Raw genomic sequence first — 69,780 nt, 5'->3', positions numbered from 1 at the left:
GGTGGAACAGGATGGTCAGCTCTGACTCAAGGTATTTTGCTAACAGGAAGTTCTAGCTGACCTTGAAAGTATGCCAACAGGAAGACCCACCTTGAGTCTGGGCCACCGCTTGTGCTGGCAGTCTATATATAAAGGACATGGGGAGGGCTGGAGAGATGGCTCAGCAGTTAAGAGCACTGACTGTTCTTTCACAGGAGCCAGGTTCAGTTCCCAGCAACCACCCACATGGCAGCCCACAATTGTCTTTAACTCCAAGATCTGGAACCTTCATATAGATATACATTCAGGCAAAAATACAAATGCACATGAAAATAAATTTAAAAAAAAAAAAAAAAAAGGACTTGGGAAAGGAAGCACTTACTCTTTGCCAGCTTGCCCTCGCTCTCCCTAGCAAGTTCACTCCTTCACTGGCATTAGAGCTGACTTTGGGACTCCAGCATATACTCTGAAGACCACAGCCTCATGGACTGAACAACTACTGGATTCTTGGACTTTTCACTGAAAGATAGCCACTGTTGGACTGACTAGCTGGACCGTAGCCTGTAAGCCAGAGGCAGGCGGATCACTGAGTTCGAGGCCAGCCTGGGCTACAGAGCGAGTCCAGGACAGCCAGGGCTACACAAGAGAAACCCTGTCTCAAAAAACAAAACAAAAAGTAGGACCTCACTATGTAGCCCATTGTGTTACTTTTCTCACTGCTCTAACAAAATATCCAATAAAAGCAATTTTAATACTTTACCACCCAGCTACATCCCCAGCTGCCTAAAGTCAATCTTCCTTAGATTAGTCTCAAACTTAGGATCCTAGTTTACCACCCAAGTAGCTTTATTTACAAGCATGTATGTGTTTGTTTCTGTGTGTGCCTAAGTGTGGAGGTGAGAGAACAACCGTGAGGGTCATGGTAGGAACACAGTCTACTTCCTTTTGAGAGTCATGGTCTAAAACTCACCAATTAAGCTAGACAGAAGTCCAGAGATCTATCTTCCTGTCTCTGCCTTTCCAATCCTGGGATTAAGTGTACACTTGCACAACTAGCATTCTTCCATGGGTTCTGGGGGTCACACCCAGGTCCTCACGCTTATCAGGAAAGCACTTTACCTATCTCCACCCAAAACAAAACAAAAAAATCTTCAATAGTTACTGAGCCTCTTTAGCCAAGGCTGTAGGAAACAATGACAGCCTTACTTTGCTTTTCCAAACTTGGGCCACACACATTGAGGGGGAGATGAAGATAAGACGTTTGTGGGCAGCCATAACTCCTCGCAAATTCTTTAAAACAAAAACAAGACCACGCCCAGCTTCCAGTCAATCTTGAGCTCCCCTCAGGGAGCAGTGCACTGAACCTTAGCTAACAGATACCAGCTCTCCCCTCATGATACAACTCTCACACAAGTATGACAGCAGCACTGGACAGTGGAGGCGCACGCCTGTAATCCCAGCCCTCAGGAGGCAGAGGCAGGTGGATCTTTGTGAGTTCGAGGCCAGACTGGTTTACAGGGTGAGTTCCAGGACAGTAAAGGATACACAGAGAAACCTTGTCTCGAAAAAAAAAAAAACCAAATCAAACCGACAAGTATGACATCAGCAAAGCAGCATCAAAGTTTTTATTCACGTGAATTGTTAAAAATGAACATCTACACCAGTGTAAAGGAGGGTGGGAGAGCAAGGCAGGGCGGGGCCAGGTGCAGGACTTCCCTCTATTGGTAATAAAGCTCCAGGTTCATCCCATCATGGATTTCATCTGAAGGGCAGCATTAAGGAACTTTCACTGAGGGCTGATGCTACCCTCCCTGCACTCCCAGCTGTATCCTGTGCTAAACACCCAAGCCTAGTCTAAGGAAGCAGTTTTGGAACAGGCACTTTAATCTAAGAACACAAACTCTATATAATGTACAGTTGCCCTTAAGACCACTGAGAAGGCAAAGTTGTTTGCCACCAAAGCCTAGTGTACAGAGTCAGAGCCCCAAGGGCCCTACCCCCACCCATCACACACACACACACACACACACACACACACACACACACACACAGCAATAATACACCTTCAACGCTCACACTCAGCCTGAAGAGACAGCTCAGCAGCTGAAGGAGCTCCTCTCAGGGCTGCTCTTCACGAGGACATGGGTTTTAAGTACCAGAACTCACATGGTGGTTCCAGGGAATCTGAAGCTTTCTTCTGGCCTCTGCCAGCAGCAGCCATGCATGTGGTGCACAAACATAACTGCAGGCAAAAGACCCAGGTCCCCTAACCTCACACAAATTAAGAAAGAAAAAAGAAAAGAAAAGAAAAATACTGGTTGTCAACTATAGCGACACTTCACCTTCACCTCCTGGCGGCGCTCAGAAATAAGTAATTTGGACCTGAACGTCCAAATCCTTCTGAGCCAAGTTAAACTATTCACTAACCACCCTCCTCACCAACAAAATAATTCCATAGTTTCCCCTTTCTCAGTAGTCACAATAGGCCACATTTTAAGTTAAACATCCCACTTGCTTAATTTCCCTACAGGTTTCAGTATAGAACCAGGAACTCCAGATAAATATGTGGATTCTTTCCTCAATGTCACGAAAAGGATACAATCTCCCAGAGACACGTGATCCTTAAAAATCGTGTACCTATGAGATAGATAACTTTCAGAGAGAAGCTGATGGGGGGATGCCCTTTGTCCTGAAAATAAGCTGCGGCGTCACGGGGTTGCCTGAGGTGCTCCCCCAACCCTAACCTTCCAGCCTAATCCTAACCAGCGCGCACTTACCACTTTTTAAGAACGATCTTATTCCAACGGGTGCCAGTTTGGGCCGCTATCAGTTTCTTCAAGTCCCCGATGGTGTCATCGGTGCTGGGCACGAAGGAGTTAAGGTAAATGAAAGGAAGAGGTAGACTGAGGAAGACGATATTGTGCCTCCCCATCTGCATCACTTAGCTAAAATTCTCCTCCACCACCCTCTGTCCCGGAGGCCACTGCCAGATACCCCTCGGTGGATACTTGCACTTAACGCGAACTTTCTTTCCTAGACGGTCGTTGCAAACCACCTCAATCATTGTGGCTACACCGGTGGAGGGAGAGGATGGAAGGCAGCAGAGTTAGGACTTTCGGGTAGCCAAGTCTCCCAAAGTCCCTTCCTGGGTAAGTCCCCGAACACTGGACGCAAAACCCTGCAGCCACAAGCCTACGGTCTCAATAGCGGGGACCTCAGAAAGCCTCGTCTCCGCCCCTTAACTCCTGCAAGCCCAGATCCGCACTCACCCCGCTTTGCCTCCCACAACCCCTATGCTCTCGAGTCTCCGCAGCTTCCTGCGATCTCAGGCCTCTCCGTTTAGCTTCCTCACCTCTAATCTCCACGAACCTACCGACCACACAACTTGTAGCTCGAACGCTGAGCCCTGGCCCGATTTAAGGTAGGAAACAGGAAGCGGAAGTGATATAACGGAAACACCGCCCTTAGGTGCTTCCGGGTTCCGGGCTAGCGAAGATTTGCGATTCTCTGGCGCAGTCTTAATGAACTGAGGCTGGATAAGAAGACTGTGAATAAGTGACGGTAGTAGTGGATTGACGTTGGAACCGTTGTTGGATATTCCTTCGTTGTGGAAGAGACACAAAGGATCCCAGGGGCGGAGTGATCTGCCATTCCCAAGCCAGGAAGCATCCTACCGCAGAATCCCGGCTGAAGAATCGTGCAGGTCCTGTGACTGTCCGGCTCTCCGCTTTCATTCATAGCTCGGCCCCTGACCCTGTGCTCGCCTTTCCCCTCTGATCGTAGTGACTGTTTCGGAGCCCCCAGGGGTGCAGGCTGCAGTTGATAAAAACTACGCCGGATCCTGGACCGGAGGCCGTGTATCCGTGTCCTGTCTGCAAAGATGCTGGAAAAGGCATACTGGGAAAGATTATTATTGCTATTATTATTTTTAATCATCTCCAAGGAAAACCTTGTTCCAGATTACAGAATTACGAGAGCTGATGGGAAGGGAATCCCCTATCAAATTTAGTTTCCAACTCTATTGAACGATTCCGTCTTAGCAGACAGGACTCAAGGTAAGCATATATTGACTCATTTTTGTTTTGTTTTTTTCGAGACAGGGTTTCTCTGTGTAGCCTTGACTGTCCTACACTCACTTTGTAAACTAGCCTGGCCTCGAACTCACAACTATCTGCCTGCCTCTGCCTCCCGAGTGCTGGCATTACAGGCGTACGCCACTACACCCGGCTTTATTGACTCATTTTTAAAATTTAGCTTTTTTTTTTTCTGAGATAGGGTATCGGTATATAAACCAGACTGACCTCGAATTTGTGACCCTGTCCAGCCTCGGAAGTGGCTGGCACTATCGGCCTGTGTAGTAAGGGCCAGCCTGGTCTACATAGTGAATTCCAGGACAGGACTTTGTAGAGAGGCTGTTTCAAAAAGTAAAAGAAAAATCCATCTATGGCCTTGTGCTTCCCTAATCCCATTTATACAAAATTTAATCATTATGTGTAGGCAGCAAAAAGCGTGTTTTTGTGTTTGTTTGTTTTTGCTTTCTGTTGTGGCTAATGGTCAAGCCTCCCTGGCTTGGCAGTTCTGCTTGCCGTTCACCCCCACCCAGGTCACACCTTTGGGTTTGGAATGAAATCCTACTCCGCATCCTTAGTTCTTAGATCTGTTCCACCCTCTCCCCAATGCCTGTTTCCATTCCTAAAAGACTTCCATACTAGACAGCGAGCCATAGACTATATCTTATGCATAGGCATCAGAAAAGTGTTTTGTTTGTTCTTTTTTTTAAAGATTGATTTATTTATATTTATACAGTATTCTGCATGCATGCAGGCCTGCAGGTCAGATGCGGGAACCACATCTCATTGTAGATGGTTATGAGCCACCATGTGGTTGCTGGGAATTGAACTCAGGACCTTTGGAAGAGCAGCCAGTGCTTTTAACCAGTGAGTCATCTCTCCAGCCCTGTTTGTTCTTTTTTTTTAATTTTATTTTGTTTGTTCGTTCGTTTGTTTTGGTGTTGGAGGTCGAACCTAGGACCTTCTAGCATGCTAGCAGCCGAAGGCTCTCTCAGTGAGATGCACACTCAGCTCCTGGCTTAGTACTTGTTTCTGCCTCCAGCGATGCTTTTAGGGGTCCAACCCCGCTCCTAACCACTCCTCCAGTCCTAAATCTCCCAGCCTCTCCCTAAGCAGCCCACCCATTCCAAAGTTGACCCCATCCCCTATATCAGACCTTACTCTGCCTAAGCTAGGATTTATAAGTTTGGTCTTCTGCCCCAACTAGGACTTTGGTTTCTTGCCACACCTCAGAACCCCTTCTCACTCAAATCATGGTTTCTGGGCTTGTTGCTCGGATACATTTTCTCTGCTCTAGTCACGCTTTCTCGGTATACAGGTCCTAGGCTGGTCTCTACCTTGGCAACTTCCCTAAACCTCTTCCAGCTCAAGTCAAGCCTTCGGGACGTTCAGCTAGCGCGGTAATTCTGAACGCGCCCCTTGGCCCTTCCTACTGAAGCCACGCCTTCCCATTGTTTCTGACAGCCTCTAATCTGCTCCTCTGCTTCTGGCTCCGCCCCTCCACTCAGTCGCGCCTTTTTAAGCAAAATGCGGCTGATACTTTGGCCTCGCTCTCAGTAGCCCCTCCTCTCCGTCTTTCTGTCTAGTCTCAATTTATCTTTCTCCCCCGGGGCCCCGCCTTCGGAGTCAGTTGCTTTCCCTCAGCCTTGCCCTCCAGCCCTGGCCACACCCAGGACCACTCCCCTCCTGCCCGAGCCACGCCTTTCTAGGCGTGGGGCCCTCCTCAGCCCTGCCCGAACCTTGTCTTCCTAGCCTCGGCTCGCCACGTCTCCCGGCTCTGGCCACGCCCCGAGCCCCTCCTTTTCAGAGCCACGCCTTCTGGGTTGCCCGCTGTCCCCCTCTGGGTTTGCTGCTTATAATTAACTCCATCTCATGGCCACGCCCCCGAGACGCCCCTTGCCTCCCAGCCTTCCCCGTTTGCTGTTCGTCTTCCATTCTGGCCACGCCTCATGCCCCCTCCTCACCCAAGCCACACCTTCTGGGTTTGCCTACCCCCAGTTCCACTCGCTGCCCAAGCCAGTCAGGCCTAGTCAGTCTCTAGTCCCGGCTGCCAAACGGTCGTCAGGCCGGGCCGTCCCAGTCCCGGAGCCTCACGCACTTTCCGAGGAAGGTAGGGATCCTCGGTAGGACTCCGAAAGTCGCGCCGGCTTGGCCAGTCCGGCCACCTCAGCGCCCTCAGGGGAGCACGGCTTCCCCGCCACCGGAAACGGAAGCACTGGACAGCAGGACCATGGCGACGCTGTTTGACCTCCCAGACTTGGTGCTCTTGGAGATCTTCTCTTACCTCCCGGTCCGGGACCGGATCCGCATCTCCAGGTGCGGCCCCGTCCCTCGTGGGAAAGAGCCGGGCAGGGGCTCCGCAGGAGGGAGATGCGAATCCGGTCCCAGCGGGCCGGGGTCGTTCTAACGGCCGGTCCACCCCTCCAGGGTCTGTCACCGCTGGAAGAGGCTAGTGGATGATCGGTGGCTGTGGCGACACGTCGACCTGACGCTCTACACGGTACGCGGGACCCCGGAGCGGTTCGAGGAGAGCCACCCTCCTGCCCCGGGGCAGAAGTGGGGGTTTGCTTTGTTTTATTTGCTAGTGTGTGTTTGTTCTTGGTTTAACTTATTTTTGTTCCTTGAGGCTTTTAGTTTATTTTTCTGTTTTTTTTTGTTTTGTTTCTTAGGTTTTTCCTTTGTTTTTTTCTTGGGGGGGGGGGGGAGGGAAGCTGTTTTATTTGAGGCAGGGTCTCTAGCCCAGACTGGCTTCCAGCTTACTATGAAGTTGAGGATGACCTTGAGTTTCGAATCCACCTCAACCTTCTAAATACTGGGATTACCAGCGTGGGCTCGAATGCCTGGTTTCTGTGATGCTAAGAATGAAATTCAGGCTTCTTGAAAGCTAGGAGCCAGGTACTGGTTTCCAACTAACCTCAGTCTCCTCAATCTTCATTTGCTAGGCAAGCATTTTACTAACACAGCCACATCACCAACCTCTTTTTTTTCTTTGTCTTTTGAGCAGAGTCTGTTAATGCAAAAATATAATTGTTATATTTGGATAAGAGTTTATTCTTGAGCCAAATATGAGTGATCGTTTGCTGAGAATACAAAGTTAGGCTTCCTCAACAGTTCGATGAAACTCTGATATGTAGACCAGGCTGGTATTGAACTCAAGAGATCCGCCTGCCTCTGCCCCCCAAGTGCTGGGATTAAAGGCGTGTCCATGCATTAATTCTACCCATCGCAAATTTTTATAGTAACAGAATAGAGAAAGGCATGAATCTAGACACCTTTCTAAAGGGTGAGCCATCTCTCCAGCAACTTCACAAAAGAACTTTTTTTGTATTTTGGTTTTTGTTGTTGTTGTTTTGTTTTTTTCCCTCAAGACGAGGTTTCTCTGTTTAACAGCTCTGGCTATCCTGGAACTCACTCTGTAGACCAGGCTGGCCTCAAACTCACAGAGATCTGCCTGCCTCTGCCTCTTGAGTGCTGGGATTAAAGGTGTGTGCCACTACCGCCCAGCCAAAATAATTTTTTTTAATTGAATTTCTCTGTTAAAAGGTGGTCAGTAAAATTTATACCATAAGGCCAGGCCTAGTACAGGCTTGTAACCCCAGTTACTATAGAGGCTGAGGGAGGATGATCGTAATTTCAAGGCCAGCCTGGGCAATTTAGCTAGGCCCTGTCTTGAAATACAAATTTAGAAAAGGCCTGGAACTGCGACTTCGTGCTAGAGTGTTTTCCTGGCCTGTGTGAAGCCCTGGGTTCATTCCCTAGGACCGCCAAACCCGAGGGTGTAGCGGAGTTCACGGCATGGCCTTAGTATGCCTGAGGTCCTGGGTTCCATTCCAGCACCAGCAATGAGTCACTTGTTCAACCCAGCATTTTGTTTTTCTTCTTTTTTGGGGGGGCAAAATGTACATATAATAAAATACCCTGCACTGTTTTGTTGATTGCATAGTTTATTTTGTGTGCATGCACCTACATGTATATGTTTGTGTATACACAGGTACAAATGCGTATGTGTACAAGAGCATGTAGAGACCAGAGGTAGTGTAGGGGTATCTTCCTCACCCACCCCCATTTGTACATATATATGTATGTATGTGTAAATATATTTGTTTTGTTTGAGGCAGGATCTTGCTATGTAGATGAGACTGGCCTGGGAGTTAGAGAGATCCTTCTCCTCATGTCTGTGTTGTCCTGTTGTATCCAGTGTCTTCCCCCACCCCCACCTCTGGCTGGGATTAAAGGTGTGTGCCACAACCTGGGACTCTGCTTTGCTTGCTTGTTTGTTTGTTTGCTTTTGAGACAGAGTCTTCCACTGAACTTGGAGTTTTCCGATTGACTAGACAGGCTGGCCAGACCTCAGGATCCTCCTGCCTCAACCTCCCCTGTGTGTGGGCTGGGATTAAGGGCATGAGTCTTGATACCCTGCAAAAGAAATTGCCTTGCTTTCGGGAAGGAAGCTGGCAGAAGAGCAGAATCGCAGGGGGACACCAGAACCCAGGTCCCGGGCATCTCTCACCAGCTAGGTGGATCCTCAAGGAGCCCCCATACCTCTCACCCAGTCACCCCAATCTCTGGCTCTTACAGATGCGGCCAAAAGTCATGTGGCACCTCCTGCGCCGGTACATGGCATCCCGGCTCTACTCGCTGCGCATGGGTGGCTACCTGTTCTCTGGCTCTCAGGCCCCACAGCTGTCCCCAGCCTTGATGCGGGCCCTGGGCCAGAAGTGCCCCAACCTGAAGCGCCTGTGCCTGCACGTGGCTGATCTGAGCATGGTCCCTATCACCAGCTTGCCTGCCACGCTGAGGACCCTGGAGCTGCACAGCTGCGAGATCTCAATGGCCTGGCTGCAGAAGGAGGAGGACCCCACGGTGCTGCCACTGCTGGAGTGCATCGTGCTGGACCGCGTGCCAGCCTTCCGTGATGAGCACCTGCAGGGCCTTACCCGCTTCCGAGCCCTGCGCTCGCTAGTGCTGGGCGGCACCTACCGGGTCACCGAGACCGGGCTGGATGCCAGCCTGCAGGAGCTCAGCTACCTGCAAAGGCTGGAGGTGCTGGGCTGCACCCTGTCGGCCGACAGTACCCTGCTGGCCATCAGCCGCCACCTCCGAGATGTGCGCAAGATTCGGCTGACCGTTGGGGGCCTCTCGGCCCAGGGCCTGGTCTTCCTGGAGGGAATGCCGGCCCTGGAGAGTTTGTGCTTCCAGGGTCCCCTCATCACCCCAGAAATGCCCACACCAGCTCAGATCGTGTCCTCCTGCCTCACCATGCCTAAGCTCAGAGTGCTTGAGGTGCAGGGGCTGGGCTGGGAGGGCCAGGAGGCCGAGAAGGTCCTGTGTAAGGGCCTGCCAAGCTGCATGGTTATTGTCAGGGCTTGTCCCAAAGAATCCATGGATTGGTGGATGTGAAGGCATGACCCATCCGTGCCTGGGACCTGGCCTAGCTTTTAAAGTTGACTATCCAAGCAGCTAACTGAAGCATGGCGATTAATTAGGCTTGAGGGAACCGGAGGTCACAAGAAAAGGAAGCCAGGACCTGTGGCCCTCCAGAGCTGGGGTTATCTGTAATCTGAGTGACCTGAGACTTGTCATCCAGCCTCTGGGAGGCCCAGTTCACAAGTTTAGGACTAGGCATCATAGCTACCTCATGATTCATGTGTAACTTTAAACTTTACCCTTCCTGCCCACAGTCCCTGGGGAGCAAACCCATGGCCTTAGGTATATTAGGTAAGCACTGCTGTGCAGCTGAGCCACACTGGAGCCCCAGGAGACCTTAATCTCTAACAGACCCCAGAAGGCCCTGATAGAGGGCCCATTTTCAGAAATGGTCAGGTGCAAATAGATGGGGTTCAGGGCTCTGAGGTCTGCCTGGTTGTCTGCCTACATGCTTGGGAGACATGGAGGTCAGGGGCAAAGGAGCCATGCATTGGGTTGTCCTAGTGCCCGAGAAGGTTCCCAATTGTATTTTCTGTATTTTGTATCCTGCCTTTTTCAAGTTTTCTACAGCATACAATATTTTACTATTAAAGAAAAATCATGTTTTTCAAAGTGTGTTCCATTTATTTAACAAGGGTTTCTCCTCCTGAGCACCTACCACTCACAGGCAGCTTTATTTCTTTTTTCTTTTATTACAGCTGTGTTTGTGTGTGTAGGCTAGAAGACAGCTTGTTGGAGTCAGTTCTCTCTTAACCTGTGGGTCCTGGGGATCGCACTTCAGTGGTCAGGCTTGGTGACAAGTACCTGTACCCACTGAGCCATCTTGCCAGGCTATTTTTAGACGGGAGCTCATGTAATAACCCTGAAATCTATTTGTAGCTGGGGATGACTTCAACTCCTAATTCTCCTGCCTCCACCTCCCAAGTGCTAGGATTTGGGGTGTACACCACTATTCCTTATTTATGGGATGCTTAAGGATGGAGTCCAGGGCTTCGAGCAAATGCTCTACCCACTGAGCCACATTGCCAGCCCCTTCCAGGCACCTTTCTAGATACTGGGCTGCGTAGTGAACAAAGGGAAGACCCTGCAGCTCTGGGTGTAGATGGCAGGGGACTAAAGAGGTAAACATATCTGTGAGCCAGATATGGCACAGGCCTGTTCAGTATTCAAGAGGCTAAAGAGTTTCAAGTTTGAGGTCAGCCTGGGCTACAGTGGAGTGAGACCCAATCTCTAAAACAAATAACGCAAATTGGATCATTTCATAGCCTCTCAGGTGGTGAGCCAAGGTTATGTCATGGGATACGGACACTTGGTAGGGAGGGGAGGGTGGGCCTCCTCAGAAGTGAGAGGTGAAGAGGCCTAAGATAGGAGGACGGCTAAGGAATGACAGGAAAGGTCAAGCCTCTGAGATTGGGTCCCAGGGTATGGGTCAGTGGCAAAACCCTTCCCTGGGATACATGAGGTTCTGCCCTCAGCACTGAAAAAACTTAATAGGGGTGGGGGTTGGCTGGTGTGAGATGGCGTAGTGGGTGAGGTACTGTCTGCCAAGACTGATCTGAGTTCCATCCCCATGGTGAACATAGAGCTGACTCCTGTAAGTTGTCCTCTGACCTTCACATATGTGCTGTGGCATGAAGATCCCTGCATTGTTCTGCACTTGGGGACATGGACACACACACACACACACACACACACACACACACACACACACACACACACACGACCGTAAGGAATAAATTGGCATTTCTAGAAACATTTTTGAATGAATAGATCCCTGCATTGTTCTGCACTTCTGCACTTGGAGACAGACAGACAGACAGACAGACACACACACACACACACACACACACAGACACACACACACACACACGACCCTAAGGAATAAATTGGCATTTCCAGAAACATTTTTGTAGCATCATAAATGGGAGAAAGGTGGAATCTGTCAGGTCAGAGATATGGGGGCAAGGCCTAGCAGTGGGGCTCAGTTGTACTGGGGCCTCTTCCTGTTTTTTGAATTGGAACAGTTTGATCATGCAGGTGCTAAATGCTTGATGATACTGAGTGTACCACTTTTGATCTGAGCTGGGGACAGTGCACATCTGTGGTTTCACCACCTGCTGTGGGTGGAGCCTGGAGAGAGCTGATATGTTTCTTGCCTTAGAATACGAAGTCTTCATGGGGGCCTTCAAGACTCAGTGCTACTCAGATGACCAATTTACATGGGATTTGTTTTTTTGTTTGGTTAGTTAGTTTTGTTTTTTGTTGCTGTTGCTGTTGTTGTTTTGAAACAAGGTTTCTCTGTGTAGCCTTTGGCTGTCCTGGTCTCACTTTGTAGACCAGGCTGGCTTCCAATTTACAGCGATCCACCTGCCTCTGCCTCCTGAGTGCTGGGATTAAAGGCGTGCGCCACCATCCCTGGCAGGAGTTGGTATTTATTTCTACCACATGGAACTTTAGGGGACGTATATTCTTCTTAAGATTATCTGTTGAGGTTCTAAACCCAGAAGTAACTTACATTAGAAGATATGAGTGTTGGGAGGGAATTAGGACAAAAGGGCAGGGCTCTCATGAATGAAATTAGTGGCCTCCTGTGAAAGATACTTCTGAGAGGAGCAGGGGAGCTTAGTTGGCATGGAAGAGCACTTGCACAAATGAGATCCTGGGATCAAATCCCCGGCACCCACAGCATAAGCCAGGTGAGCCTATACCTGGCTCCAGCACTCTGGGGGCGGGGGAAAGGGAACCTGCTGGGCTAGATCCTTTTTCAGTGACAGACCTGATTAGCCATAAGAGAACAGGGCAGAAAGTGACAAAGCAGTATGTGTACTTGGGTACAGTCCTCCTCCACACATATCCCATCCCACTGCATGACCATATGAAGATGCAGGCAAGGCATATGACCTGTGAAGTCAGCAGATAACACACCCACAGCTTGATCTTGGACTTGGAAGCTTCCACAGTTGGGGGTTGGTTGGCGTGGGGTGGGCTGGTACGTGAGTGCAGCCATGCATGTGGGAGGCAGAAGTCAGTTCTATCTTTTCACATGGGTTTCTAGGGTCAAACCCAGGTGGTCAAGCTTGTGGAGCACCTACTGATGCCCTCAGGATTTAACGTCTTTTGAGACAAAGTCTCCCTTTGTAGCCCCGGATGTGGAACTCACTAGAGCAGTGTTGTTTGACCTTTTGAGTGCTGTGACCCTTTAGTACAGTTCCTCATGTTGTGGTGACCCCCAGCTATAAATCATTTCTGTTGCTACTTCATGACTGTAATTTTGCTACTGTCATGAATCTTAATGTAAAATCTTTGTATTTGGATGGTCTTATACGACCCCTGTGAAAGGGTCAAGGTGCACAGGTGGAGACCCAAACTGGCCTTGAACTTGTGCTTTTCCTGCTTCTGCTTCCCTTGTGCTGGGACTGAAGGTATGCGCTACCATGCCTGGCAAGTATTTATTTTGTTTTTAATTATGTATGTGTGCATACTTTGAAGTTGTCCTAGGGGGCTAGAAGGCATTGGATCCCATGGAACTGGAGTTAAGGTACTTATAAGGTGACTGATGTGGGTGCTGGGAACTGATCACATCTGGAGAGTAGTATGTGGTTTTAACCGCTGAGCCCCAGCACCAACAAACAAAATATGTGTGGATAACGTTGCTTGTGGAGCTCTAGGTTCTTGAGTAGACCCTAGTGCACAAGGCCCTGGGTAAAGCTCATTTTTTTTTTTAAATTATCTTTGGCTGGGTGGTGGTGGCACATGCCATTACTACTACTTCTTGGAAGGCAGAGGCAAGTAGATCTGAGTTCGAAGCCAGCCTGGTTTACAGAGGGAATTCCAGGCCAGCTAAGGCTACACAGCGAAACCATGTCTCAAAAAATCCAAACTGCCGGGCATGGTAGCGCACGCCTTTAATCCTAGCACTTGGGAGGCAGAGGCTAGCGGATCCCTGTGAGTTCAAGGACAGCCTGGTCTACAAAGTGAGTCTAGGACAGCCAAGGCTACACAGAGAAACCTTGTCTCAAAAAAACAAAAAACAAAACAAAACAAAAAAACCAAACCAAACCAAACAAACAAGAAACCCAGGAAATGGGAAGAATTGAATAAATCCCTTAAAGAAAGTCAAGAAAAACAAACAGATAAAGGAAATGAACACAACTATTTAAGACCTGAAAATGGAAATAGAGGCAATACAGAAAACACAAACTGAGGGAATCCTGGAGATGGGAAATCTAGGAAAGCAAACAGGAACCACAGATGCAATCATCACTAACAGAACACAAGAGATAGGAGACTCTGAAGCATAGAAAGATACCATAGAAGAAATTGATACGTTGATAAAATAAAATGTTAAATCTAAAAAATTCCTCACACAAAACAAAAACAAAATCTGGGACACTATGAAGTGACCAAGCCTAATAATAACAGGATTAGAAGGAGAAGAATCCCAGCTCAAAAACCCAGAAAATATTTAAAACGTTTTTTGTTGTTGTTCTTTTTGAGACAGGGTTTCTCTGTGTAGCCTTGGCTGTCCTGGATTCACTTTGTAGACAGGCTAGTCTGGAACTCACAGAGATCTGCCTGCCTCTGCCTTGCTGAGTACTGGGATTACAGGTATGTGCCACCACACCTGGCTTTTAAAATCATAAAAAAATTTTTCATAAGATATTTTAATGAAATTATAGAGGAAAAGTTGTCTAACCTAAAGAAGGATATTCCTATAAATGGACAAGAAGCTTACAGAACACCAAATCAATAGGACCAGAAAAGAAAGTTCCCTCAGCACATGATAATCAAAATACTAAATGTGCAGAACAAAGAAAGAATATTAAAAGCTGCAAGAGAAAAAGACCGAGTAACATATAAAGGCACACCTATTAGAATTATACCCAACTTCTCAATGGAGACTCTAAAAGCCAAAAAGGCCTGGGGATATGTCTTGCAGATTCTAAGAGATCACAGATGCCAGCCCAAACTACTAGACCCAGCAAAACTTTCAATCACTGTAGAAGGAGAAAACAAGATATTTCATGGCAAAGTCAAAATTTTAAAATATCTATCTATAAATCCAGCCCTATAGAAGGTACTAGAAGGAAAACTTATCCCACAGAGGCTAACTATACCCATGAAAGGACAGGAAATAAATATTTTTACACAAGCAAAACCATAGGAAAGACTCTCTCCCACCACCAAAACCAATATAACAGGAATTAACAATCATTGGTCATTAGTATCTCTCAATTCCAATGGACTCAATTCCCTTTTATAGACACAGGCTAATAGAAAGGATGTGAAAACAGTGTCCATCCTTCTACTGTATACAAGAAGCACATCTCAACATCAAAGATATAGACATTACCTCAGAGTAAAGGGTTGAAAAAATTATCCAAGCAAATGGACCCAAGAAGCAAGCTGGTGTGGCCATTCTAACATCTAACAAAGTAGACTTCCAACTAAAATTAATCAAAAGAGCTGGAGGACACTTCATACTCATCAAAGGAAAAATCTACCAAGATAACATCTCAATTTTGATCATCTATTCCCCAAATGCACAGGCACCCAATTAGTAAAAGAAATATTACTGAAGCTTAAATTATACATTACTAATAGGAGACTTCAAAGCCCCACTCTCACCACCATTGGTCATCCAGACAAAAACTAAACAGAAAAATGATGTTACTAACAGATGTTAGCATGACTCAAAAGGACCTAATAGATATCTACAGAACATTTCACCCAAACACAAAAGAATACACCTTCTTCTCAGCACTTCAGCAAACTTGCTCTATATTGACCACATACTCTGTTAGAAAGCAAGTCTCAATAGATACAAGAAAATTGAAATAACTCCTTGTATCCTATCAGATCAGATTAAAGCTGGATTTCAGAACAACAGAAAGCCTATATACAAATGCATGGAAGCTGAACAACTCTACTGAATGACCACTAGGTCAAGGCCAAAATAAAGAAATTAAATACTTCCTGTACTTCACAAAATTGGAAAAAATCTAAAAGAAATAGACACTTTTCTTGATAGATACCCCTTAGCAAATTTAAATCAAGATCAGATAAACAATCTGAATAGACCTAAAACCCCCTAAGGAAATGGAAGCAGTCATCAATATCCCATAGCGCCCCACACACACCAAAAAAAAAAAAAAAAAAGCCCAGGGCCAGACTTCTAGCAAACTTCCAAAGAAGAGCTATTTTCAAATTATTCCACAAAATGAAAACAGAAGGAACATTACCTAATTCATTTTGTGAGGCCACAGTCACCCTGATACCCAAATAATATAAACAGTTAACAAAGAAAGACAATTACCAATTTTCCTCATGAACATTGATGCAAAAAATACTCAATAAACTGCTTGCAAACCATATCCAAGAGTACATCAAGAAGATCATCCACCATGATCAAGTAGGCTGCATCCCAGAGATACAGGGCTGTTCCCCCATACAAAAACCCATCAATGTAATCCACCATATAAACAAGCAGAAAGAAAAAAATCTACCTGATCATCTCATTAGATGTTGAAAAAGCCCAAATCCAACACCACTTCATGAGAAAAGTCTTGAAGGGATCAGGGCTACAAGGGACATTTATAAACATAATAAAAGCAATATATACAGCAAACCTAAAGTCAACATCGAATTAAATGAAAACTAAAAGCAATTCCACTGAAATCAGGGTCAAGACAAGTTTATCTACTCCCTACATATCTGTTCAAAATACTACTTGAAGTTCTAGCTAAAGGAATAAGACAACTAAAGTGAATAAAGGAGAGACAAATTAGAAAGAAAGAAGTCAAAGTATCACCATTTACAGATGACATGATTGTATAAATAAGCAACCCCCAAAACTCTACTAGGGAATTCCTACAGCTGATAAACACTTTCAGTCAAGTGGCTGTTTAAAAGATTAACTTAAAAAATCAGTAGCCTCCTATATATAAACAATAAAGCTGAGAAAGAAATCAGAGAAACCACACTTCACAATAGCCACAAGTAATATAAAATATCTTGGGGTGACTTTGTCCAGGACAGTCCAAGGCCTGTATGACAAGAACTTCACATCTTTGAAGGAAGAAACTGAAGATATCAGAAGATGGAAAGACTTCCAATGCTCAAAGAATGGTTAAGGTTAAGACAATAAAAATGACCATCTCACCAAAAGCAATCTACAGATTTAATGCAATCCCCATAAAACTTCCAACACAAAGCTGGGCGTGGTGGCACACACCTTTAATCCCAGCACTCCAGGAGGCAGAAGCAGGTGGATCTCTGTGAGTTCGAGGCCAGCCTGGTCTACAAAGCGAGTCCAGGACAGCCAAGACTACACAGAGGAACCCTATCTCGAAAAACCAAAAAACAAACAAACAAACAAAACCTTCCAACACAATTCTTTGTAGACCTCCAAAGAACAATATTCAACTTTATATGAAAAACAAAAAACAAAACAAAAACACACACACACACACAAAACACAAAAAATCCAACCCAGGATAGCTAAAACAATCCTATACAATAAAAAGCTTCTGGAGGTATCACCATCCCTGATTTCAAACTCTACTACAGACCTATAGTGATAAAACCTACATGATATTGGCATAAAAACAGACAGGTTAGCCAGGCAGTGGTGGTACCTGCCTTTAACGATTTATACAATGGAGCATCACACAGCTGTTAAAAAAACAGCACTGTGCAGGGTGGTAGCGGTGCACGCCTTTAATCTCAGCACATGGGTGGCAGAGGCAGGTGGATCCCTGTGATTTTGAGGCCATCCTGGTCTACAGAGTGATTCCAGGGAGCCAGGGCTACACACAGAGAAACCCTGTTACGAAAAACTTAAAAACAAAACTCAGCATCATGAAATTTGCAGGCAAATGGATAGAACTATTAGAAAAAAAAAAGTCATCCTGTGTAAGGTAACCCAGATCCAGAAAGACAAACATGGTATGTACTCACTTATAAGTAGGTATTAGAGGGTAAAGTGTAACCATAAAGTGGTAAAAGATAAACGTTACCATCAATAGTCCCAGAGTAGCAAGGAGGGCTTAGTCGGGGGAGGGGTACATAGACCTCCTGGGGAAGGGGAAACAGAATCACAGGAGCCTGGGGGTGGGTGGGTATAGGAACAGCAGGGATCAGGTCAGGGGAGGACGGTGGGAGAAGCAACTGGAATTGGGGGGCGCACCTTGTCGATGAGCTGGAAACCTAGTGCAGTGGAAACTCCCAGCTATCTATGAGGGTGGACACCTGAAGTAGAATCATTGTATCCAGGGTAAACATTAGAATGAGATAGTTGATTTTCACACTATCTAGGGTAAACATCAGTGTTGAGGTACACCATGTGAAGCTGTGTCTCTATATATTCAATTGTTGATTCCTAAACAGGCAGAGAGCCAAGTAACAGCCAGATCTTGGCATTGTCATTTCTACTGCCGACCATCTAGTTTGTAGATTCATCCTTCCTCACTTGCCTGTTGGTTGTAATAAAGAGCTGACGGCCACTATCTGGGCAGAAAGTGGAGGGTGGAGTGAGGTGGGGGGAGAGCAGACACATACAAACAGGGTTTGACCTTTCTTGACCACACAGGCTGAGAACTACTGTTTTAGGTCATCCCTTTGTGCTACCAAGGTCTTGGTGATTAAAGTCAGTGGAAAACTACAATAGCCCTCCAGGCAGGATGACAAAGGGCACAGACTTGTCAGGAAGGAAGATAGGGTCACTCCTCCAGGAAAAAAGGCCAAGACTTGTTAAGGAGCTTGCTTGAGGTTGGGGCGGGGGTGGGGAGCAGGGAAATAGAAAATGGGTATCAGAGACAGGTTAAGTTACAGTTACCAGAGGAGGCCATGTGATGAGTTGGAGAAACAAGGATTATAATGGACATGAGTGCTTCTGCTGTATTTTCTTAATAAATGTCACGCCAGGCAGTGGTGGCGCACACCTTTAATTCCGGCACTCAGGAGGCAGAGGCAGCCAGATCTGTGAATTCAAAGCCAGCCTGGTCTACAGAGTGAGCTGCAGGACAGCCAGGGCTACACGGAGAAACCTTGTCTCAAAAAACCAAACCAAAAACCCGAAACAAACAAACAAAAAACCCTAAAAAAACAAACCCAAAAGCATTTCTACAGATACTTTTGTTTCCCCCTCTATCATGTTTTGTAACATTAACTAAAACAGTATTAATGTTTCTCATATTTAAGTTGAAATACTAAAATGCCTCAGGAGGCACTGCTACCTACTCTAAATTTATGTGTTTACAGCCTTGTATCCAGAATAGTTATATCATGTTTAGGCAAAATTATGACCTGGTTGTTTTCATTTGGAAATTAACTATTAATTTAAACAACAGACTGAATCAATATGGAATTACCTGAGAATACCGTGGTAGACAGTTGCAATCCTAGCACTTATGGGATAAAATAGGAAGATTACAAGTTTGAAGTCAAGCCAGGTGTGGTGGCGCACGCCTTTAATCACAGCACTCGTGAGGCAGAGGCAGGCGGATCACTGTGAGTTCGAGGCCAGCCTGGTCTACAAAGCGAGTCCAGGACAGCCAAGGCTAATACAAAGAAAACTTGTCTTGAAAAGCCAAAAAAAAAAAAACAAAGACCAAGTTTGAGGTCAGTAAGGCTTACATATGAAGACCCTGCTTATGGGGGAAAACCACCCAAAAACTGATCTGCCGATTTATGGAGTCAGTGCCAACATTAGAAGCAATGGAGGGGGCTGGGAGTTGAGTTGGCAGAGGCAGGATGATCTCTTTGAGTTCGAGGCCAGCCTGGTCTACAAAGCGAGGCCAGGACAGCCAAGGCTACACAGAGAAACTCTGTCTCAAAATACTAAAGTGACACAGGTTAAACAGCAAACTCATACCTGTAAAAGAACTATTCCACGGCAGACTCCTTACTACAAATTCACAAAGGTACACAGTCTTGCTGTGAAGTTTGATTTAGCTCACTGGTACTTTGACTAGAATATGAATCAAAGAAAGGGCCATTGAGATGCCCAGCCTTAATGGCTTTACAGGACAAAACCCAAAAATGTCCAATCAGAAGTATAGAAATTTGAATCACTGAGACTGAAACCTGCCAGTGCTGATCTTGGCTAGAGACGGTTTGCAACACAGAGATCAATGTCAGCAGCGCTCACTGTGCTGGCCTTCTAAAGGCATTCCTGTTCCCACTGTCTGTAATACAAAAAGGACAAGTCCCAAAGGCCTAGAGTCAGTCTCAGTGTCGCCTGACTCAGCAATGCAATCTGACTGTGTTGCCAGTCTGTGGAATAGACAGGTAAAGAGAAAAAAGAAAATTCAGGGTCTCACTGTTCCTACAGTGTATGATGTTTCAGCAATTTGAATTCTTAGTATAAGACTTTTCTATGGTTGGGAAACAGGCATTTCCCACTACTGGCTACTCACTCATCCTTATTCACTTACCTCTTTTCGTACTCTCACTTTTATCTATAAGACCAGTTACGAAAGCGTAACTTTTGTATGTGCATGGTGCTGGTGGTCAAACCTAGGGGCTCATGCACGCCAGGCCACTCTACCACTCAACTATAGCCTCAGCTCTGCAAAAGATCTTTGAGCAACTTCAAGAGCTGGGCAAAGCTGGGTATGGTAGTCATATATATATTTTTAAAAAAGATTTATTTATTATTTATACAGTATTCTGCCCGCATGTGTGCCTGCAAGCCAGAAGAGGCACCAGATCTCATTGTAAATATTTGTGAGCCACCATGTGGTTGCTGGGAATTGAACTCAGGACCTCTGGAAGAACAAACAGTGCTCTTAACCTCTGAGCCATCTTTCCAGCCTGGTAGTCATATCTTTAACCTTAGTACCCAGTAGGCAAAGGCAAAGAGATTCCTACAGGTTGGAGGCCAGTACTGGGTACATAGTGAGTTCTAGGACAGCCAGAGCAACACAGTGAGGAGACAGAAGGAAAAAAAAATGATAAAGAGAAAAAGAAAAAGGAGGTGGGCATGGGGCTCATGCCTGTAATCCCAACACTGAGAAGCTGAGACAGAACTGTCACATGCGTGAGGTTGCCAAGGGTTGCATAGTGAGCTGTAGGCTAATTTTGGCCTACAGAATGAGACCTTATCTCACCCCCAAAAGAACTGTGTTAAACCCCAAACTTGGCTGTTGCTATCTGCTGCAGTTGGATCCTGCGTAAAGCATGACAACTGGAGAATGTATAGTATTGAGACAGGATGTGAGGGTATAGGCTCAGCTCTAGGGTAGAAACAGGATTAATATATAAGGTCCTACTTTAACCTCCAGGCAACACATTTATTAGTTAATATTCTGGAAGTTCACTTCTTGCTTGGAGCAATCTGGAAAGCACAGTATCTTAGTGGGCATGGTGTTGTTACATAGGATAAGTAGACACTGTTTTAGAAACAATTAGGGCAGAATCACAAGTTTTCAAAATCAACACTCCAAAAGGGACTGAGGATGTAGCTAGTAGAGTGCCTAGTGTGACCAAAGCCCTGGCTTCCCAGCACTAAAAACCGGATGTGGTGGCACACACTTTTCATCACAACATTCAGAAGGATCAAGGAGTTTAAGGGCATCATCCTCTGTTACAGAGTTTGAGCCCGACTTGGGCTGCTTCAAACAGCAATAATAAAATCAGAAGGCCAATCTGTCAGCATGTATTTCAAAATGTGGCCAAAGTTGTCATATACTCAGCACTTATTTTCTCTTGGCTATAAACCGCCACGTTTATTAAGCATTGAAGAACAATCTGTAGAAAACAATGACTTTGCAACCTTCCTTCCTTCCATCATCTCCAGAGATCACAGTGAATGCAAAGAACTGAGCAGAAGGACAGCTTTCCCACATTATGAACAGTTTTTCCACCTCACAATCTTATGTACTGAACAACTCCTCAGGACGTAGGGCTTTCATATTTGTGACACTACAGGGTTCCAAGATGAGCTCATGGATTAGTGCACTTTGATGACATTCCAATGGCTCACACATGTTTCTTGATCACAGGCATCTTGAGAACAAGAGAGCTTTTACGTCTCTCAAGTAAGCTGGTTTGAAGGTTAACCCACACTTCTTATGTTAATAAGGCTTCTCAGCAGTGCAAAATCCACTATGATGATCAAGAGGCACAGAATTCTTGAAGGACTTTCAACATTTTTCCCATTCAAAGGGTTTCCGTTCAGACTGATTATTAAGTTCAGTTAGTTGATAAAACTTGTCGTTTCCCCCCACATTCCTGATACTTAGAAGAAACCTCTCTATCATGAACTCGTACATGGTGATAGAGGGTTAAGGATGTTGTGAAGGCTTTCCCACATTCCTTACATTTGTAGGGCTTCTCACCAGCATGAGTCTTTACATGTTCAGCGAGGCTAGAGGAGACAGTGAAGTCTTTTCCGCAGTACTTACACTTATAGGGTTTTATCCCAGTGTGAATTCGGATGTGCTTATTAAGGCAAGAGAAATTTCCAAAGAGTTTTCCACACGCCTTACATTCAAAGGGCTTTTCCCTCATGTGGGTTTTTACATGTTCAGTCAGTAGGTAACACCTTTTGTAAGCTTTCCCACACTCCTTACATTCATAGGGTCTCTCCCCAGTGTGAATCCTCTTATGGACAATCAGACATGAGGCTGTAGTGAAGGCTTTCCCACACTCCTTACATTTATAGGGTTTCTCTCCAGTGTGTGTTCTTTTATGTTCAGCGAGACTTGAAGAAACAGCGAAGTCTTTGTAAGGTTTGAGTCCAGCGTGACGACGAATGTGTTTATTACGGCATGCAGAACTTCTAAAAGACTTTCCACATATCCTGCAATCAAAGGGTTTCTCCACCATATGAGTTTTTAAATGTTCGTTCAATAAGGAACACCTTTTGTAGGTTTTTCCACACTCCCTACACTTGTAAGGTTTCCCCGCACTGTGAGTCCTTACATGTTTCTGTAGGTAGGAAGAAGTGTTGAAGGCTTTCCCACACTTATCACATTTATAGTGTTTGTCTCTAGTATGTGTTCTTAGATGGTTACGAAGGTTGGGAGCTGCGTGAAAAGCTTTCCCACATTCCTTACATTGATAGGGCTTCTCGCCAGTATGAATTCTTAAATGGTCAGTCATGTTTGAAGAAAGAGTGAAGGACCTCCCACATAGCTTACACACATAGGGCTTCTGTACAGCATGTGTTTGTACGTGTGTAGAAAGTCCTGAGCGCTTAGTGAAAGCTTTTCCACAGTCCTTACATTTATAGGGCTTCTCTCCAGTATGAATTCTGAAATGTTCAGTTAGACTTGAAGAAGTAGTTAAGGATTTCTTACATATTTTACATTCATAGGAAAGCTTCTTCCCAGTGTGGGTTCGCATGTGACTATTAAGATGTGAAGAATACCCAAAGACCTTTCCACAAATCTTACACTCATAGGGCTTCTCCCCAGTGTGGGATCGCATGTGACTATTCAGATTTGAAGAATAGCCAAAGACTTTCCCACAAATACTGCACTCATAGACTTTTATGGTGTACATTTGAATAGGCATAGCTCCACTTGTGGAACATGCAAAATCTCCTGCAAATTGAGTCAATTCACAGAATCTTTCTCCATTATAGATTCTCATCTGTACCTTAAAATATGACTTATTAAGGAAGTCAGTGCTTTCAACAGATTTGTCCTGAAAGCCTGTTTTCTGGTGAGTAAAGTCTCCTGCACACTGACTCAACACAGAAAGCTGCTGCCTCGTAGACGCTTCCTTACACACAGTGGGAAAGTGTTTTCCACACTGGATGGAGTCACAGGTGTTCCTTGAGTTTTCAGTTTCCAAATGCCTCTTAAAATATGAATGTTCTCTGAAGATATTTTTATGCTGCATATAATCACACAGTTCCCAGGCACTGTGGCTTCCTGCCTGTTGATAAAAGAATAAATATAATTGATGGATTGTTCAAAATTAAGGTTTTCAACCAATATGAAGACAGAAATGTAGTATTACATGTATACAAATTCTGCTGCTTTTCTTCCAATGAAGAGACTTTAATGCAAAATCATCTATCATCTGTTCTGACTTTGAAATCACTCCAAGACTCTCAAAACAGAGTTATATATGTGGGGATGCATATTTGTAGAAATTCTGAAGCCCAAACATTTAAGCAAGGATTGGGGTACCCCAAATCTACCACATTCAGAATATCCATCAAAGAAGATTCTCTTGCAAAGGAGAATGTAATTTCTCTTAAATATTCCTCATTTACACTAAGTTTCTACAGATGAATTCCCAATTCTTTCAGTTTTTTTTTTTAGTTGTTGTTTTGATGTTTTCAAGACAGGGTTTCTCTGGGTAGCCTTGGGTATCCTGGACTTGCTTTATAGACCAGGCTGGTCTCAAACTCACAGAGATATGCCAGCCTCTGACTCTCTGAGTGCTGGGATTACAGGTGTGCGCCACCACGCCCGAAAGCCAGAAAGATGGCTTATCAGGTAGTGTGAGTGCTATGCAAACCTGACAAACGGATGATCAATGCCCCCAAAACAGACAGAGGTAGGATGAGTCTGTAACCCCAGCACTACTACTGTGAGTAGGAAGGCAGAGAAGGAACAGGTCAGATGCTTACACAGTAGCAGACACAAGAGACAACGTCTCAACATGATTGGGTTTTTGTTTTGTTTTGTTTTGTTTTTCCGAGACAGGGTTTCTCTGTGTAGCCTTGGCTGTCCTGGACCTGCTTTGTAGACCAGGCTGGCCTCGAACTCACAGAGATCCACCTGCCTCTGCCTCCTGAGTGCTGGGATTAAAGGCGTGCGCCACCACAGCCTGGCTCAACATGATTAAAGGAGAGAACCAACTCCCAAAAGCTCTCCTGCCTCCCACAAGAGAGCCATGACATAAATATCTCCTGGTAATTGTGCACTAGTGTGAACATGTGTATGTATGTGTGCGTGTGCGCATCTCCCCAACATAAATAAAACACAGATAAATTAACTGCTTTAAAAAATTCAATGTCTAGGGGCTGGAGAGATAGCTCAGAGGTTAAGAGCATTGACTACTCTTCTAGAGGTTCTGAGTTCAACCCTCAGCAACCACACAGCGGCTCACAACCATATATAATGTGATCTAATGCCCTCTTTTAATGTGCAGGTGTACATACAGGCAGAGCACTGTATACATAATAAATAAACAACAAAATTCAACAACTAATTACACATGTGGAAATGTACCCTGTCAGAACTTTGAAGGACTTGGTTTTATGATGGGTTTCAAATTGTCACACTGAGGGTTTGTGTTTTAAAATGTTGCTCCCTCTACCCACACTATTCTAAGTGAACGCTACTGATTTTCTACAGTGGAGTTCACAGTTTTTTCAGAGTGTGGAAACTAATAAACATCCTTAGTTAATCTTACCATTTGTACCATATTGGAAGTTTCTTCTTTCAATGTATCTTGCATTTCCCATTCTAAAAAAAAAAAAAGGCATAAAAAGAAAACAAAATCATAACTTAGAAAAGAGAGGCATGGGCTGGGTGTGGTGGTCACACTTTTAATCCTAGTACTTGGGAGGCAGAGACAGGTGGATCTCTGTGAGTTTGAGGCAAGCTGGGACTACAAAGTGAGTCCAAGACAGCCAGGGCTACACAGAGAAACCCTGTCTCAGAAAAAAAAAGAAAGAAAGAGAAAGAAAAGAGAGGTATGTTACAGGAATATAAAGTGACAAGTCTTGCTCAGTGTGTCAGGACAGTATCAGTAGGTTGAGGTAGGATGGCTGTAAGTGCAAGGCCAGCCACGGATACTGTGTGTGTGAGATCCTACCAAAATAAATAGAATTACAAAAAAGAAACTAAATTTTGATCATTTTAATTAGGTTAAAATTTGGCGATAGTAAAATTGTGAGTCATAATTTTAGACAGTTTATTACAAATTGCTGTTTGTTTGTTTGTTTTTTTTTAAAGATTTACTTATTTGTTTTTTTTATAGTGTTCTGCCTGCATGTGAGCCAGTAAGCCAGAAGAGGGCACGAGATCTCATTATACATGGTTGTGAGTCACCATGTGGTTCCTAGGAATTGAACTCAGGACCTTTAGAAGAATAGCCAATACTCCTTTTTGGTTTTCTTTGTTTGTTTGTTTGTTTGTTTTGACTTTTCGAGATAGGGTTTCTCTGTGTAGCCTTGGCTGTCCTAGACTCACTTTGTAGACCAGGCTGGCCTTGAACTCACAGAGATCCACCTGCCTCTGCCTCCCGAGTGCTGGGATTAAAGGCGTGTGCCACCATCACCCGGCTCAGCCAGTGCTCTTAACCACTGAACTCTCCAGCCTCTCTTTTCTTTTCTCTTTCTTCCACCGCCCATCCCCCAGATGAGCTCTCTCTGAATAGCCCTGGATGTCCTGGAACTGAGTCTGTAGACCAAGCTGGCCTCAAACTCAAGAGATGCTGCCTCCCTCTGCTTCTTGAGTGGTGGGATTAAAGGTGTGTGTCCCCACTGCCAGCCTACAAACTGCTCTTTAAAAGTGAAAACTGTTGGTAAATAACAGTATTATCAAGGATGATGACGAGGAAAATCTTCACATAGCATAGGCCAAACATATAAAAAGAAACATAATAGGCCATTTTGTAGCATCACAGAAAAAGTCCGGGCAAATTGTAAGAAATCCAGAATTCCTTCTGAGATAAAGGGCTGGAAGCTTCTGAGGTCAAGAGGATCTTTGAAAGTTTCATTGTAAGACTGGAGATATAACTTAGTAGCAAGAGCGGTTGCCTAAACAAGCTGAAGGTTCAACCCCCCAATACTGAAAATAAACAAACGAAACTTTCATTATGGCTCAGAGTGGCGGTGCACGTCAACAACCCCAGCACTCAGAAGGTAAAGGCAGAAATATTGTGGGGGCCAGCCTGGACTACATAGCGGGGCCCTGAATCAAAGTGGAAGAACTGCCCCACTCTCAAAAAAACCTTTATCTTATTTCCAAACTTAAGGAACTCCCGGAAGACAACTGTTTTCCATGAATACTCACCCTGAAAGCCTCTTTCCACGGTCTGCAAATCTTCTTTCTCCAACCAGAAGATCAGATTGGGTTTGATGACCTCACAGCCTACACACAGGGGAAAAAATGTATTTATGGAGGTGGTTCATGATAGGAAAAAAAGTAATGAAAAATTTAGGACACTCTCCCTCCCTCCCTTTGTGTGTGTATGTGTACGCTTGTCGGGTGGCTTGTTTGACTACTCTCCACCTTTTATACTGAGTCCGGGTTCCTTGCTGCACCCAGAGCTCGTCACTTCAGCCAGTGCAGCTCGACCATTTTCCAGAGGATCTTCTGTGTCTATCTTCTGAGTGCTCAGCGTTACAAGCAGCCACTATGCCTGCTTACTTTTCACATGGGTTTTGGGGATCTAAACTGTAGTCCTCATGCTTGCCTGTGAAGTGCTTTACCAGTTGAAGCACCCCACCCCAATTTTTCCTTACTAATTTATTAGATTTATTCATTTTATTTCATGTATTTTTACCTGTATGTCCTTATGTATATTCACCATGTGTGTACTTGGTGACAGAGGTCAGAAGAGGGCACAGGATGCCCGTGGACTCTATTTACATATGGCTGTAAATCACCATGTTGGTGCTGGGAATTGAAACAAGGTCTTCTGCAAAAGCAACAAGCGCTCTTAACCTCTAAGCCAGCTCTCCAGCCAACAACAACAACAACAACTATTATTATTATTATTTATTTTATGCATATGGTTGTTTTGCTTGCATATATGTCTGTTTACCACGTGCATGCAGGCCCTTGGAGGCCAGAAGAGGGCACTGGATCCCTTGGAACTGGAGTTACATGAAAGCTGAACTCTGGTCCTCTGCAAGAGCAACCAGTGAGAGCTCTTACCTACTAAGCCATCTCTTCAGCTCTACTCCCTGTTTTTTTAAAGATTTTTTTTTTGCTGGGCAGTAGTGGTATATGGCTTTAGTCTCAGCACTTGGGAGGCAGAGGCAGGCAGGTCTCTGAGTTCAAGGCCAGCCTGGTCCACAGAGTGAGTTTCAGGACATCCGGGGCTAAATAGAGAAACCCTGTCTTGAGAAACAAAAACAAGTTCAATTCCCAGCACCCACAGACAACTGTCTGTAACTCCAGTTCCAGGGATTCTGACACCCTCATACCGGTGCACACAGAATAAAATTAATTATATTTGTGTGCATGTGTCTGTTTATGTGTGTGCAAGTGCCGTTAGAGGCCAGAAAAAGGCATCAGCTCCCTAGGAGTTAGAGTTACAGCTGGTTGTGAGGCACCCAATGTGGGTGCTGGGAACTGAGAAAGGAGCAAATGTTGTTAAGCACCGAGTCATTTTTCTAGCTTCTGTTTCTTTTGTTTTTTCTTGTTGTTTGAGACAGAATCTTGAATATGTAGTCCAGGCTAACCAGCCCTCCTGTCTGAGCTTCCAAAGTGCTGGGAGTAAAGGCGTTTGTCACTGCTCCCAGCACTGAAGAGCTATGCTTCTAAAGAATGCACAGGAAATGTTTCCAAAGGACTAAGCATATAGACTAAGCACTTTTTTCTGAACCCCCATATATTTATCTCTGAACCCTAAAACCCAAATTAAGGCTCATGCATATATTAGCAAAACACTAACACTTTGAATCAAACAGAAAATAAAGTGAAACAAAGATCTGTTCTAGGAAAAAAGCTACACTAACATCTCACAGATTACAGTGTATGAGATTAGTCAGAATGTCTCGTTAAAATTTAGATGCTAGGAGCTGAGTGTGGTGACGCAAGCCTTTAATCTCAGCGCTCAGGAGGTAAAGGAGAATGCATCTCTGTGAATTCGCTCCAAGCCTTGTCTACATAAGAGAATGTCAGGATAACCAGAGCTACAGTGAGATCCCCTGTCTCAAAAAAGAAAAAAAAAAAAGGAGGAGGAGGAGGAGGAGGGCTGGAGAGGTGGCTCAGAGATTAAGGGCAGTGACTGCTCTTCCAGAGGTCCTGAGTTCAATTCCCAGCAACCACATGGTGGCTTACAGCCATCTATAATGTGATCTGATGCCCTCTTCTGGCCTGCAGGTGTACATGCAGGCAGAGCACTGTATATATATAAAATGAATAAATACATCTTTAAAAAAAAGAAGACTCCTAAAAAAATTAGTAAAGCTTTGATGCTGGGGTTAGATGACGCAGTGTAGTAAAGCATGTGCAATGCCTAGGTTTAATCTCCAGATCTGCAAAAACAAACAAAAAATGAAATGAGAATGTACCTAGATTTTCTTATTCAGTAAATTAAAGGAGGAAATGGATGATTTACATTCCTAATAGGGTGATAGCACTGATATTGGACCACATTTTGGTTTTTTAATTTTTTTTATTTTTTGAGACAAGGTCTCTCTGTGTAGCCTTGGCTATCCTGAACTGACTTTGTAGACCAGGCTGGCTTCGAACTCACAGCAATCCGCCTGCCTCTGCCTCCCAAGTGCTGGGATTAAAGGCGTGCGCCACCACGCCCGGCTTGGACCACATTTTGATGACCAGGTTATTACATTAAAACTTATAAGGCATCTGGTGAGATGGCTCAGTGGATAAAAGCATTTGCTGTGCAAGCCTGAGGACCTGAGTTCAATTCCTGGAATCCACATTTGCAGGAGAGATTAAACAGTTTCCTTTGACTTCCACATGTTCACTGCGGCACATGGATGTCCATGCTTACACACACACATCATGCACTCATATAATTATAAAAAGAAAACCAACCAAACAAAAGACACCCAATAGAGGATGGGGAGAAGGCTCGATAGATAAAGCTCTGTTGCACCAGCATGAAAACCTGGGTTCAGATCCTCAGACACAGTAACACAAGCACCTGTAATCCCAGTACTCTTGTGAAGAGATAGGAGGCGGAAACAGGGTAATCCCCAGACACGTATAGGCCAGCAAGCCTGATGTATGTAGCAGAAATACAACAAAGAAACCCCGTCTAAGGGAAACGTGAGGACGACTGACATCAGACACACACACACACACACACACACACACACACACACACACACACACACACACACACTATAGAGGCTACCTCATACCCCTAAAATTAGTTTCTACAGGTAAAGGAATTTACTATCAACTGGAAACCAAAAATATTATACAGAAAATTACAGAAATAATTTCTAAGCTTGCCCTACCTACCGTCGGTATTTTGAGTCAGGGTTTCTCTATATAACAGCCCTAGCTGTTCTGGAACTTACTCTGTAGTCCATGCTCCCCACCTGCCTCTGTCTCCTGAGTGCTGGGATTAAAGGCGTGTGCCACTACTGCCAGGCTAATTTCTAAGTTTTAAACTGCATGATTCTTTAAGTAGCTGGAGAAAGGTCACAGCTTCCTACTCTATCCAGCCTGGATGAAGTCATCCCTTGGCCATTAGATCCACTCTGTATGCATCCTAACATTAGTTACTCAGTTTCTTTCTCACACAAATCACCAGTCACACTACAGCAACACTTGTGTTCAAGTAGCCCTTTTTGTACTTAAAAACTATCCCCCTAACAGTGAGTACTGATGCTGCCAATTTTGCTAGGCCAGAGAAGACAAAGAAGCACTTCACTTAAATAAAAAAAAGGCTAAAAGTTTTCAAGCCAAGTATGGCACCGTACACCTGTAATCACAGCATTTGAAAGACAAGATGACAGTGAGCTCGAGGCCAGCTTGAGTTATAGAGGAAGGTTCTATTTTCATGAAATGAAATAAAATGAAAAGCTCTTAACTTAATAAAAAAAAAAACTAAAAAATAAAAAAAACCAAAAAAATAAAAATAAAAATAAAATAAGATAAAAAGAAAAAAACTTACGCTGAACTAGCTAGTATCTTAGTATTGACAGTAAGAATGACTCTTGAGCAAAATGTGGTGGTATAAACCTTTATTCCCAGCACTTGGGACAGAGGCAGGCAAGTGGCTCTCTGAGAGTTCAAGAGCCAGCCTGGTTTATGTACCAAGTTCTAGGCCAGTCAGGCTCCTAAAGGAAAAAAGAAAGCAATAAAGCAAGAAAAAAAGGATGGGGTGGAGTGCTGGAGAGATAGCTCGGCACTGAGAAGCAGTTGCTATCTTTGCAGAAGACCAAAGTTCAATTCACAGCATCCCACAGCATCTTACAGCATCCCACAGCATCCCACAGCATCTCACAGCATCCCACAGCATCCCACAACATCCCACAGCATCCCACAGCATCTCACAACATCCCACAGCATCCCACAGCATCCCACAACATCCCACAGCATCTCACAACATCCCACAGCATCTCACAACATCCCACAGCATCCCACAGCATCTCACAACATCCCACAGCATCTCACAGCATCCCACAGCATCTCACAACATCCCACAGCATCCCACAGCATCCCACAGCATCTCACAACATCCCACAGCATCCCACAGCATGCCGCAGCATCCCGCAGCATCTCGCAGCATCCCACAGCATCCCACAGCATCTCACAGCATCTCACAGCATCCCACAGCATCTCACAGCATCTCACAGCATCCCACAGCATCCCACAGCATCCCACAGCATCCCACAGCATCCCACAGCATCTCACAACATCCCACAGCATCCCACAGCATCCCACAGCATCTCACAACATCCCACAGCATCCCACAGCATCTCACAGCATCCCACAGCATCTCACAGCATCCCACAGCATCCCACAGCATCTCACAACTGTCTGTAACTCCAGTTCCAGGGAATCCAATGCCCTTCTCTGACCTCCTTGGACAATGAATGCATAGGATATATTTTCATACACATAAAATAAAAATAAATCTTCAAAAGAAAAATTCTTGTTTTGCCCCTCCCCCATTTCCTTTCTATTTATTTATTTTGTGACGGGTTACATAGCCCACACTGGCCTTGAAACCATGTAGTCTAAGGTGGCCTCGAACTCTAGGCAATCCTCCTGCCTCGACCTCTCAAATGCTGGGGTTACAGAAGGACACCATCATACCTGGTCTACACAATGGGTTCCAGGACAGTGAAACCCCGTTTCGGAAACACGCGCCTCCCAAACAAAACACACCACATCTCTCTCTCTCTCTCTCTCTCTTTTTTTTTTTTTTGGTTTTTCGAGACAGGGTTTTTCTGTGTAGCGTTGGTTGTCCTAGACTCGCTTTTGTAGACCAGGCTGGCCTCGAACTCACAGTGATCCGCCTGCCTCTGCCTCCCAAGTGCTGAGTACAACACATCTCTTTTCTTCTTAGTATATGCAGATCGAGATTGCCAATTCCCCAGTATGCCCAGGATATGACACACCTCTCTCCCTAAGACACCAGAGAGGCAATGGCCGTCTTACCTGCTGAGAACAGGTTCTGGTAGTTCTCCAGCATCATCTCCCTGTAGAGGTCTCTCTGAGTTGGATCCAGTATAACCCACTCCTCTTGGGTGAAGTACACAGCCACATCATCAAAGGTCACCAAGTCCTAAATCACATGCATGTCAGCCTAAGTAACAAGTCACCAATGTTCACTACAGATAAAGACGTGAAACCCAACACTTGTCAGAGACCTGAGAGCTTCCACAGTCTGCCTCAGGGACTGGTGGTCTAGGAGATCTCCCTGTCCACAGTCAGAGTCCATTTCCTATGGATACATAGCTTTTGTGACTCTTCTCACAGCTAAACAAATAGTCCTTCTATTCCCCTAATATTCCTGAGCACATCACATATACTTGACAAACAGGGTTCGATAAAGTCCTATGTTGGGAGATACAACTCAGTGGCAGAGTGCTTGTCTAGCATATTCAAGACCTTAGGTTCAATTCTAAGCACAGAAAAGAGCCCCCCACCCCTCACCCCCCCCCACTCCACACACACATACTCCTTGGCCCCTCAGCGCCTGTGGGTGAGCCAGCCCTGAGGGCATGAGAGCAGAAAAGAGGTAGACACCTTGCCTAGGCAGCACAGTAGAGCTGGTCCTGGTAGTGTGGGCATAGGTGAGCTGCTGCTGCTGCATGGGTGAGCTAGTTGGGGCAGTGCTGGAGGGCTGGCCCTGGAGGTGTGGGAGAGCTGGTGGGCTGACCCCCTCAGCTACCACCAAGGCCCAGATCCAGGGCTTTGAGTTGATCTACCCCATCCATGAACTGCTGGAGCTTGTGAAGGGCCTGTCCTGCAGATCCACAGCAGGAGGATTGCCGTAGCACAGGACAAGACACCTGGGAGGAATCCTGGTGAACCTCCAGTATCGATAATGTAGCAGAAGCCAGAGGCCTCGAACCAGACCAACAACTCCTTAGCAGTGAACACTGGCAAGTAAAGACGTGTGGACAAAAGGGCATACTGTGGGACACACGGTGATACACTACAGCTTCCATGACGAAATGTTTTTGTTTTATTTTTTTTTTTAATTTTCTTTTGGAGGGAGGTTGCAAGGGTGGATATGAAGGAACCAGATGTGTGGGATTAAGGTGAATGATGTAAAATTCACAAGGAATCAATATAAAGTTAACAAAAACAAAAACAAAACAAAAAAAATAAGAAAGAAAGATTTGAGCCAGGCGCGGTGGCACACACCTGTAATCCCAGCACTCGTGGAGGCAGAGGCAGGTGGATCTTTGTGAGTCTGAGGCAGCCTGATCCTCACAGCAAGTCCAGCTTTCCACCTTAAAATTCTGTCAGAATATTTGGCAAAATAGCAAACACACCTGGGTTACCGTGAGTATCAGCATTAATCAGTAGTTACTGAGATTCTGAGTAGAACTTCAGATAACATCTCACCAGCAAGTGTGGTGAAATTCAACTTCCGAATCGGTCTTAATATCCTGGCTCTCTGACGGAGTAGAGTCACATCTACCTAGACACAAACACTTCTACCTGGTGCAGGCACGCTTGGCATCTCTTGACACGGTCTCCGCCTACCTGATAGCGTTCTCTGAGGCAGTGCGCCCCCATGTTCTCTGCCTTTTTCCTTTCCTCGAAGCAGACAGGGTCAACAGAAAGAAGAGCACCTGGAAGAAAGAGACGGTGTGAGAACTCAACGGCTGCCACCGTCGTCATCCTCCTTCTCCAGTGTCGTCTACCCTCGTGTCAAACCCGGGCAGCCCTGTCTACTTGAGAAAGAATTAAAAACATACACGATTTTTAAAAATACTTTTAGGGCCGCACATGGTGGCGCACGCCTTTAATCCCAGCACTCGGGAGGCAGAGGCAGGCGGATCACTGTGAGTTCCAGGCCAGCCTGGTCTACAAAGTGAGTCCAGGACAAGCCGAGGCCACAAAGAGAACCCCTGTCTTGAAAAACCAAAAAAAAAAAAAAAAAGCTAATTTACTAGCACATGGTGGTCTACAACTACCCGTAACTCCAGTTCCAGGAAGCACATGATATAATCGTACAAATAAGCAACACACGCACATAAAATAAAATAAATCTAAACATTTTTTTTAAATGAAACTATTTTATATTTACTTATGGTATGTATAGAAATGTAGAAATGCTATAGCATATACATGGAAGACAGCTTGCAGGAATGGGCTCTCTCCCTCCACCATGTGGGTTCCACGTAACTAAACTCAGCTCACCAGGGTTGGCAGCAAGTGCCTTTACTCACTGAACCATCTTGCTGGTCTTATTTATTTTCTTTGCTGAGACAGGGTCTCACACAGCCTAGGCTAGCCTTGAACTCCCGATCCTCTTTCCTTGCCTCCTGGGTGCTGAGATTATAAGCAGGCACTACCATGCCTGACTGCATATACACATTACTGCCAGACATTGGAGCAGTTCTGTCTCACCTGGGGTCAGTAAGGAATCTGTAAGCCGTGTTACCCACCAGGAAAACTGCCAGCCCAGAGAAACGACATCTTCGCTTGCCATGGTGATTAGGTAGCACACTGTTCTGTCCGCCCAGAGAGTGATCTACAGAGCTCTATTTTTTTCTTTTGAATGAGTTTATTAAGAATGTAACAAGCAAAAGCAAACATATAATTAGAATAGAGTAGATGGAAGGAAGCATCAGATATACGGCAAGACACCGGCACCCACATGCTCAAAACACGCAGCAGGCTTTGCCTGGGGAAGCCACCTTGAGGTAGACAGCTGAGAGTCCCAGATGGAACAGTGTCCCCTTTGGGTGACTTCTGAACAAAGGAAGAAAATACCATGACTTCAAAGACGGCTGCCTCCTCTTTCTGCATGCCATCCAGCAGATGGTGTCTCTTTGAACATGTGAGTTGAACATTGCTTAGCAGCTGATTAAATGCCAACCCGGGTCCAGAGTGACCCGCCAATCATCTCGCGGGCTTGTGACTATATTATGATCAACATGTGACTCCACTGATGTCCATGTTCTAATTTCTCTATCCTCCTAATCCCTCTTTCCCTGTTCTCATGATCCCCTTTCTCTTGAAGGTCCACACAAACCTCTAGGTAACAGGAGATGATAAATATTCAGAGACTTTGCAAATATAACCAAAGTCTGAAGTGAGGATTTAAACTTTTTTTTTCTTTTTTTGAGAAGATGGGCATGAGCATCCCATCCCTTGGTACTTGACTAGAGGTCAGAGGGCAGCTTCCAGGAATCAGTTCTCTCCTTCCACCATAGGACCCAGGAACTGAGCTCAGGCTGTCATGTCTATGGAGCAAGTGCCTTTAGCTAGTGAGCCATCTCACCAGTCCCAATTTACTTTTTAAATGTTTTTCAGAGACTTTTGGCAGCTCCTATAGGCAGGTTAAGGAGTTACCTATAGAGTGATTCCACCTCCAGATGTATGTGTGTGTGTGTGCGCTCCAATGCTTGAGGAGACCAGAGAACAATCCCAGGTGTTGTTCTTTGGGAGCTGTTCAGCCTGTTTTATGAGACAAGGACTCTCAATGGGGAGCTTGCAAGCAGCTCAGGGACCCACCTGTCTGCCTCCCCAGTGCTGGGATTACACACCCAAGTCACCACACCCAGCTCTTTTTATGTGGGCGCTAGAGACTGCCTACAGGTCCTCAAGTTTACATGGCAACCACTCTCAAAGTATGACCTCTCTGTGGTCCTAACCGACCCTCCAGCTACCACTTTACCTCTGGGGAAGGAGTCCCCCAGCTTCTTAACTGCTCTTGAGTTTTGCTCACAGTTTCCCATTTCCACATAGCCCTGCCTCTTCACCCTAGCTCAAAGACCCGGCAGCTGGATCTTTTCCATGTTTTGTTATCAGCTATCGGTCTCCCCTCAACACTTCTCCGCCCTTTAATGCACTTTTTGTTTTGTTTTGAGAGAACACCTCACGCTGTAGCTCCGGCTGCCCTCAAACCTCCTACGTGCTAGGATTACAAATGTGAGCCACCAGTCCCAGCTACTAACGCATTCCGTCACTGATGTTCTTGTCACCGTCAGCAGTGACGGCGGTGACGGGACTCAGGCCATCACACATGCCAGGCCAAGTGCCTCATCGCTCAGCTGTACCTCCATCCTTTTTTCTTCTTCCTTCTTCTTTTTAAAAAGGGGCTGGAGAGTTAGCCCTCTGCTTTCCAAGGAGGAGAACCAAAGTGCAATGTTCAGACCCCACATAAGAAAGACTGGGTATGGAGCTGGCGACATGGCTTAGAGGCTAAGACCTGAGTTTGGTCCCCAGCACCCGCAAAGGGTGGTTTACGGTCACCTGGAACTCCAGCTTCAAGGGAATGAGACACCTCTGGCCGCCACTAAAAAAACCCAAAAGGTAAAAACAAAACAAACAACAAATAGGACCAATAAGATAGCTCAGCTCAGCTGGTAAAGCCAAGCTGAGGAGCTGAACTGGATGCCGCAGACTCACTAGTAGGAGAGAAGCAATTCCTGCAAGTTGTCCACTGACCTCTACAAGTGGGTCTTGGCATCTGCACATGAACACACGCACACACACAATTTAAAAAATTAAATGTTATAACAATACATACATCATTGAGACCTGAAGTATGACTAGTCACAAATAAGCATTCGTAAAATTTAGTTTAAAAACAAGCCAAACAACCAAAAGCCCAATGTATCACTATTTTAAAAGTCACTTAATTTTTTGTTTATGTGTGTGTGTACCTTTGTGTGTGCAGGTACTTTCAGGGATCAGGCGAGGGCATGGATTCAAGAGAGAGATTTAGGTTGTTGTGAGGCTCCACGTGGGTTCTGGGAACCAAATTCGGGCCCTCTGGAAGACCAGCCATCTCTCTTACAAATCAGCCATCTCTCCAGCCCCCTAATTATTTATTTTTATTGACTATACTCAGTATTTTGTATGTATTGAAGTCAATTAAAATGTAGTAAAAAGTAACAAAAGCATTTATTTGCCTAAGATTAGAAAAGATCCCCTTGAACCACTTATGTACATATGTGTACATAAAATCAATATAAATAAAAATATATACATGCAATATACATTTATAGATCCCCCTTCCTCCCTCGCTTGGGGGAGGAATCCAGGGCTGGCAGAGACAGAGTCCACATACCCACTCCTAAGCCTACTCTCTCCCAGCGCTCACCGGTGCACGTGGCAGTTGCCAGGCCCGTGAGGCGGGACAGTCGGGGCCACCCTTTAACGTGTATCCAATGGCTAAAAGATCTTTTCTTGTGGTTTAAAAAAGAGGAAATAAAATGGCAAATGCATAGAAAAAAAGAAAAAGTATAAAGGTTTGGGATCTTCTGAAATAGATAAAATAATAGCTGCGCCCAAGACAGGACATTACGACAATTTTACCACGCTCCCGACCTCAGCCCGCGCGCAGACCCCCAGGGAGGCCCAGGCTACCGCAGACCCGCTCAGGAGAGCTGCGACGCCGGCGGCCCGGTCTACCTGCGTCCGACAGCGATCTTGTCCACCTCAGGACGTCGTTGTCAAAATGAATCCCGTACTATCCGTGCAGAACTCACGGCTCAGTACCGTAAAGACTCCGAGTCGCTCGCGGAGATTGATGGAAAGCTAGCCACGATGACGCTACTTCCTGTTTTGCTTCCAGAGGGGCGGGGTGGAGTTTTAGACTTCCGGCTTCTTGAGGGGGGCTTACCCCAGATAGACCAAGGAATAGTAGTTTAGTCAAAGAAGTGTAGGGGAAAGATGGTCTCAGTTAAGGAAGGGAAGGTCAAAGGCGGCCTCAAGCAATACGGCCTGTGGCAAGAATTCTCATAGGACCGAACTCAGGGATGGATGCGGCGGTGAAAGGACCAGAGTGGAGTGGGGGCGTGGGGTTAACCATGCTAAAAAAATGCTTATCAAAGTAGTTTAGTCAGGCAGGGTATGTAACTCTTCTTTTTCTTTACATCTGTGTATTTGTGTGTGTACACATATAAGCCATGGTTCTCATGTAAAGGTCTGAAGACAAGTTTTGGGGGGATGGTCCTCTCTCCTTTCACTATGATGATTCTGGGGATGGAACTCAGGCTCAGTGGCAAGCACTTTTACCTGTTGAGCTGCCTTGCCAGCCTGCCCACACATGACTTTCTTTCTTATATAAGTTTGAATAGCTTACATGTACTTATTTAGCTGTGCCTACTATGCTGTAATGTGCATTACAGCATAGTAGGCACAGCCTGCATATACACCTGCATGCCAGAAGAGGGCATGAGATCTCACTATAGATGGTTGTCAGTCACCATGTGATTGCTGGGAATCGAACCCAGTTCATCTGGAAGAGCAGCCAGTGCTCTTAACCTCTGAGCCATCTTTCCAGCTCAATGTACTGTATTTTCACTTTGTTCACTTTTAAGTATTTTAAAAAATTTTTTCCTCATACCTTTTTTCTGATGCACTATTTTAAGTTCCCTGTAAGTTGCTTTGAAGTTAATTTCCAAGTATTTTATGCCACGGTTTCCATGTGGAGTTCCAAGTTATGGGGGTCATTGCTCTCTTTCCATCCTACTCTGCAAAGCACCTTTATCCATCTTGCCTTGAGCCATCTCACCAGCCCAAGTTCTTACTACTGATGAAAGATTTGAGTGGATGTGGAGGGGTGCATTCCTCCATGGTCTCTTGGCATGTACTCTGAGGCTCTGTTACAGAGTACTGCTGGAGCTGGGCGTGGCTGCACATGCCTTTAATCCCAGTAAGGCAGGTGTGTGCAGGTTTCCGATGCTTCCCAGTGAAAAATGTTATACATCCTTTGGATCTTTCAGCCATTTACCTTTTTATTTAGTTAGGTCAATGCAAATCCATTCCATGAGAAGTTGCCAAGAATCAGAGCATAAACACAAATACAATATACAAACCAAACAGATGTAGAGCGTTCAGCGTTCAGGTATGAAGCTGAAGGGAGTGTTCATTCACATGCTAGGTGCTGCAGAGGTTTATTCATCTATCGGTTTTAGGGCAGTGCTGAAGATCAAAGCCAAGGCCCCACACATGCCAGAAGCCTTCTACCACTTCTGCTACTAAGTTACCTCTAACTTTTTATATCTTTGAGTCTATGTAGCTTACATTTGCCTCAAAGTCATCCTCCTGAGGGCTAGGATTAAGGGACTGATCCACCATGTACTTGCTGTATGTCTTTCTTCCTTTTTCTCCTTCCTTCCTTCTTCCTCTCCTTCCTTCCTCTTTCTTTTTAGAGACAAGATATGGGTTGGAACTCACAGAGATCTGTTGCCTCTGCCTCCTAAATATTGAGACTTAAGGCATGTGCCACCATGCCCAGCCTGTGTTTGTTTCTAAAAATGGAGAAAGATGGCCTTGGTTATCAAGGATACTGTAGCCACATCTGACAGTTGAACATCTAAGGATCAATGCGTGGCCATACAGAAAGAGATTGCAGAGTAGACTGATTTTTTTGGGATGGGATCTCACCATGTTGCCTACACAGGCTTGAACTCCTGAACTAAAGCAATATCTGTGCCTCCACCATGCACAGCATGCCCAGCTTGGAGTGTATCAAAGCAGTTTTATTTATTTAGGTTTTTCAAGACAGGGTTTCCCTTGTAGTCCTGGCTGTCCTGGACTCACTTTGTAGATCAGGCTGGCCTTGAACTCAAAGATCCACCTGCCTCTGCTGCCCAAGTTCTGGGATTAAAGGTGTGTGCCACCATGCCCAGTTAAAAGCAATTTTAAAAGATATAGTGGAAGCATGTGTGGTGGCACACACTAATTCTAGCCTGCAGGAGGCAAAGGCCAGTAGATCTCTTTCAGTTCAAGGCCAGTCTGGTCTACATTGTGAGTTCTAAGCCAGCCAGTGCTACATAATAAGACCCTGTTTCAAAAACCAAAAACAACAACAAAACTCAGGCCAAAATACCTACTGCAGAATGAAGCCCACTTCTTAGACTAGGTTTTATCTGAAAATATTCCTAACATAAAGGGTTCCAAATGAAACTACTCTGACCCCTAGGGTTCAACACAGCCAAACCCCAAGAGGCTCATTATTCATGTACCTGTCTTTTGAATTTCAAAGTGTGTGTGTGTGTGTGTGTGTGTGTGTGTGTGTGTGTGTGTTTGCTTGTTTGAGACAGGGTTTCTCTTGTAGTCTTTGCTGTGCCTGCCTCTGCCTCCTGAGTGCTGGGATTAAAGGTGTGGTACCACCTCACTCGGCCTCTCTCTCTCTCTTAAAAACAATGTCTCAATTAATGAATCCTTGTGTTTGTTTTTTCAACACAGGGTTTCTCTGTGTAGCCTTGGCTGTCCTGGACTCGCTTTGTAGACCAGGCTGGCCTCAAACTCACAGCGATCCATCTGCCTCTGCCTCCTGAGTGCTGGGATAACAGGCCTGCACTACCACGCCTGGCATGAATCCTTGTTTCTCAGAGTCTCACTATGTAGGATGAGGAACTTGTCATTGTCCTGCCTCCCCAATGCAGGGCTCTCGATCCTTTCTCAGACATTAAAATGGCGATGTGCATACATAATTCTACTGAATCAAGAAACTGAGGTAGGTCACTTTAGCTCCAGAGTCCAAGGGCATATTGGCAAACAGGAGACAGAGCTCCCCAAATACATTTATTTTTTACTTTAAAAAAAAAATACTTTTAAGTATACACACTTGGTGTTGGGACTGTAGCACAGTTGATAGAGTGCTTACCTAGCATGCTTGAAACGCTGGGGGAGGCCAAAGGAGGATCAGAAGTTCAAGGTAAGTCTCCGTGGTACATGAGGTTGAGGATAGCCACCGTTAAATGTGAACCTGCCTCAAAAAACAAGGACAGAAACTTTGATCTTAGGTTCTACCACTCTCATTGTATTTGGGCAGAACTTCCCTCTGAGATATCATGATTTAGGTTCATTAAAACCTTTCTCCCCCACTGAGGTGGGGTCTCGAATAGGCCAGGCTCCCAGAAAGTTGTAGACACCCTGCTTCATCCTCTTGGGTGGGGCCATTACAGGCGCACACCACCACACTGGGCCCATTCTGGTTGTTTAGATCCTACGAGGACTACAGATACTTGTTGGATCAGGCAACTCACAAAATTGGATCAAGTATGCAAGTTTCCCTTGCTTCCAAAGTTACTTCCTGGGGAAAGTGGTAGCAGGCCCACTGCTGGCATTGCCATTCTCTTCTGTCATCATGTGGGGTCCAGGAGTTGGACTCAGTCTTCCTGATTTGGCAGCAAGCATCTTTAACCATTAAGCTATTGGTTCTCAACCCTTTGCGGGGGTGGGGGTGGGGTTGAACTTTTCACAGGGGTTGCACATCAGATATTTACATTACTACCCATAACAGTAGCAAAATTAGTTATGAGGTAACAATGAAAATGATTTTGTGATTGGGAGTCACCACACCATGGGGAACTGTATTAAAGGGTCACAGTGTTAGGAAGGTTGAGAACTCTGTATCAGGCCACCCTGCAGTATGTACATTTTATGAACATACTGCAAGTTGTGGTTTTGATGTGAATTCTAACTTCAAATACTTTTGGGGACAATATTTTGTAAGAGGAAAGGAACCAGTAGCAGGGGGCATGAGAGTACACAAGGGAATGGGAGTAAATATGAGCAAAGCACATGATGTACCTGTATGAAAATATCCTGAGGAAATCCATTATTCTGTTACTTTTTCTTTTTTTGAGGCTGGGGAGTGCATACGTGGAAGTTAGAGGACTCCCTGAGGATGCTGGCTCTCTCCACCATGTGGGTCTGGGACTGAACTCTGGTCAACAGGCTTTGAGGCAAACACCTCTACCCACTGAGCCATCTTGCTCATTTTATATACTGATTATACATGTTCTATTTTTGTGTGCAGCGTAGTCAACATGAGTGTGCATGTATGCACATATGGAGGCCAGAGCAGAACAAGATTGTTGCCTTTTTCAATCACTCTGACCTTTTAGCCCCTTGAGACAGTTTTTCACTGAACTGAAAGTTCACCTTTAATGTAGGCTGGGTGGCCAGTGAGCTCTTGGGATCTACCTGTCTCCACCCTAAAGGCTGGGCTTGTAGGTGTGCGCAGCCACACTCAGCGCTTTATACATGTGCTGGGATTGAAAAGCAGGTACTTATGCTTGTAGAACTAGCAATCTTACCCATCAATTGTCTCCCAGCCTCCATTATTTTTATAAGGTGCCTCTTCAGTGCCCTTCATGCCCCTACTTGCTGCTGGAAAGTGGTGTTCTTAGTGTCCAGTGTGTCTCATGGCCACAAAACTACCTGGAGGCTGGGGACATGCAAATGGCAAGGGAAGGCATGCCTGTCTCACGGGCATTAGCATCACCCCCTCCCACTGCTTTTGTCAGAAATGGAGATCCTATGATAATTTGATGCTTACAGGGAGAAAATAAGATTAGACATAAATGCTGTCATCAATAAACTAATACAAAATTGAGACTTCACGCAAGGGTGTGGCCACAACCTGCCATCACAGCATTTAAAAAGAGAAGGCAGGAATTAGAGAGATGGCCCAGCAGTTAAAAGTACATACTTGCAAAGGACCCAAGCTCTTTTCTCAGCACCAACACTGGGTGGCTTAAAACTGCCTGTAACTTCAGCTCCATAGGATCTCACACCTCTGGCTTCTGTGGGCACCTACACTCACCCACACACAGATGGCACACATATCCATAAGTTTTCAAAAAGATTGGTGTTTTGTTTTGTTTTTGAGATAGGATCTTACTATGTAGTTCTGGCTGTCCTGGAACTCACTATGTAAACCAGGCTAGCCTTGAACACACAGAGGTCCACTCACATTTGCCTCCCAAGTACTGGGATCATAGGCACACACCATTATGCCTGGCCAAAAAAGAAAAATCTTTAAAAGAAAATTAAAGTGAAGGCAAGAGGATTACAAGTTCAATGTCACCTTCAGCTAAATAGTCAGTTTTAGGCCATCCTGGGGTACTGTCTCAAATAAGAGAATGCCTCAAACAAACGAAAACAAAACGTTCAAAACATGTAAAAGGCATTGCGACAACACATTTAAGAATATCAAGAAAACGTCTGAAATCACGGTAATAGTTGGAGAAATATGGAATGCCAAAATTAAGAAATCCTTAAGATACCATCACATACAAACTTGTACAGCCACATGAAAATCAGTACAGAGCTTCTTAGAAAGTTGTGAATAGAACTACCTCAGGCCCACATAGACCACTCTTGGTCATATGCCAGAAAAGACTGTAAATGGTACTATAGAGACAGGTGCTCAACTGTAGAGGAATGTCTTGTGTGTTGTATATAGCAAGTGTCAATAAAAATCTGATTGGCCAAGTAGCTGGGCTTAGAGGAGAGTAAGGAGGGACTTCTTAAGAGAGAAGTGGGGGGAATTCTGGGAAGGAAGATATTCCTTTTTGCTAGGAGACACAGAGGGAGACATCTGTGATCACGGGGTTGGGAGGACAGTTGGCCACGTGGCTGGATGAGGTAAGGTGGATGGGTTAACTTAGACGAGCTGGCTGAGAGTATGTCCAGCTAAGGTCTAAGCATTGTAATATTAAAAGGTCTTAGCGTCCTTATTTATATGGCTTAAAAGCTGCCCTGGCCTTAGGCCTTTTCACCAGGAGACAAAAACCACTGGTCTTCAACACTTAACCACATTCATTGCTGCTTCCTTGCTTGCTTTCATTTATTTACTTTTTTTTTTTTGAGACAGGGTTTCTCTGTGTAGTCTTGGCTGTCCTGGACCCACTTTGTAGACCAGGCTGGCCTCGAACTCACAGAAATCCACCTGCCCTGCCTCCCAGAGTGCTGGGATTACAGGTGTGTGCCACAACGCCCGGCTGCTTCTCTATTTGTAACAGCCAGAAATACATGAAACATTTACACAATGGAATATTACTCAGCTGCTAAAAAAAAAAAAAAAGAAAGAAAAAGAAAGAAAGAAAAGAAAAAGAAAAAAAAAGAAATTTGCAGGTAAATTGATAGAAGCAGGAAAAAAATCATCCTGAGGTAACCCAGAAACATAAATATGGTATGCATTCTCTTACATGTGGATAGTACCCATTAAGTAAACAGTAACCAAGCTATGATCTGTAGACTTAGATAGGGTAGGTACGGACGGAGGGCCTTGTGGGGGTGGTGGGGGGAGACACATGGATCTCCCTGTAAGGGAGAAATAGAACATAGATGGAGGAGGGGGAACTGGAGTGGGAGGATCAAATGGGGAGGGAGAAGAAGGGAATAAAGGAGGGAAAATAGGGAGGGACAGCTAAAACTAAGGATGACTTGAGGGGTCATATGGAAACCTAATATAGCAGAAGCTTTGTAAGCTATAGATCTGCATATACGTGAAAGAAATTTCATTGGAATCACCAAATAACTGGGGAAACAAAGCTCCCACTAGACATCTCTGGTCACTAAATGAAACCTCAAGTTCTGAGAATGGCTTACATCTATTCTAGTTGTTGGCCAGAGGGGCTTCGTGGAAACCCCAAAACAATCCAGGATACTGGCAAGGCTTTTGGTTGCTCTCCAGAAACTGAGGGCAAGGCCCTACTGCTGAAGACAACACACACATTACTCACTGAACATGGAGACGTTGTTGGTGCCCACCTAAAGCCTTCACTCCTCCTGACTAGTATTCCTGAAAGACACTCTGCATCCTACAAAAGGAGAAAGGTAACCACCAACCGACTATCAACTCCTCAGTCTACAATGGTGACCTGTGGCAAGATACACTGATATAATAGTGGAACAAAGCTTCATAGGAATAACCAGCCATTATCTGATTGGAATTTGGGCCTACTCCATGAGACGGAACCCATCCCTAACACTGCTCAGGCAGCCAAGAACTTAAAACTAGTTAGGCCGTGGTCTTGGGGGAAAACTAAATACTACCACTCTGCTAAAATAACATAGCGATAAAATGACTCCTAACAACATTCTGCTATACTTACAGATCAGTGTCTTGCTCAGCCACCATCATCATCAGAGAAGATCCCTCCTGAAGTAGACGGGAACAAACAGGCCCACAACTACAGTGTGCAGAGAGGGAGAGACCTTGGAATACCCAGTCCTAAACAGGATGTTTCCACCAAGTTCCTCCCCTCGGAGTACTGAAGAACAAGGCCTTTTGAACACAGTAGGAATGACACCCATATAAATTGGCAGAGAATATGGCACATGCACAGGGCCTGAACAGTTCTGAGCCAGCTGGGGTCTGTCCCAGGGGTTAGACGGGAAGTGGACACAAGTTCCATTTGTAACCCAGAAGCTATTTCTTCTCTTTGATAACCTCTCCCAAAGAAAAAAATTCGTTTTCTCCAATGGAGACTCACTGGGCGTGCAAGCCACTCTAAGGATAGGTACCACACCCAGCAATAGATGGCCAACAAAAACATGAACTCAATGGCATTATTAGAGGTTTCCTCCACCTTACAGGTCTTTGCATCTTTTTTTAAATTTTTATTTTATTTGCGTTGGTATTTTGCCTGCATGTATGTCTGAGAGGGTGTTGAGTCCTCTGAAACTGGAGTTACAGACAGTTGTGAGCTGCCATGTGGGTTCGCCAGCCAGCATCTATATTACTTTCCAATTTTGCGTTTTTAATGTGATTTCTATGTGTGTGAATCTCTCTCTACATCTGTTTCTTGTGCTTTTCTTTGGCTCTTTTCTGAGACAGGGTTTCTCTGTGTAGACTTGGCTGTCCTGGAACTCAAGGCTAGCCTCACTCAGAGATTTGCCTGCCTTTACCTCCAGAGTGCTGAGATTAAAGGTGTACGACACCTTTTGTCAGAGAGGCTGTGTGGGGAAATGTGGAGCTAAGGATATAGCTTAACAGTGCCAATAAAAAGAAAGAAAGCAAAATCCAAACAACAAAAACCAAACAAATGAAAAAGCTCCACAAAACAAAACCCTACAATGATGAAGTAATTTAAGATGTGTGAGTCTTAAAAATCAATTAAAAACACAGAGGGACCCCTACAATGAAAGAGCACTTGCTGCTAAGCCTGCCACCCCGAGTTTAATACCTGGAACTCACATGGTAGAAGAACTGCTTACTGCAAGTTGTCTTCGCTATGAATCAGCATGTGCTGCCTTCTACAAAATAAAAATGTAACAGAGTGGCAGCTGTACCCTAGGCACTGCCCAAAGCACAACAGTACATAAAACACCAACTATGAAGAAATGGTTAATACGGGCTTCTGTGGGAACAGTGCTGACTACATGAAGCTTCCTGTGCATAGTATTGAGAAAGGGCACAGTATGACGTACCTGCCACCCAGGTCTACTAGAGGCAAAAACAGAGGGACAGGAAGCTGGATATAAGCAAGAAAAAAGCCTTAGCCATAATATTTATTGAAATTTCTGCCAAGAAAGAAAAGTATGGCTGGAAAAAAAAACCCTTAAGATCAATAATTCTGAGTAATTCTGATGAGCCGAGTATAGGTGATGTCTCTGTGCATCTTCACTTCTGATCTGGATTGACTTAGGACATGTTTGGTGGGTTCCCAGAAAAGAATAGGTGTTGGAACCCTGGATTTGTTGTTTTTCTTTTCTTTTTTTAATGCTTCATTATTTATGTTTCTGTATGTGTACTTGCCTGGGGTACCCGGAACCGGAAGAGGAGGTCTGATATCTTGGAGAACAGGCAGCTGTGAACACTTCAGTGTGAGTGCTGGGAACTAAATGTGCTCCTCTGAAACAGTTCCAAGTGTTCTTAAGCACGGAGCTGTCCCTCCAATCCGTTTAACTGCTTGCCAAGCCATGCCTGACAACCCGAGTTTTGTTCCTGGGACCCATGTGGTGAAAGGCGGGGACAGATTCCTGTAAGTTATCTTCTGATCTCCACGTGTGCACTGTGCCAGGTAAGCCTATCCCACTCCACTCTGTTCACACAGAATAGCCAACAACCAGGGATTTTAAATTATAAAACACATGCCCCAAGCATTCAAGTTATTTGCAATCTTGAGGAATTACCAAATATCAAGTTATTTGGAATCTTGAGGAACCCGGGAGGCATTGTAGTATGATTTGAATCTGAAGTGGACCCCAAAAGCTCATGTACTGAAGGCTTGGACCCTAGGGCTGTAGTGTTCTGTGTAGGATGGGAGAGGTATCTGGATCATGGGGGCTCTGACTTTATCAATAACAGAAGATTTATAGATTCATAGCTTAATGTGTTTGTGGAAGGGATTTTGATAGTTTGTTTGCTTATTTATTTATGTCACTTTATCTAAAGTTGTGACAGAGGAATAAGACATTTTATCGACTGTTAGAAACATATTATGAATCTTAGCTGCTGTAAGCTACTACAGGATACCATGTTTAATAGTATAATAAGCCAACTAGAGACTCTACACTACACTAAAATAATGTTTATATTTCAAAAGTCCTCATATCACCAGATTGCTACCCAGAAGTTGTAGCAACCAAAATGAAATGGTGTTGTCTGAAGGAAAGAAAACATATCACTCTAGGAATATCCAGACAGATAACAAAGATCAAAATAAACAATATTATCCCACAGGCCTTACTGCTGCCAGCATACCACACTTCAGGCACATAGACAAAATGTCCACATAGTTACTTTCTCTTGGGTATGAATTATAATTTTTACTAAACACCGAGGATTAAGTTCATGTGACTTTCTAGCATTCCTTACCTTCATAGAGTTTTCTCAGCTGTTGGGACAAGTGAATTAAAAATACTTAGCAGAACTACAACCTTCTGTACATCTTATATCAATGTATTTCCCTTCATTGTGACATCTCACACAGTTAGTAAGTTCCTAGGAAACAGTGAGGGCTTTACTGTTTCTTTCCTTAGATTTGCAGGGCATCTTGAGTGTAGGTTCTTTTCATGTTTTCAGAGTAAACTGTCATAACTGGGGGCTGTTCCACAGCCTTTGTTTCTGAACAGTGTAAGTTCCAGCATGATGAAATCAAGATATGAGGGATTAAGGATTTTTGGCATTCCTCCGATCTGAAGTGATTCTGTTCACTGTGAGCTACTAGTGCTCAGTCAGTAGGGAAAATCTACTGTAGGCTTCCCTGCATTCTCAACAAAAGGTTTCTCTCTAGTGTGGATTTTTACATGGTGAATGAGGTTAGAGGATGAAGTGAAGGTTTTATCACATTCCGTACACTCATAGGGCCTCTCGCCAGTGTGAGTTCGGATATGTTCAGCTCGGCTGGAGGAAGTAGTGAAATCTTTCCCACAGTACTTACACTTATAGGGTTTCGTCCCAGTGTGAATTCGAGTGTGTTTAGTAAGGTATGAGAAATACTGAAAGGATTTTCCACATACATCACATTCAAATGGCTTTTCTACCATGTGAGTTTTTAAGTGTTCGTGTAGCAGATTGTACCTACGGTAGGCTTTCCCACACTCTTTACACTCATAGGGTTTGTCTCTACTGTGGATGGTTAGATGTTTGCGTAAGTATGAGGAGTTGAGGAAGGCTTTGCCACACTCCTTACATATGCATGGTCTCTCTCCACTGTGCGTTCTTAAGTGTCTGCGCAGGTATGAGGAAGCATGGAAGACTTTCCCACACTCACCGCATATGTGAGGCATCTCTCCACTGTGAGTTTTTCTTATGTGGTTGTGCAGGTATGAGGAAGTGAGGAAGGCTTTTCCACACTCCTTGCACATGTAGGGTCTCTCTCCACTGTGAGTTCTTACATGTCTGCGGAGATTTGAGTAAGAATGGAAGTCTTTTCCACAGTCTCCACATATGTAGGGTCTCTCCCCACTGTGAGTTCTTCCTACATGGTTCCGCAGGTATGAGGAAGTGAGGAAGGCTCTTCCACATTCCTTACATATGTAGGGTCTCTCTCCACTGTGAATCCTGACGTGCTGACTAAGGCGTGGGGATGAGGCAAAGGCTTTCCCACACTCTTTACATGCAAAGGGCTTCTCTGAAGCGTGGGTTGGTATGTGTGTTATAAGGCCTGACCGCTTAGCAAAGGCTTTTCCACAATCCTTACATTTGTACGGTTTCTCTCCAGTATGAGTTCTAAAATGTTCCACTAGCCTTGAGTAGGTAGTGAAGGCTTTCCCACATTCCTTACATTCATAGGGTTTTTCTCCAGTGTGGCTTCGTAGGTGTCTATTAAGATTTGAAGACCGTCCAAAGGCTTTTCCACAAATCTTACATGGATACGTTTTTATGGTGTGCACTTGAACAGACGCATCATGATTTGAGTGAGTAAAATGTCCAGTGTTCCATGTACTGTGAGTTTTCACATGTGTCTTGAAATATGAATGTTCACTGAAAATTTCTCCGCACTGTATATAGTAACAGAGTTCTCGTGCACTATGGCTTCTGCCCTGTTGATAAAGGGATGAATTATGGTTAGAGAACTTTTCAGACTTATTAAGGGAAATGATGATGATTTTTTTGCCATTTTCACTACATGCAAGACTCCAGACCCATCAGTTCTAATCTTAGAAAGATGCCTCAGTATTTTCGGTTTGTTAGTTTGCTTTTTGGTTTTTTGAGACAGGGTTTCTCTGTGTAGCCTTAGCTGTCCTGGACTCACTTTGTAGACCAGGCTGGCCTTGAACTCACAGTGATCCACCTGCCTCTGCCTCACAGAGTGCCGGGATTACAGGTGTGCGCCACCACACCAGCCTATTAGTTTTGTTTGTTTTTGAGACAGAGTTTTACTATGAAGAAGCCATGGCTGGCCTGAAGCTCTGTGTACACCAGGCTGGCTTCAAACTCACAGAGATCTACCTGTCTTTGCCTTCTGTATGCTGGGATTAGAGGTGTGTGCCACCATCCCTGACCCCTTGCTGTTCTAGAACTCACTCTGCAGGACAGGCTGGCCTCAAATTCAGTGAGCCATCTGCCTCTGCCTCTCAATTCCTTGGATTAAAGGCTTGCATCATCACACCTAGTCTTGCCTCAGCATTTTTATGAAACTATTTTAAGAATCTAAGAAATCAGTGACATATACATAGGATTGTGTATTTAGGTGGACTCTATCCCAAGTTTTGACCTAGACTCTAAGACATTTCTCTTACGAGGGTGGCTATTACTTCTCTTATGTACTTATCATTTGTACTGATCTTTCTACAACATTTCCAATTCTTCCTGAGTCTGGTCAGTAAGAAGTCTCCTGGCTAATCTCATAATGCATCAACACTGTTCTTTCTCTTCTGTTGATAAATGAATAAATGGCAAATTATGTTTAACCTTTTTCATATTTTCTTTCAAACTGAGTGAAGCAACAGTAGTTGCCATTTGATTTAAGCTCAAAATAATCATTAAGATATACACAAATTTGGGCTGGAGAGACGGCTCAGTGGTTAAGAGCACTGACTGCTCTTCCAGAGGTCCTGAGTTCAATTTCCAGCAACCACATGGTAGCTCACAACCATGTGTAATGTGATCTGATGCATACTGTATACATAATAAATAAATCTTAAAAAAAAAAAAAGATATACACAAAATTGCCTTAAAAGGTAGTATCTAGTTACGCATTTTGGGCCATGTACTTATGGGATCTCTTTTTTGTTAATTGTGCTGAGTGAGGTAGGCAGATCTCACTGAGTTTGAGGTCTTCCTGGTCTAGATAGTGAATGGCAGGCCAGCCAGGGCTACAAAAGTACGACCCTGACTTAAATAAATGAAGTAAACAAATAAGATTACATTTAATCATCTTTGAGGCAGTGTCATGTAGAGGTAAAAGACAACCAGTGGAGTCAATTCGCTCCTACCATAAGAATCCTGTGGCTCCAACTCAAGTTGGCAGGTTTGGCATCAAGAGTCTTTACCCACTGAGCCATCTTTTTTTTTTTTTTTTTTTTTAAGATTTAGTTATTTATTATGTTAACAGTGTTCTGCCTGCATGTATGTCTGCAGGCCAGAAGAGGGCACCAGATCTCATTACACATGGTTGTGAGCCACCATGTGGTTGCTAGGAATTGAACTCAGGACCTAACCTCTGAGCCATCTCTCCAGCCCTCACTGAGCCATTTTGGGCAGAGGGATCTCTTAGAAGTTTTGTGATAGGTTTGGGACACCCCAACATTCATTATATTCACATTACTGCTCAGATCCACTGCTGTCCCCTCCTGGGTACATGCATTTGGTTTCCTATAATGGAATTCACACTCATCTGTGAATGAGGAAAATAACAAACATCTCTGGTCAATCTTACTGTTTGTATTCCACTGGAAGTCTGTCCCCTCAAAAAATCCTTATGCAATGTTGACTCTTTGGTGCCAAGTGGCATTTCCCATTCTGAAGATAAACAGAAAAATAAATAGTCATTACAGAGCTTAAAACCATAGGGCTTTTTAACTGTTCCACTGAACCTGGTTAGGAAGAAAGAAAAGTGTGATCATTTTGACAAGGTCAATAAATTGACTACACTAAGGACGTGAGTTTTAAATGCTTTATTTCAAACTGACTCTTTGAAGAAAATCATATTACTGGGCTAAAAGGTAGCAAAGATCTGAACAAATATACAACAGAAAATAAACATGAAACACAATAGGTCATTTTACAAAATTACAGGGAATCTGAGAGGGCAGAAGAGTCTAAGAAGCAGAGGACTTCATATTTTTCCAGGTATGTGGCCCACACTTAGAGCCATCACATGTGTCTTTAAAAGATCTCATACTCCAGCTCTAAACACACTCGTCACCAACACTCACCTTGGAGATCTTCTCTGTGCAAATCCTCCTCTTCCAACCAGGAGATCAGACTGGGCTTGATGACTTCACATCCTTACACATGGCAGGTGCATTCATGGAGGAAGTTCATGCAAAAGAGCATACAACTCAGTAGAATTCAGGAGCTGTTTGGTTTTTTGTTCTGTTCTGTTTTGCTTTATTTTTTGGACAGGATATCACTATGTAGTCCTGGCTGATCTATGTAGAGCACGCTGCCCTCAAACTCACAGAAGCTGCCTGTCTGCCTCCTGAGTGCTTTGATTAAAGGTGTGTGCCCCAGGGCAGGCCATGAAGCTGTGCTTCTAGCAGGGCAATTGTTTCAGAGACGTTAGACAGGCAAATGCTGCCTCACTATTCCCTGATGATTAATTAATGCTGAATTGAGACGCTCCGATTAATGATTATAAATAAACACTCTAAAAAAGCACTAATATTTCAAGTCAAATAAAGAGTGAGACAAAGATAATTTTACTTTCAAATAGTAGGTTACATAGCATCAGCTCATCTGGGTTAAATTCATATATAAGCACTACATTTTTATATCCCCTCCCCCCACCCATAGTGATGGGAGTCAAACACAGGTACTGCATAGAACACCAAGCTATATCCCAACTCAACAAATTTAATTTTAAAAAAAATTAAGCACTAGGAGGTCTGGGGGGGGGAGGGGAAGGCAGGCAGATTGCTGTGATTTTGAGGCTAGCCTGGTCTACAAAGAGAATCTAGGACAGCTAAGGCTACACAGAGAAACCCTGTTGTGAAAAACACAATATTATTATTATTGTTGTTGTTGTTGTTATTAAATTTTTAAATTTGAGACAGGGTCTCACTATGTAACTCTGGCTGCCCTAGAATTCACTATGTAGACCAGGCTGGCCTTAAATTCACAAAGACACATCTGTCTCTGCCTCCCAAGTGCTGGGGTTGGAGCTATGCACCACCATGTCCAGTCAATAATTTATGGTTCTAATGGGTGATTGGCATTCATCTAGTACAGCATTTTGTAACCACCACAGAAAATTAAAATGCATAGCAGCCCCCACATATTCATGGTTTTGCTGTCTGTGGTTAGTTACATATTATTTCCCCTGTCCTGAATATATTAAATATAAATTTCCAGAAGAATTTCATATAAAATTGCACACCATTTTGAGCAGCATTATAGAATTTCACATTATACCTCTGCTCTACCTTGGATGCAAATCATCCGGTGCCCATCATAGCTACACTGAATCTGCTACCTGCTCATTAGTCATTTAAGCATCTTTCCAACTGAATAGCATCCTTGTTGCAATACGGCAAAACTTGCTAGGCATGGTGGCACAAACCTTTAATCCCAGTACTTCCACTTGGGAAACTGAGGGAGGTGGATTTCTGTGAATTCAAGGCCAGTTTGTTACACACTGAGTTCCATTTCAGCCATGGCTACATAGAGAGACTTTGTCTCAAAACAAACAAAAACCAATACAGCAACAGGTGTGCTCATGTAGCCCTCAGTTTTACTAATGGCTTCAAAACACAACAGTAGTCGTGATGGTAATTCAGATATGTCAGAGAAGTTGTAAAGTGCTTCACTTAAGCGAAAAGTTGAGAGTTCTAGACCATAAGGAAAATGGCTGAGGGGAAACCTATACGTTGAGGTGGCTAGTATCTACTTTAGTAGTTTGATTTATTTGAGTGTTTTGCCTTCATGTGTACTATGTGCATACAGTACCCCAGAGGCCAGAAGAGGGAGCCAGTTTCTGGAATTGGAATTACAGGCAGCTGTGAGACTCTCCCACAGACAGGGTATTAGCTGGTATGCAGTGGTATTAGGACAAAGTCTGTGTGCCTCTTGCTTTCCATTGCGTTCTGATCCCTCAGCAGCACACCAGGGCGTCCCATCCCTCTGCTCCCTAGGAAGCCATAAGGAGTGATGGCCGTCCTACCTGCTGAGGCCAGGTTCTGGTAGTTCTCCAGCATGACCTCTCTGTAGAGGTCTCTGTGAGCCTGATCCAATAAAATCCATTCCTCTTGGGTGAAGTCCACAGCCACATCATCAAAAGTTACTGAGACCTAAATCACACACACACACACACACACACACACACACACACACACACACACACACACCGTTTGAGTGACAATAACATATGCACCAATGTTCTCTGCAGTTGCAGAAGTGAGACCCCATACAGAAGCCCGAGCGCTTCCATTTGACTGCCCGCCCCAGGGCTTAGTGGTCTCAATGCCCCTCCCCCATCTACACTCAATGTGCCGATCTGCTCCAGTCACTTACTACCACTAATAATCCGCTGACAGGTGGCCTGACCTTGCCACGACCAGCCTAGAGCCTTCTCTCCATTTTTAAAAGTCTTCTTCTAAGCACGCTGCACATACAACCTTAACAATGACAGGTAAGTGCAGCACGAAAAGAACACTAGATCTTCTTTATCTTCTGTCATGATAACTGAACTAAACTGGACATTATTAATGTCATTTGGCATCGGGAGTATAAAGATTAACTAGAAATTACTGAAACCGTGGGATGATTTTGAGGTATTACCTCAACCATAGCAGAGACCCCACTCTCTCAGAAATTCAGCTAGGTGCTCAGTTCTTGAGGGGGCTTCTACCTGTTTGAGACGCTCTGGACTTAAGTCTGCCCTGAAAGTATAGCCACAGGTAGGGGTCAAGCGCGTCGCTTGTGAGACACAATTTCTACATACCTGGTAACAGTTTGTCAAGCAATCAGCCACCATCTTTTCCACTTTTATCTTTTCTTCAAGAATGGAGTTTGAGTCCCTACAGAGAGTTCCTGGAAAAGACAGAGGACATGAGAACCCAGAGTCGCCTTTAACCATTACACAGCCCTAATATGAAATCCACGTAAGGCTACACACCTGAGAAAACTCACCATATAAACAAACACATGATTCTAGAGCAGTCCTGTCTCAGCCAGAACCAGGAAACAAGCTGGTGAAGCATGCTACCCATCGGGAAAATGTCTCATTATGGGGAAGACAACTTCAAGTCCGAGAGGTGACACTTTGTTTCCCTAGTAACAAATCCCATGAGAAGTGTATGGTACTTTTTCAAACACATACCAAGGGCCTGACTTACAATGCAGACTGTTGTGGATGGGTGCTGAAACGTTCTCACAAATTCATGTGTTGACAGCTTGGCAATGAAGCAGTGTCCAGAGGTGGAGCCTTTTGGAGGTGGCTGGATCGTGAGAGATCTATTACCAGCTGGTTAAACCATAGACACACAACTTACTGGGCTACTGTGAGGTGGCAGAAATGAGGGGGCGGGGCCTAGGTGGAGAAAGTAGGGCAGCGAAGATGGTATTTTTTTTTCTGCACTCTTGCTATTTCTGCCTTCTGGCTGCTGTGCGATGAATAGCTCTGCTCCACAGAACCTTTCCCACCATGGTGTTCTGCCTCACCACAGGCCCAGAAACAGGGCCCAGTGAACCTGGATTAAAACCTCTGGAACATAGAGCAATAAACTTTTTTCCTTAATAAGATGCTGGTGTCATGCTTTTCTTTGTCTTGAGACACAGTCTCATGCAATCTAGGCTAGTCTCAAGCTTGATATGTAGCCAAGGACAAAGTTGGATTTTTTTTTTCCTTTTTTCTTTCTTTTTTTTTTTTTTAGACAGGTTTTCTCTGTTTTATCTCTGGCTATTCTGGAACTCACTCTGTAGACCAGGCTGGCCTCAAGCCCACAGAGATCTGCCTACCTCTGCCTCCCAAGTGCCAGAAGCACAAGTTTAGATAGAGCAGGTGTGCCACCCACACCCTGCTCTATAAACTTGAATTTTGAATCTTCCTGCCTCTACCTCCCAAGTCATGAAATTACAGGTGTGAACTCCACACCTGGCTTATGTGGTGCTGGATGGAACCAGGGTCTTTGGGCATGCTAGGCAACTGGCCTACCAACTGATCCCAGGCCCAACTCCAATGCCAGGTGTTCTATTACAGGGACAGAAAACTAACACAAGTATTCGCTAGTCTACCAACAGCCCTAAAGTGAGGTAAGTGGAGTTATATGGCTGTCGAGGCCTGGATCATAGGAAATTATTTTTCAGGGGACCTAACAGATTCTCCAAAATAGGAATGCGAGTTCTGGCCATGGAACACATCAGCAGCTGCCATCCTGCAGGTGGACTTGCCCACACGCTCCCTCCTCTGTGCTAAGACAATCTCACTTAGGTAGCTCAAGGGATGGTGAAGCTCTAGACTCCGATGTGGTGTTTATCAGGAGCCTCTTCCTACCAGTCATCAAGAAGCAACAGTTCGTTGTCACAAATGAGCTTACTCTCCACATATGATGTAAGCAAAGGCTATTAAAGACAGTGCCCCTTCTAACAGGGCTATTACTAATAAATAGCACTGTCATTTTTTGAAGACGAATATGTACATGAAGCCATCAGTGTTTTTTTTAATCAATCACATCTTATTTTATGCATAGAGGTGTGCCCACCTTGCACATAGTGTTTTTTTTAATCAGTCACATCTTATTTTATGCATAGAGGTGTGCCCACCTTGCACATATGGAGGTCAGAGAGTAAGTAGTTGATTCTCTCCTTCCACCATATGGATTGGGGGATTAAACCCAGGTCATCTGGGTTTGGGCAAATGTCACCAGCTGCTGAATCATCTTGCTGGTCCTAGATAAACCTAGTTAATTACCCCACCCACCCTTCAGAGTAGACATAATAGAAAGACAGGCCTAGACACTACAAGTAACTGTTCTGAAATGATAGTTACACAGTGGTGAATTTAGATTGAATGCAGGAAGTTGTTGTGGAAGTTCTGATCTGCTATCATGTTTTGTTCCCTAAAACTAAAACTAGAGATGCTCCTGCCTCATTTTTCCATGTGCTGGGATTAAGAAAGGCATGTGCATCTATGCCTGGCTCTGGCTTCCTGTCATTGTTATTCATGTCTCAACAGGATCGGAAGTCAGCCTAGACCTGTACTGTACAATACAGTAGTGACCTCTACAAGTACTACTGATGGCTTCTGTGAAGTCAAGATTTATTTTTTGATACAAAGTCTTATGTAGCCCAATCTTGCTTTGAACTTGCTATAAGACTGAGAATGGGAGACAACGCCCAGCCCAGCATCATGTACCCCAGGCAGGGAGCAAGCCTGAGATGACTCCCTAAGCAGGTACCACACAGGCCTAGGTGAGTAGACCACACCTGAGACCCCTGCCTGGTGTCACCTGGCACAGGTGGGGCATAGTACTCCTGAGAATAATCCCAGCACACAGAGGCTCCAGATGCCACTAAGATAACCAAGTAAGTGGTGCAGGAACAGAAGAGAAAATGAAGCAGAAGGATGCGTGCACAATGAAGAGAAGTGGAGCTGGAGACCCAGCCTGCTGTGAGTGGCCTGTGACGCCACCTAAGGCCATGGTGAGGCTCTGGCCCATGCTGCCACGAAGGGCCATGTCTAGGTCTGTGGTTGCTGCAGTGGGGGACTACTACCACCAAAGGCCAGGAGGCCAGCTATGGTCTGGGTTGTCTCTTGGGGCCATGTTGCTGTCTAAAGGCTGTGCGGGACTGGCCCCACCCCTTGCCCGAGCATCTTGGGAGAGGTGGTCCTGAAGGTGTGGGAGCAGGAGAGCTGGACCCAACCCTCACCAGCTTTAGTACTCAGGAGAGAAGCCCCTGCACCTTGCCCAGGAAGCACAGTATAGCTGGCACTGGTTTCAGGTTATAGGTGCGCTGGCCCTGTTGGTGTGAGCATGGGAAGGTTGGTCCTGCCACTTGTCTGCAGTATGGTGGCATGGGTGAGGGAGAGATGCTCTCTCCCACCCTCCCCCCTCACCATCTGTGGCAATTGAGAGAGCTGGCCCCAGGATCATGAGAGTGGGAGGCTGTAGCACTTGGGAGAGCAGGCCCTGCATCTAACCTGGGCATCACACTAGAGATGACCCTGGTTGTGAGGGTTGCTGGTGAGCCAGCCCTAAGGGTGTGAGAGTTGGAGAACTGTCCCTCCCCCTCACCTGAGCAGCAGTATAGAGCTGGCCGTTGATGGCATAGTCCTGGGTAAGCTGGCCCTGATGGCAGGAGAGTGGGAGAGCTGGCTCTTCCCCTTGACGGCTGAGGCACTGAGTAAGGTACCCAGGGTAGTGCCAGCGAGCTCCCCCTGGTGGTGTGGATGTGGGAGAGCTGGTGGGCTGACCACTCAGCCACCACCCAGGCCCGGATCCAGGGCTGTGAGTTAGCCCACCCTAATATCTAACCTCATCTAAGAACTGCTGGAGCACATGAAGGGGCTGGTCCTACAGATCCAAGGCTGCAGGATCTCCATGAGATAGGACAACAGCAGGACATCTAAGAGAAGTCTCAGTGAAAATCCAATATTGATGGTGAAGCAGAAGCCAGAGAGACCTTGAACCAGACCAGTGACTTATTGCAATGAGCATTTGCAAATCAACAAGTGTGGACAAAAGGCTATACTGTGGGACACACTGTAGCTTCCACAATGTTGTTTTTTTTTTTCTTTTGAAGGGGAAGGTTGCAAGGCAGAGGGCAGGTATGAAGGGAAGAGGAGATGAGTGGGACCAGGGTTCATGATATGACATTCACAAAGAATCAATAAAAAGTTAAATTAAAAGAAAAAAAAAAAGACTGAGGATGACTTTGAACTCCCGATCCTCTTGTCTATACCTCCCAAATGTGAGAATTATAAATATGCAAGACTAGCTTGCAGTTAATATTTCTAAATAAGGTCTGGCTTGTGGGTTGGCTGGTTGGTTGTTTAAAACTAACCCAGAATATGATATGTAGAACAAGCTAGCTCCAAACTCACAGAGACCCTCCTGCTTTTGCCTCTCAAGTACTGCCGTTCCCAGGTAAACTTTGTATTTTATGGTGCTCCAGTTGACTGGTGCTTTTGCTGTTATTGCTATTGCTGGAACAGTACTCAGGGCCTGTCCGTGCTGGGCAGGCACTCTACCATCGGGCTCCGGTTTCCCGTATCATGTCTTAACCCACTGACTAACGGGAGAGCAGGCCAGCCCTGCAGCCATTTCCCTATTTTCTAAATCTGTAAGTAGAACACAGACATCCTTGACAATTGGCAGAATCCCTTCAGCTGGCTGACTGGCATATAAAGTGGATGTGTTTATGATAGAAGCAGACAAAGCTGGGTATGGTAGCCCACACAATCCGCACATGTGGGAGGTTAAGACAAAAGGATTGCTACAAGTTCCAAGGCAACTGGAGCTATACAGCAGGATCCTATCCCCTAAACTGAAGAATTCCCACCTCGTTCTTCATAAAAATAGAGAAAAACTATCTTAAAATTCATATGAAATTACAAAAACAACAACAACAAAACCCCTAGATAGTCAAACAGTTCTAAATAAAAAGAACAACAGTAGAAGAATTACCATTCCAGATCTTAAGATATATTACAGAGCTACAGTATAAAAACAATATGGTACTGGCACAAAAATAGACCAATGGAACAAAAGAAAAGATCCAAACATGAGCACAAATAACTTCAGCCACTTAATAGTTGATAAAGAGGGCTGGAGAGATGGCTCAGCTGTTAAAAGCACTGCCTGCTCTTCCAAAGTACCTGGGTTCAATTCCCAGCACCCACATGGCAGCTCACAACTGTCTGTAACTCCAAGATCTGACACCTCACACCAACACAGATAAATTAAAATTTAAAAAAAAAATTGTTTTTTTAAATAGTTGGGGCTGGAGAGATGGCTCAGAGGTTAAGAACACTGTCTGTTCTTCCAAAGGTCCTGAGTTCGATTCCCAGCAACCACATGGTGGTTCACAACCATCTGTAATGAGATCTGGTGTTCTCTTCTGGCCTGCAGACACACATGGGGGCAGAGTACTGTATAATAAATAAATAAAATCTTTAAAAAAATAGTTGATAAGCCAAAAACAAAAGCTGGATAAAAGAAAGCATCTTCAACAACTGATACTAGGAAAACTGGATGCCCACATGAAGAAGCATAAAATTAGAGCCATATCTACCACCTTGCCCAAAGACTAAAGCCAATGGATCAAAGACCTAATCCTGAAACCTGAAACAATGGAACTTCTAGGAGAAAAGAAAACATAGGCATTATCCTACATGATATGGGTGTATCCTGAACAGGACTCCATTTGCCCAAGGATTATGCCCAACAATTGACAAAACCAAAAAGCTTCTGACAGCTACAGAAACAATCAACTGGGTAAAGAGTAAGCGCATGGGATGGTAAAGAATCTGTGCCGCTGTGCATCTGACAAACAGTTAATATCCAGAATGTATAAAGAGCTCAAGAAAACAAAACAAACCAAAAACCCAATGACTCATTAACCCCCCTCACACACACACAAATGGACCTGAGACCTGAACAGAGTTCTCAAAAGGAAAAAAAGAAAAAAGAAATATCTCAAAAATGTTGCTCAACCCTAGCAAATAGGGAAAAGCAAATCAATACAACTTTGATGGCAAAGATCAACCAACAACAAATGCTGAAAAAGGTGTGGAGAAAAAAGAGCCCTCCTTCACAGGTAGTAGGACTGCCAACAGGTGGAGCCACTCTGGAAACCAGTGTGGAGAATGCCCGGCACCCTGTTTTTTTGGGTTGTTTTGTTTTTGTTTTTGTTTTAAATAAGGTTTCTCTGGGTGGCCCAGGCTGTCCTGAAACTTGCTCTGTAGACCAGGCTGGCCTCGAACTCTTGAGATCTACCTGCCTCTGCTACCTGAGTGCTGGGATTAAATGCATGCACCACCACTGCCTGGCTCAAGGATGGAGAATCCTCAAAAAGCCAAAAGTAAACCTACCATATGCCTCAGCTGTACTACTCCTGGACACATGCCCAAAAGACTTGATGTCCTACTCCACAAATACTTGCTCAGCCATGTTCACTGCTGCTCTATACTGTGGCCCATATATCTTATGTAATATTATTCAGCTGTGAAGAGAAAAATGAAAGTATCAACATTACAGGTTAATGGATAGAACAACAACAACAACAAAATCAGAATGAATGAGGTATACAAGACCCAGAAAGATAAGCATGTTCTCTTTCATCTGAGGCCCCTGGCTCCAGATCTTCAGGTGTGAGAATACTACCTGGAGTAAGTGCAGAAACCAGGAAAGTAGACAGGACCACTGCCAGAGCCAGGAGAGGGGGCGGTAACAGAGAGAAGAGCAGAGTATAAGTGATAGAAAATGGGAAATAGGAGAAAATAGGGGTGGGAAGGCTTTCGTTAGGAAGAGGGAGGGAGAGAAATACAGAAGGAGGGAGAAGGGTAATACAACAGAAGGGATGCCTGAAACAGTTATAAGAAATCATACTATTAAGTATTTACCTAAAAATCCTGCAACACACACACACACACACACACACACACACACACACACACACAAAATCACTATCTGTCTGTCTATCTGTCTATCTATCTATCTATTATCTATCTATCTATCTATCTAAAATGAAATTTTCTCATCTGGGCTGATGATACTCCCTCCAAGAACCACAAATCACTTAACAAAAACCCCACCAGCAGGCAGGAGCTGCCTTCCTTTGAGCTGTTGCTTGAGTTGTCCAATAGACTCTAAATTAGACAGGCTATTGCTATTGTCCCTGTTTGACTTCCAGAGACGGAAGGAAGTCCCTACTGCTGTAGACACCATGCATTTGTGTGTGTGTGTGTGTGTGTGTGTAACAAGAATTAATGAAAAAAATTGAACAAAAAAGAAGTTACTGGAGTCTTGGAAGTCCCTACCAACATGCACAATAACCCAGACATAATACACACGCTCCTGACAAGTTTAGAAAGGAAGAGCAACGTGAAAGACTTGTTCTAACTCGTATCATGCTACTTAACCCATCCAACACAATCTACCTTTGTCTTCACTGACCCAAAGCAAGAAACATTACAAAGTTTCATTGGCCAGTGCAAAACCCTGAGTCTTGAGGTAAAATGAGCAGCGACTGAACACAGGACCGTGATCACACCAATGGCTTTGTTTTGAGACAAGACATCTTTTTTTTTTTTTTTTTTAGACAAGACATCTTTAAGTAACCCAGGTTAGCCTCATGACCCTCCGCCTCACTTTCTAAGTCACTGCAATTATTGGCCTCTGCCACCACACACAGCCTCAACTGGTTTTCACTATGGCATAGAGACAAAGTTAATGTGATTTTTCTCTATTCTGGTTTGTAATGAACAGAAAGCGGTTTGCATTGACCTGACAAGATGAGCAGTGTACCTTTCCAACACTTTTTTTTTTTAACCATACCACAATCCCCAGAGGACGTGACAGACCAAGTAACAACTACAGGTAAACTATATTAACATTGTGTTGATTAGATTCAATGACTTAAAATTTTCAAAACTATAAAAAATGTTTATAAGAGATACACAGCTGGGTGCGGCGGTATGTAACTGGGGAGGCAAAGGCAGGCAGAGCTCGGTGAGTTCCAGGCAATCATCTACTTACCCAGTTCCAAGCCAGGCAGAGTTACAGTGAGACAGTAAAACCCTGTCTCAAAAAAACAAACAACAAACAACAACTAGGCAGGTAATACACTAAGGAGACTAAGGCAGGAAGATTGTGAATTCAAGACCTCTCTAAGCTACATAAGGAGAACTTATTCAAAAAATAAAACAAACCAACCATATTGCCAGTTTTCCCTCGTCCCCAGAATCATGCAAGAGTGGGTGATGGGCTAGTGACATGGCTGACTTGAGTTCAAGTCCCCAGGATTCAAAATGGCAGGAGGGAACCGCAAGGCGTCCTCTAACCTCCATATGGCTGTTGTGGCATCATGGTGTGCACACACAAATATGAAAGTATAGTTTAAAAAAAAAAGTAAAGTGTGGAGACTTAGGGCTGAGATTTTCTAAAGGTTCAGTGGTAGGTCAAGCAAAGACACTCATGTCAAGATTTCATCCAAGCTATTGCTTTTTGTACCTACCCAAACAGGACATAACACAACAGATATCTGAATTTTGAGTGCAACATTTTAAAGATTTGAACGTGCTTTAACACACCTACACAGTTACCTACAGGGCCACCAACGGCACTCCAGTCAAGTGCAGGCCAGACAAGTTAAGACAGCTACAGGAGAAGGGAGCTCAGCAAGCAAAGGAGCTTGCCACAGAAGCCTAGAGACCAGGGTTCAGTCTCCAGAACCCACAAAAGGAGAGAATGGAGTCCACTAAGTTGTCCTCTGGCCTCGACGTGTGGCCGTGCACATGTGGCAGGCACGTGCACAGCCACACCCACCATACACATGTATTCAAAAAATAAAAATGATGTACTACATATAATACCAGGTTTTCAAGGACCTGGTCTGTCATTCACCAGATCTATAGGTCCCCAAGTGCCAGACAATGGCTGGGCCTTCTTGGTTCTTGAAAGCAATCCTAAGCCTTTCGCATATCTGCTGCTGGAGGCAAACTCAGAACCTCATGCACGCCACGCAAGCTCACCGCCACGGAGCTACATGCGCTCCAGGCACTATGCCCTCTTTTAAAGATGACTATTCTGGTGCTGGAGAGATGGCTCAGAGGTTAAGCACACTGGCTGCTCTTCCAGAGGTCCTGAGTTCAATTCCCAGCAAACACATGACTGCTCACAACCACCTGCAATGAGACCTGGCGCCCTTTCCTGGCGGGCAGACACACATGCAGGCAGGACATTGTATATATAACAAATAACTCAAAAAAAAAAAAAGATGACTATTCTTTCTGCTTCTGAGAAACAGCTGTGGCTCAGGACCAGAACACCCTAAGATAACGATGGGCAAAGTTACTAAAGTAGGACCGAGTAGTTCCAGGCCGTGTGGCCCAAGAAACATGCGGTACTTAGGATAAACTCTTACCGTAGTTTACAAACAAACCTATCCTGTGGAGCTACTCTAAGTACATTGGGGTGGTGTGGGGGGTGTCCAGGGAAACACAGGAATGTTTAAACGTACTATTAGACTTCTATCAGAAATAGCAAAACGTATGACTTTCTTAAAGAATGTGAGACTCTTTCAAAAGTTACTATAGAGCCAGGCATGGTGCTACACACCAGGAATCCCAACACGTGGGAGGTAAAGGCTGGAGGATCAGGGTCAGCCTCAATTACACAGCAAGGTTGAGGCCAGCCTGAGCTACATGAGACCCTATTTCAAAGAACAGAGGCCGTATCGGGAGAGGGATCGGTGAGTGAAGGCTGAGCCAGAACGCCTGTTTGCTTTCCAGCACCCAGACAGTGGAAAGTGAGAACCAACACCTGAAAGTTGATCTCTGACCTCTGAACCAGGGTAGTTCCCCCTTTTTGAAACTCTATATGGATGCACGGGCCCGGGAACTTCGGCTGCAGAGCACTGAGTACTCTTATTTTCACCAGTAGGAAGCCATAGTCACACAGTATTTGTATATTTATGTACAAAACTTTCAGGGCAGGGGTGTGGAGCTTAGCTGAATGAGCAGTTTTACTAGCAACACAATCAAGAGGAGGAGAGGTGGAGGAGAGAGAGGCAGAGAAAGAGAGAGACAGAGGAAAAAGGAAAGAACTGAGAAAGGAAAGGCACGGAAAAGGTGGAAGAAAAAAAAAGGAAAGATTAAGGAAATAAACATTCAGCAGGGTGTGGTGGTGGTGCACGCCATTAACCCTAGCAGAGGCAGGCGGATCTCCATGAGTTGAAGCCAGCCTACCTAGCGGGTTCCCGACCAGCCAATAGATAAGAATAAGCATTCATCCTCCCAAATAGAAATGTTTACTCCTAGACACCTAGGAATACTTTTTCTACCCGAATGTCATGTGACAGAATTAAACAGACGATGCCAAAGACTACGCCACACTCTGCGAGGAACGATTCCTTCACAAATCACAGCCCGAGGCGCTCACCCGAGCTCCACAACCGCAGGGTCGTGCGGAGGCGGCGGCGGCGGCGGCTGCAGGGCGATGCCGAGTGGCGGAGCTCTCTCCGGGAAGAGGGATCTGGAAGGCGGCTTCTGCAGAGGGGCGCCGAGCAGATGGAGGCTCAGAGAGCACTCGCCGCGGCAGGAGGGAGGCGGGATGCGGGTGACACCCGCCCGTCCCAGGCTTCGGGCCTACGGGGACTGCCACTCGGCGTGCTGCCGACACAGCCACGCCTTAAACTGACCCTCCGCGGCCGCCGTCACCCCCACCTCAGCGACTCCCTAGGAGTAAAGATGGACCGGAGGCGAAGAAAGAAACTGCCAACTACAAGACCCAGCCATTGCTAGAAAAGAAACGGGCCTGCCCTGGCGTCACTTCCGCTTCCGCCCTGGCTTGTAGCCCGGGAGATTCGGGTAATCTACCACCTTGTACAGAGATAAGACTCCAGGAGCTGGAGAAATGGCTCACAGGTTGCTCTGTGGAGGACACAGCGCGCACGTGGCGGCGCACAGTTGTCCGAAATTCCACAGCGCCTGACTTCAACCTTAAACCTCTCTCCCTCCCTCCCCTCCCCTTCCTTCCCCTCCCTGCCCCCTCTTCCCTCCCTCCCTCCCTCCCTGTCCCCTCCCCCCTGGCCCACCTCTCTCCCTCTCCCCACCCACCCCCCCCCCCGTCTCTCCCTCCCCTGCCCTCTTAGCCTTGGCATGGTGCCAATCGGCCTTTAGTCCCAGCATTCAGGAGGTAGAGTCAGGCAGATCTCCGTGAGTTCCGGGCTAGCCTGCATGGTGAGACTTTGTGTCAGAAAGAGATTGAGATTATTCTCCAGGCAGAATGAGTGATTATGGCCTAGTCCATACCGCAAATTCCACATGCAAATGTGGTAACTGTTGCATGAAGTTACTACTTTAACAGAACAAAGAAAATCATAAAGCATGTAACAGGCCCCCAGACTTTAGCACAACTGACTCCACGATGGAAGTACCATTCAGGCCGCAAAACTCAGCACATAGACAGCGATACCAGCCAAAACTAGAACAAAGACTTAACCCATCAAAGCCTATAGTTCTGGGAAAGTCTCTAAACGTACTTGCTTTTTAGCTTCTGTAGCTCTGCTCCTGGCTAACTGTTCTGGTTAACTGTATGTCAACAAGGATATGGTTTTTCTGTTTAAAAGCTCACCCTAAGAAAGGCTCGGGGCAACACTGGGATTCCCTAACACCCAGTGTAGTCTCAGGCTGGCTAATATTGGGTTAACTTCACGTCCAAGGAGTCTTCTCTAGTGGACATCACACTATAAGCACAACACTTCAAATACATTGGTGAAAACATCAGGTGGATCTGTTCCAGAAAAGAAGAAAATCTTAGCTATGGCCATCAGATGCAATTTGATACTTTAAGCTTTTTATTTAGTGGAAGCTAGTACTGTATGTTCAGACATAATAGTCACAAAGATGTTAGGTCACACACAGGGCAAGAAATAGCTACTAAGCGTACTATTTGTCAAGGCTTTTTCTGCACCTATTGTGATGATCATGTGGCTTTTGTTTTTAAGTCTATTTAGATGGTTTATTACTTTTATTGACATGTGTGTGTTGGACCATCCCTGCATTTCAGGGATAAACCAATCTGCTCAGGTATATGATCTTTTTGAAAAATGTTTTTAATTTTCTTTTCACAACAGAGTTTCTCTATGTAACATCCCTGGCTGTCCTGGATCCCTCTTTGTAGACCAGGCTGGCCTTGAAATCACAGAGATTCACCTGCCTCTGCCTTCTGAGTGCTGGGGTTAAAGGTGTGCAACACTATGTCCAGCTTTTTCCTTTAATATATTATTTTTTCCCTTCTTTTTATTTTTTATTTTTGGGGATTTGAGGTAGGATTTCTCTGTGTAGCCCTGGCTGTCTTGGAACTCTCTCTGCAGACCAGGCTGGTCTCAGACAAACAGAGATCCACCTGCCTCTGCCTCCCAAGTGCTGGGATTAAAGGTGTGCGCCATCAATGCCCTGCTGTTTTTCCAATTTTTTTAAATTAGATTTATTCATTTTATTTTATTATATATATTTTGCCTGTATGTATGTCTGTTCCCCGTATGCAGGCATGGTGTCCACGGAGGGCAGAAGAGGGCATCATATCCCCGGGAAGTGGAGTTATAGATAGTTGTAAACCAGCAGGAGCTGGCACTCAGATCTGGGTCCTCTCCAAGAGCAACAAGTGCCTGTAACTGCTGAGCCATCTCTCTAGACCCATTTGTAATCTTTCCCTCCTCTCCCTGAGACAGGGTCTCTTGCGTAGCCTTGGCTGTCCTAGACCAGGCTGGCCTCGAACTCACAGCGATCCACCTGCCTCTGCTTCCGCCTCCCCAGTGCTGGGATTAAATGCATGTGCCACCACCACACCCAGTTCACCATCCAGTGTCTTTAGCTAATCTTACTCCCCCTTTCTGTTTTTCAAGGTACAATTGGATGTTTATGAATCCACACAGAAACTAGACATTTGGGCACTCTCATATGCCCAGCTCCACGCCAGTGAGCTGGCCTCCTTTCCGGAGAGCCAGGCTTCTTACCCATTATCAATGGCTGTCTACCTTGATTGTCAATTTCATTAGGTAACATAGGTTCATAATTAAACATTTTCCGTTCTCCTAGTTCCTATGTCTCTTGTCTCTCAAGCCTCTGTATTAAAATAGCTGATTTTTCTTGCTTTATAGCTATTTTTTTCAACCTTTTTAGAGAGGAAAAAATATAAAGATTGCACTTGACATAGAGAGAGGTTTACTCCAGTGGTGACGATTACTATAAAGCAGGGCAATGGCTTTTCAAGCAATGCTTCTTATCCTCAACTCCTACCCTTCTTCTCAAGGGATCTGAAATGGAGTTTTCCCATTTTTAATGCAGGGAAAGTCTGTCTATATCATTAAAATTCGTTTGGGGTGGCTTACTGTGATTCACTGTCTGAGAGGCTCCTGCGTCATTCCTTGCTCCGGACTTGAGGCTCCCACTGCTCCAAGGTCTCCCCGAGTCTCTGGGCATCCAGCCAAACTCAAAGAACTGACTCTTCCTCTGGAGATGATCCCAGGCGAATTTCTCCTCTGTGGCTTTCTGTCAGATGTCCTCCAGTTCTGCAAGGCTTGTGGGCTTTCTTCTTTTTCAGTCATGTTGGGTTTTCTCACCAACCGTGTTCAGGACCATATGTTGTTTTATAGGAAATTCCACGAGCTGGAGAGAGCACTGGCTGCTTGCTCTTTCAGAGGGCCTGAGCTGAATACCCAACAACCACATGGTGGCTCACACACATCTGTACTGGGATCTGATGCCCTCTTCTGGCATTCAGGTGTACATGCAGGTATAACATTCATGTACATACAATAAATAAGTATATCTTTTTTTTAAAGTAAGAGAAAAAGAAAATCCATGTGCTGCGGGTTGAGCTTAGCATCATCCCCACCATCCTCCTGCATCCTTTTGCTGAGTCCAGGGAAGTATCAGCATCTGATTCATTTTCATGGTCAAGTCTTCCCAGAACAAAGTTGATTCCAATCCACGTATAAACTCCTTTCTGCTTCCCAGCGATCACTTCAGCCTGAGACTGTGAAAAGAGAAAGTTAAACTCCAACAGCAAATCCTTCACTAAATTGGCCAAGATAGAGCCAACCGCTGCCTCTCGGGGAACAGCCTCATGCCCACTGTGCAGAGGATGTAAGGGGTGTCTGTCTCCTTGTGCTTCCTCACAGGCAGGTGAGCAGCAGCGGGGGACACTACCAATGTTGGTTCTCATGAGTATCGTGATAATACTATAGGACAAGCTACTGCTAAAGGTCTCTGATACCAAAATGCCCATTGTGTTAGCTGCCCATGCCTTTAATGGCCTAATAATCCTTTTACATTCAATATTTGCATTCTCAAATGCAAGGGTCTCTATCAACACCTGCCTTGCATCAGGGTCTGGTATGGATTTGTTCACAGCTGAGACTCATTGTAAAAAAAAAAAATCAGTGAAGGTTTCTCCAGAACATTATATTGCCTTAGTAAATAACGTTGACCCTTTTCCAGGCTCCTCAACTTTGTTCCAAGCTCTTAAAGCCACTAAGCAACATTGTTCTATAGTAATGTAATCAAATTGAGTCTGTTCTTGTAGGTCAGAGTACTGCCTTTCACCCAGCAACAACCTTTGACAATATTCATTCCCCTTGCTCTATTTCACTGTTCCAATTTGTGGCTTCTTCCCTCTACTATGTAAACCATTGTAACTGCTGACCAGCTTTTAGCACAGCTCATACTAACCCCTTTCAGTCTTGGGGAATAATCCTATTTTGAGTAGCGCAGTTACTTAGAATTTGTTTTGCATAAGGTGAATGTACAGCATAAGAAATCATAGCCTCACCAGGTGGTGTTGGTGCACGCCTTTAATCCCAGCACTTGGGAGGCAGAGGCAGGTGGATCGCTGTGAGTCCAAGGCTATGATGGCTAGGTCTGAACCAGTGAGTTTACTGAGTAACTTACAGACAGCTATACCATTAAATCAGTCCACCTCAGCAGCAACCATCAACCAGGTACATATCCTCATCGACCCGTGAGGCCCCAGTCATCTCCTGCATTGCCTCATGAGGCACACTATGAGGTCTCACCTCTTTCATAAGTGAGATGCTAGTGTGGCCAATCTAATGAAGGTCTCTTACCAGTAAGTACAGTTGCTCTGACTTCACGGTGGCAGTGGCCTTTAATGCCAGGAGAACAGAGATCCAGAACAAAAGCTCCACTAAAGAGAGTGAAATCAATGCACTCCTGTCCGTGCCCTTCCTGACCAGCAGGAATAAGACTCAAGACAACCAGGTTCCTTCTCAAGGCGGTTTACTCAGGAATGAAGTTACAGCAGTATCGCTTGACAGAGAATGGCCCCGTCCCTAGGCGGGCAAAGGCTTATATCCTCAGCAAGAGCCAATCAGGGAGAGCCACGTGTAGCCTCTCCATAGGTCCGAAATGAGTCACGGAGACCATAAGGCTTGATGCCCGTGCTGATAGCCATATAAGGACTTGTTTACCAGGGAGAGCACTCACCATCAGGAGGGTGGAAGGCAGAAGCCAGCGCCATTTTTAGGCATGGCAACATCGCAGCTCTCGACAGTTCCCCCTTTTTCATTAAATGAGCCGAGGGATAAAGCCCGATCAGGGTTAGACTATTCCTATGGCCCACCCGATCGAGGACTGACTTGGGAGAGAAGCTCAATGCCATTCTGTGTGCAATGGGCTAATTCCCTGCGGAGTGCAATGGCCATCGAATTCAGAGGGTTTTGCGTGCCTTTTGGCGTGCAATGGCAACAAGGCCAGCCAAGTGCAAAGGCCACCCAAGGGAAGGGTAAGGGAAGGCTCAATTTCTTAGGCTAGCAAGCCACACTTGGGGAGACTGTCCAGCTTCAACGGCATAAAAGGCTTGGGCAACTAAAGCCAAGTCTCTTGAGCTTGGGCCATACGGCAGAGACACAGCAGACACACCCCTGAGACAATCGCCAG

The 69,780-nt window shown here is 45.0% G+C and overlaps 4 protein-coding genes across 13 annotated transcripts; 1 reads left to right on the top strand and 3 right to left on the bottom strand.

Moving 5' to 3' along the window:
• Nucleotides 1-1,574: 1,574 nt before the first annotated feature.
• UBL5 (ubiquitin like 5) lies at nt 1,575-3,480 on the bottom strand. Of its 3 annotated transcripts, none has more exons than XM_084781578.1 (5): nt 3,353-3,480; nt 2,988-3,048; nt 2,757-2,840; nt 2,579-2,616; nt 1,575-1,741 (listed from the first exon to the last, which is right to left on the bottom strand). In XM_084781578.1, the coding sequence occupies exons 2-5, from the start codon at nt 3,041-3,043 to the stop codon at nt 1,698-1,700; spliced, it is 222 nt and encodes a 73-aa protein (XP_084637704.1). In that variant the 5' UTR covers nt 3,044-3,048; nt 3,353-3,480; the 3' UTR covers nt 1,575-1,697. The 3 variants fall into 3 exon arrangements, with proteins under 3 accessions (XP_084637704.1, XP_084637702.1, XP_084637703.1); XM_084781576.1 differs by having other exon boundaries at nt 3,332-3,474; XM_084781577.1 differs by having other exon boundaries at nt 3,249-3,403.
• A 185-nt stretch (nt 3,481-3,665) lies between these two features.
• Nucleotides 3,666-10,088, top strand: FBXL12 (F-box and leucine rich repeat protein 12). 3 transcript variants are annotated; one of them, XM_084781574.1, is made up of 3 exons: nt 3,666-4,034; nt 6,477-6,549; nt 8,628-10,088. In XM_084781574.1, exon 3 carries the CDS (start codon nt 8,628-8,630, stop codon nt 9,447-9,449), a length of 822 nt encoding a protein of 273 aa, XP_084637700.1. In that variant the 5' UTR covers nt 3,666-4,034; nt 6,477-6,549; the 3' UTR covers nt 9,450-10,088. The 3 variants fall into 3 exon arrangements, with proteins under 3 accessions (XP_084637700.1, XP_084637701.1, XP_084637699.1); XM_084781573.1 differs by lacking the exon at nt 3,666-4,034 and adding an exon at nt 4,041-6,365; XM_084781575.1 differs by lacking the exon at nt 6,477-6,549.
• An 11,087-nt stretch (nt 10,089-21,175) lies between these two features.
• On the bottom strand, nt 21,176-45,418 carry LOC311598204 (uncharacterized protein). Of its 2 annotated transcripts, XM_084783187.1 has the most exons (7): nt 44,659-45,418; nt 40,416-40,517; nt 33,326-33,414; nt 31,766-31,892; nt 26,462-26,539; nt 24,855-24,907; nt 21,176-23,363 (listed from the first exon to the last, which is right to left on the bottom strand). In XM_084783187.1, the coding sequence occupies exons 2-7, from the start codon at nt 40,420-40,422 to the stop codon at nt 21,672-21,674; spliced, it is 2,046 nt and encodes a 681-aa protein (XP_084639313.1). In that variant the 5' UTR covers nt 40,423-40,517; nt 44,659-45,418; the 3' UTR covers nt 21,176-21,671. The 2 variants fall into 2 exon arrangements, with proteins under 2 accessions (XP_084639313.1, XP_084639314.1); XM_084783188.1 differs by lacking the exons at nt 40,416-40,517; nt 44,659-45,418 and adding an exon at nt 37,211-37,363.
• A 609-nt stretch (nt 45,419-46,027) lies between these two features.
• LOC311598208 (uncharacterized protein) lies at nt 46,028-67,472 on the bottom strand. Of its 5 annotated transcripts, XM_084783205.1 has the most exons (7): nt 64,259-64,830; nt 54,494-54,595; nt 54,100-54,188; nt 53,320-53,446; nt 51,374-51,445; nt 50,875-50,957; nt 46,028-49,036 (listed from the first exon to the last, which is right to left on the bottom strand). In XM_084783205.1, exons 3-7 carry the CDS (start codon nt 54,130-54,132, stop codon nt 47,726-47,728), a joined length of 1,626 nt encoding a protein of 541 aa, XP_084639331.1. In that variant the 5' UTR covers nt 54,133-54,188; nt 54,494-54,595; nt 64,259-64,830; the 3' UTR covers nt 46,028-47,725. The 5 variants fall into 5 exon arrangements, with proteins under 5 accessions (XP_084639331.1, XP_084639328.1, XP_084639329.1 ...); XM_084783202.1 differs by lacking the exons at nt 54,494-54,595; nt 64,259-64,830 and adding an exon at nt 67,212-67,472; XM_084783203.1 differs by lacking the exon at nt 54,494-54,595.
• Nucleotides 67,473-69,780: the final 2,308 nt, after the last annotated feature.

Source organism: Acomys minous, assembly GCF_964271855.1.
Source record: "Acomys minous genome assembly, chromosome: 5".
Classification (NCBI taxonomy): domain Eukaryota; kingdom Metazoa; phylum Chordata; class Mammalia; order Rodentia; family Muridae; genus Acomys; species Acomys minous.
Note: the sequence above shows the minus strand (reverse complement) of the source record. Positions and strands in the feature narration are given on the sequence as shown.

Excerpts from the sequence above, each read along its gene's own strand:
- UBL5 (XM_084781578.1), bottom strand. The coding sequence starts at position 3,043 with ATGATTGAGGTGGTTTGCAACGACCGTCTAGGAAAGAAAGTTCGCGTT. Across the intron at positions 2,617-2,756 it reads AAGATCGTTCTTAAAAAGTG|GTACACGATTTTTAAGGATC; the intron begins GTAAGTGCGCGC and ends TCTATCTCATAG. Across the intron at positions 1,742-2,578 it reads TCACGTGTCTCTGGGAGATT|ATGAAATCCATGATGGGATG; the intron begins GTATCCTTTTCG and ends GCTGCCCTTCAG.
- FBXL12 (XM_084781573.1), top strand. The coding sequence starts at position 6,280 with ATGGCGACGCTGTTTGACCTCCCAGACTTGGTGCTCTTGGAGATCTTC. Across the intron at positions 6,366-6,476 it reads GACCGGATCCGCATCTCCAG|GGTCTGTCACCGCTGGAAGA; the intron begins GTGCGGCCCCGT and ends CCACCCCTCCAG. Across the intron at positions 6,550-8,627 it reads TCGACCTGACGCTCTACACG|ATGCGGCCAAAAGTCATGTG; the intron begins GTACGCGGGACC and ends TGGCTCTTACAG.
- LOC311598204 (XM_084783187.1), bottom strand. Across the intron at positions 31,893-33,325 it reads GCCTCAGAGAACGCTATCAG|GACTTGGTGACCTTTGATGA; the intron begins GTAGGCGGAGAC and ends CATGTGATTTAG. Across the intron at positions 24,908-26,461 it reads CGTGGAAAGAGGCTTTCAGG|AATGGGAAATGCAAGATACA; the intron begins GTGAGTATTCAT and ends TTTTTTTTTTAG.
- LOC311598208 (XM_084783202.1), bottom strand. The coding sequence starts at position 67,302 with ATGCCCAGAGACTCGGGGAGACCTTGGAGCAGTGGGAGCCTCAAGTCC. Across the intron at positions 54,189-67,211 it reads CTCTCAGACAGTGAATCACA|GAACTCTCTGTAGGGACTCA; the intron begins GTAAGCCACCCC and ends TGTCTTTTCCAG. Across the intron at positions 50,958-51,373 it reads GCACAGAGAAGATCTCCAAG|AATGGGAAATGCCACTTGGC; the intron begins GTGAGTGTTGGT and ends GTTTATCTTCAG.